The following is a 72,089-nucleotide window of genomic DNA, read 5'->3' as shown; positions in this document are numbered from 1 at the left end:
TTGTGTGTCATCATCGTCGCCGCCGGCATGGGTCAACCTGGGAATTATGTCAATCCGGATCCCCACCTCCCGCTCCGTCCCAACCCAGTAACCGGCTAGCAGCACAGCCTTGTCCAGTAAGACGGAGTGCACGCAACATGGGTTCGGAGTACTAACAATGGTATGATTCCATAGGTATCTAGAGGATCCGAACCCAATACATTATAGACCCATCATATATATGGAAACCACAGCAAACTCTCCATATATTGTTCTTGCTTTGGAGAGATGGAAACATCTAGCAGAGCTTTCCTTCATTTAACTATATATATTTTTAAGTTTATAATATAATCATTTTTATTGAGAATAAAGGAACATATATATTATTTTCATATATTTTCTATTTTTAACTTATTTTCAATTATATTACAAGTAGCTATAAGTGTATGAGCACTTTTATCGAAATGAAGAAGTATCCTTTATCTTCCCGTATACTTTTATAACCAGAATAATTACTTACAAAGCCTATTGGACAGCAAATAGGTCGCAACACGTCTGGAGGAATATTAGTGTTTAGTAAGAAAATTTTGCGGAAGCTATATCTCGATTATAACGAGATGGTAGCTCCCCTCGCCCACAACGCCCACGTGTATGGGTCGGCTAAGTATGTTCATTCGGTCGTAGCTGTTTTCTCGGTCATGCATTTCATTTGGTCGCTGTTGTTTTGCTTCGATATTTTCGCCTTTTTCTTCTACTTTTGTTTCATTTTTTCTTTACCGATTTTCTTTGGTTTCGCTGTTTTTTCCTTATTGTTTCTCTTTGCTTTTGTTTTTGGCTGTTTTTCACTGCTTTTGCATCTATTTTCACTGTTTCAACTTTTTTTCTTCGGTTTACTCCAGTTTTATTTGTTTCTTTCTCGGTTTTCTTTGTTGTTCTGTTTTTCTTTGTTGTCTACCATTTTGTTTGTTCTTTCTCAATTTTCAGTGATTTGTTTCTTCATTTTTCTTTGCTTTTTTGTTCCTTTCCTTTTTTTTAAAATTTTCTTATCTCACTGTTCTTTTTTGTACTTTTTTTCTCTGATTTTCTTGTTTTCCTTTTCTTTGTTTCTTTATTGTTTTTATTTTTAAGACATGTCTACATATTTTTACATATTATACATTTTTCGTATACATCAAAAACATTTTTAATATATGTTTAACATTTTTTCAAATAGCATTTTCAGATATATGTTTTGATAACTATTGTTTTTATATTTTATACATTTTTAGTACATATCTAAAACATTTTTATATTGTTTTGACCTTTTTTATATACATGATTAAAATTTTAAAATTGTATGTTTAATTTCTACATTTTTTTACGGACCAGATCTATACTTTCGACAAATTTGAGGGACAAAAACATATTTTTTTTCAAGAGAAAAAGGTTAAAACCCGTCCTAAGCTAATTTTAGTAGGCGCAGTTCCTAAACCGACCATAAATTTTGGCCACATAAGGAAACATATGCATGGCTCCTTTCTAGGAAACAACATTGTTCTGGGAGACGAGAAGGCAGCCAAGCAAGGGACCGATCTAGAGTAGAACAGCTATAACTGATTCAAGTTCGGCAGATTTAATTGGAGGATTATGTGTTCTGAAGCACGGTTGAATTATTTTTGTTCCGAACATGGTTTATCATTGCATACACTTTATAGCTGTAGAATTGAAATGTTTCGATGGAACAGAACAAATCATGAATACAAGCTAAAAATAATACGTAATACCCAGCGAAACTAGCTAGGTGCCGGTAGCACACTTGCAATGGAATCATATGACACGGGGGGCATCGCTACATGCATCTGAACATCGCTAGTTTCCGGGGAAGACCTTGCGGGGCACGCGCTGCGAAACTGGGCCGCCCGCTGGTCCTGCTTCCGGGGCGGCGGAGAATGGCGAAATGGGCGCGGCGGCTGTGACCGGGGGGCCGCAGCAATTGTACCCACAGCATTTGATGTTGCAGCAGGGAGTCGGCAACACCTGGGCGTCGCTGTGGGTGAGCGCCAGCAGGAGGGCCAGCAAGAGGGCGCCCACCATCTTGGAAGCCATGGCCATCGAGCCTTTGCAGCTGGTTTTGTGACGAACTCTCTTGTGCTACGGGGCCAACAACTTTGTGATGCGAGAGACGGGTGTGGTGGTATGGATGTCTTGTTCCCTCCTATTTATAGCCTTGAGCAGCAGGTTTCCCGAAGAGGCCTCTTTCCCGAATAACGTAGATTTAAGGAATTCAATTGGAGCATTAACAACGTGCCATATAAAATCGTGGTCAAATCGTGATATCATCCAGATGACCCCTCGGGGATAAGGATGATTTTTAAGACAGGCTCCAAAGTTTTAGAATAAGATTATTGGATTCCAAAGGTGGCTAATATAAGGAAGCTAATTAGGAAATTACCCATGATGGTAAATCTTTGGTAGCATGACATTAAAGATAAAATCTCACATGTTTTTTTAGATTACGCACATGCTCTATATCATCATCAGGATGAAACCTATTCTTTAAGATGGATATAGGATCGGTTATCCCTCCATCTAGATTTATTAGGCTAGCGAGCCGTTTGATTAGACCAAGGCAGAGCACGCATTTTTATTTTCTGTAAACCCATCCATTATTATACCAGTCTTGAGAACCATCTTGTAGTTGGATGGTTAAGAGGATAGTTGTCCTTCTAACACACCAGGGATCAAACCACATGTTTGACAGTATGTGCCGAAGTGCCAGTGGTGTGTGTGTCTTTATAGGGTTATAAGTGTACACACATATATGTGAGTGTCTATGTCTGCATTGCGTTTCTCAAGAAAAGAAAAGTTAATCACCCGATAAGTCCAAATTTAAATGTGCTCAAGGGATTTTCTAAAAATTGCTCGGGTGATTTTTTTGGTTATGGCACTCGAGTTTCTGATCTCTAGAATTTATTTTCTGATTTGTGTTGGTTTGTGGAAAAGGACAGTGTGACAGGGCTAGGACAAGAGTTTTGCGGATTGCACAACAATGTATCTCTGCATCAGGTTCATGTTTTGGTACTTCATCACTGATGTCTTATTTGTTACTATACTATAGATACTAATAAGGACTACAATGACCCTTCAATACAAGAGAACTGGGTGTAGCTCAGATGGTTAGATTCCTTGTGGTGGAGTCAGCCCACAAGGGTTCAAGTTATGTACTTGGCACTGGTGCTCGCATTAATCTCAAGATGTTATGCCCTCAATATCTTGAAGCTGCTTATATGCGTAGGGGGGGGCATTAGGATCCTTCCAGAATTTTCAAGAGGCTTTTGGAACATATTGAAGCTTTCATCACCTTCCATAACACCCCGAGACAGTACCGGATATCACTGGGACACTCTCGGGACCTCCGGGAACAATTTTGAGATTATCGAAAACACTTTCGAACCCCTTCTCTCTTGTTCTCTATTATCGCATAGTATTCCTACATGTTGCTAATCATTAAGCGTGTGACCCTATAGGTTCGAGACAATGTGGACAAGTTTGTAACACCTTCCAGTCAATAATTATTAGCGAGATCTGGACACCCACAATAATCCCCACATAACATTGAAGATCTTTATTAAACAAACCTTTTGTTATCACATGCAATTTCCTTGCCTCTCCATACTACCAAACATGAGGGGAGACTTTGATGGTATCATTGTGATCAACTCCTTGATCACTATACCTAGTTATCCTCATTACCGGTTTGTACTCTTTCCTTGTAATCGTATTCCAGTATACACATGATTAACTCCTTAGTCACAATACATGGTCAAGAGATGCTAGACACTGTAATACCATGTGGCCCGAGAGTGTATATATCCATCGCCGGAGGGGCAAGTATAAGTCTTGCATATCTAGTACCACGGCATACTTCCTTGCGTTACCGAAAGTTAACTTTATAATTACCAAGTTATGGAGTAACATACAACATATTGACGACATGATCTCGCGTTATACCATATGATGGGTCAACCAACACCATTATTACCCTAACAATGTGCTCTGATTATTGTTTTCACCCTCGTTATACATTAACTATGCACATGGTCATGAAAGCAGAACCATCAACAATACATGAGCAAGTTCAGAGGTCTAACTCTATTTGGTATTTATTTGGTATCAACAACACATGAAATTAGGTTTTCCTCCAAGACTTACATTCAAAACGAATGCAATTATAGCATTGAAATATAAACTTGATTCTGAACATGCAAATAAACAATAACAACTTTTATTATTGCCTCCAGGGCATATTTCTAACAGTCTCACACTTACACTAGAGTCAGTAATCTAGTCAATGCTAATACACCTAGCATCTATGGCATTCCGGTCTTGTTCATGTTTTGTTTGTGGTTGAGGATTCGTCAATGGATCTAACACATCCAGTGTTGGAAATATGCCCTAGAAGAAATAACAAATGTATTATTATATTTTTCATATTCATAATTAAGTTTATATTTATGTGCTATGGTTGCATTGGTCCTTAATATGAGATTTGAGGAAAACTCAATTGCATGTGCGAAAAAATAAAGACCAATATAAACTCCAGTCATACCTCTAAGACCCGCAGACAGGTGCGACAAAACGGAGAACCACCAATTCCAAAGTACTCCCTCCGTAAACTAATATAAAAACGTTTAGAATATTAAAGTCCTCCCTCTGTAAACTAATATAAGAATGTTTAGATCACTACTTTAATATTCTAAACGTTCTTATATTAGTTTACGGAGGGAGTACAAACAAACAAGCCGATGGGACCCATATATCCATTGACACACGAAAACCCACCTTCATAACGACCCTTTCACACCCAGCAATGAGGGAATGGGATGCCCCGACCTGAGCACCCAACGGAGATTGGATGGGACGCACCAACTCGAGCATTGCCGACAAATGACAAACCGGCACAGCACACCTCGAGCACCCACCCACAGCTCCGAAGGAACAACCCCTTTCAAGGCCAACGACCATGGCAAGGGATGCACTGCATTACCGACTAACGACAAACCGCCAAAGTACGCCCCGAGCACCCATAGACGGAGCTTACCATCCCAGATAAACCAAGACGAGGCCACCCATCCATCTAGAACGTGAACCCTGGGGCCACCCACCGCCTCGACTACGTCCACCATCCGAGCATACGCGGCCATGGAACACTCAAAAGCTGGCCAGGACGCATGCACGTAACCGTCTCGCGCAAGCCAAGCACGCACATGTTCCCTCACGCGAACTGAACAACCCAGTAGTAAATGAACCACGCTGACATGCGGACCCGGAACGCGCGTACCAAGCTCTGACGAACCATACAACCCGGTAAGAGATGAACGACACTGACATGCCAACCCAGGCTCACCCGACGCAGGTGGAGCAACGCACGAGACGTTGCATGCAAGCGCAACGAAAATCACCGCAGAAAGTTGGCCTCGAGCGCGACCCATGCATCATGGACCAGTGCCCAGTGCCCAGTGCCCAGAGAGATAGGACGGTCAAGAGCGTGCCAAGGAGCCATCAACGAGAGGCGCGCCTGGATGGCACTTGCGAGCGCCTATGCCCCTTTGCAGACTATCCACAGTGAAAATAACATAAACAGTAACATCACACATATTTAGATAAAATAAATGATATGACAAATAATAAATGAAGAAAGAGAGAAAAGTGGTAACATAGTTAGTTACTATTAATATGAGTAACATCAGAGCATCTCCAGCCGTTGGCCCCCCAGGAGGCGCTAAAAATCGCTGCCTGGGGGCGTACTGGCGCTAAACCGTGTGTTGGGGGCGTGATGCTCCCCAGTCGCCGCGCCCATGTTTTTTCTAAAACAAAATCCGGCCCCACGTTCGCACAAACAAGGCGCAAATTTAACCAAACTTCAGCGAGTTCATAAAATATTTTACAAAAGAAGAAAAAAAACACTACTAGACCCGCCGTCGCCCTCGCTGTTCCTCGCCGCCCGCCGCCCTGAAGCTCTACATGCCGAGGAGCATGTAGAACTGCGTGTAGTCGCCGTTGTCGTCGTCGTCGTCGTCGTCGCCTCCTCCGCGGCCGCCGTCCCTGCTGCTCCCCTGCCCAGGGTCGCCGACGCGCGGCGGGTTGGACGGTCCAGGGGTGTCCTCGTCCTCGTCGCTGTCGAGGATCACCACGCCGTTCTCGTCCTCGCGCCAACGCTGGCGGGCGGCTATCTCCTGCAGGGCTCGGCGCTACCGGACAATCTCGTCGCGGAGGTAGTCGTCCCGCGCCCACTTTAGGGCGTCCTCGTCGGAGAAGCCGCACCGGGCTATGGCCTCGTACTTCGCGGGGAGGCCGGACTCCACCTTCGGCCTGACGAGCCGGGCAGAGGTGGGGGAGGACTCGGCGATGCGGACGCCGCAGCTGCGGGTGCGCCGGCTGATCGACGCGTCCTGGGGCTCCGGCTTGATGGGGAGGAGGGAGAGAGAGCCGGACGAGCGGCCGGACGAGGAGGAGGACGCCGGGTCCATGCGTCTCGGCGTCCACGAGCTCCCACGCCGGCGGGAGAAGGTGGGGGAGCGGGGTACTCCAGCCTCGGCGTGTTGCCGCCCTCGATGTACTTGAGGACGGCCTCCAGCGTGCGGCCCGGCACGCCCCACCATCGGTGGCGCCCGTCGGCGTTGAGCCTGCCGAAGGGCACGACGCCGTTGGTGGCCTCGAGCTGCTCGGCGTGGCGGCGGCTGAAGTATGGCTCCCACAGCGTGCTGTCGGGGTGTACCTCGGCCCTTCTCTCGCCGCCTGCGGCAGAGAGGCACAGATACGGGCGATCTCCGCACGACGCGCCGCCCCGGTGGGCGGCGGTGGCACCGGGACCCCGCCGGCGCTTATCCTCCACGCCTCGGGCACCCGCATGTCCGGCGGGACCGGGTACTCGGCCTCATAGAGAAGCCGGGCTTTGTCCTCGTGAAGGTGGCGGCGGCCGAAGCCGTTCGCCGCCGCTCCATCGCCTGGATAGCGCTCGGCCATTGGGTGAACTGGGAACGGCGAGAAGAGAGGGAGGAACGGGGGCGTCGGCGGTGGAGAGCGAGGTCTGTGCGTGGCTCACCGGTGCGGGAGGGGGCGGCTTACATAGGCGGCGCTCGCGTGGCTGCCGTGCGTACGCGTGGCGGGCGAGGGTCCTGCGTCGCCCCGTCTTCACTGCGCCGCCCGTGAGGCATCAATGGAGGAGGCTGACCGGCACGGCAGCCCGCGGCAGCTTTGGCATTGATTCCCCTGCGGGAACCAAGGCGATGAGGACGACGAAGCGACGAGAAGAGCCGAGTCGCTATCAAGGAGGGCCCGCCGATTTTCGCGCCAAAAACGATCCCCCAAGCGCCCCCAGCGTGCCGGGTTCGGCCTGGGTCCGCCGGCGCCAATTTGAACCCGAGCCAGCGAAAAAAGGGCCTTTGGGGGCGCGACTGGGCCGATTTTTCGGTGCCGGCGGCCAAAAAAGTCGCCTGGGGGGTCTTGTTGGGGGCGCGGCTGGAGATGCTCTCACACGTATCAAGGCAAGATGTGTCTATAGCCTAATAAATGAAGTGTTGCATGTTACCACACATATGTTACTCCCCACTATATAGGTGGTAACATAGAGTAGTAACATACACATGTTACTAGTCTATATTACTACTCATTGTGGCTAGTTGGAGACGAGTACTCCATCACCCTGTTTGGCCATGCAATGCTCATGGGCTGACCTGGGTGCACACGCATACTCACCTCGCGCGAACCAAGCATGCACAGGGTGCCCGGACGCATGGGCGTATCCGGCTTGCGCAAACCGAAAAGCCCAATAGCAATTGAATGACGGTCACATGCCGACCCAAGCGCATGCGCGTACCCGGCTTGCGGGAACTGAACAACCCAGCATGAGACGAGAGACGCTGACACGCCGACCTGGCTTACTCGACGGATGCGGGGTAACGCACGACATGACACACGTAGGCGCAACGAATAGCATCGCAGCAAGGTGGCCACGATTGTGCTCGCGGCCCATGCATCATGGACCCCCGTGGGAAAAAGGCACAATGCGGAGCGTCTGGGAAGATTGGGCGGTCGGGAGCACGCAAGGGAGCCATCGGTGCTTGGCGTGCACGGAACGGAGGGCACTCGGGAGTGCCGATGTCCCAGGAGGCGGGTACTCCCTCTATCCAAATATACTAGATAGGAATCACGCCTTGGCGCGAGGTGCCTGGCCCAACGTATTGTTCAAACGTTTAAACAAAGCATTTAGTGTTGCCAACCAGGAATAGAAAGATTGCCGGCAATGAATCAACATAGTACAATTGCCAAATGAAAATTAGAATGATTACTCAGGATATATCAACCCAATACGTTACATCAGTAGCATGGCATGTTTTGTTAAAGCAATAAAAAAGGCAGTAAAATCAGATATACCAAAAGCAAGTAAAGTAAGATACTCAATAGAACAGTTAATCTCAAAGTTCATGACAAAGTAGGAATATATATTTGGTTTCAAAAGTAAGCCAAGACAATGGTTCCTCATAAAATAGATACAACAGTTGGGTGCAAACGACATTCCAAGATAAGAATCCTATATAGTTCTGCTAAAGCTCCAGCAGTGCATTAGTGCAACTAATATGAAGTCAACATAAAGAATTTCATATAATTCTTAGAGCAGGGCACTCTTACAGAAGGCAAGGACAATCCGACAATAGTTCACAGAGCACATCTCAGTAGCTAGTGGCAGCTTCTGTCCTTAAGATTATGCCCCACCAACTCAATATAATAACCATCAACTTTGTCGATTTATCCATGGCACAAGTAGCAGGAAAGGCATCTGCCATCACACTATCAATCTAATCTGAAAAGGAGGACATGTATCTCACATCATATAAGTAACCTTTGGCAAGCTTGTCTATCATGTCAAATGCCTAATCGAGTCTGAGCCTTAGATAACCAAACACTCGGTAAATTTGCCCAGCCGTTTGTATTTCAGATCCTTCGCCACAGTGTTTGTGGCGCTCTCCATGTACCTGATGGCCTCAAAAGCGGCAGAATCTTCCCCCATTATCTCATTAGGAGAGCAAACACAAGTAATCGACATTTGCGTTGGATAGGTCCCGCTGTTTTGGACAGTGGTGTTGAAAAGACACTTATATGAAGCAAAGGTAGGACAGAATCTTCCCCATTATCTCTTATTTAGTGTGATTAGATCATGAATGGTTATAATAGTGTATCAAGACACTTATATGAAGCAAAGGTAGGAGGAATATGTGTAAGAATGTGAACTGGAGTTAAACCGATATAATCATGCAGCGTTATTTTCCTCAAAAATTTAAACGTATAAAGAGAGAAACAAAAATCAGCGCATAGAAAGGAATCGGCGTGCCGAATCACATTGTTATTATATGAACATGCACGAAGTCAAACATGAGATTATTTATCATCACCTTACTTTGGCAATAACACTCGTCTCTAATTGCTCAGCCTTCAACATGGTGATCTGCTCAACATCATAAATCCATCTGCAATTACAACAGCCAAGCATAGGCATCCGAATAGGTGGAGGAAGTAAATGTTTGATATTTCAGATAGAGGGCAGCCGGTAGTAAAGACCAGTCTCTAATCAGCCTTCCAACACATGCATGTATATGCTCTGTAGGACAGGGAAAGTTCAGGTAGTGGAAGATACATATGTAAATAAATCAGAGGAGACCCAAACTTTTCATCCTGATTCGATGGCAACACACACGCCCACACACATAGGCGTCTTTGCCATGAACAAAAAATGAAAAAAAGTCAGCTATATTACTAAAGAGTGACAAAGGACAATCATCTACATTTAAGCCTTGCTTATTAGCCAATTTAAGAATCGGCCTCCTATAAGGCTATAAGTACCAATGATCCAGGAAAAAACAATATCTACCTTTTTATAAAACCAGAGAAGCAGTGGACCAGCGGCTCGAGATGAAGTGGACCAGTCCAAATTTCCATGTTGCAGAACAGAGTGCAAACTAAGACTGCAGACATTTATTCAATATGGAATCAACGATAAGCTGGATTTGAGGCCACAGAGGAAAACCTGAAATAGATATGAAACAAAGACATAAGGAACCACATAAATATATTGACACACTTACAACCTGCAAGACTCTGGGCATGAAATGAACACACAAAAATATTTCTGAATTGCGGTGGAGATATATTTATTTGTTCCATTACCACCTCTCGAGCAGAAAAGTACATGAGAAACTACATTGACTCCTATTTCTTAATGGATGCAATTAAGTTTTATATTTCATTTGTCTTGGATTGTAAGTAAGTTTGATATCCAAAAGTGATATTTTGAAGAAAATGTTGTACTAAATAGTGTGATTTCAAATGCTTTTGCATGCGTTAGTTTAAGAGCATCAGGGTCTAAATAGTATGCTAAATCAAACTGTGAGGGAATTTTGATAGTTGTGCTAGATAAAACATGTATGATAAACCCATGATCCCACATGATGACCAAATGGGGTGCCCATTTGTGAACTGCTACTTTGAAATGTAACAAGGTCTCAAGCTCTTCTAAACTAAAAATCCCCACCTCACACCAACAGGACATCTGTGTCACTCAAGATTCAACAGGTCCGGTCCGGTCTGACCCTATTCTTGGACCCGTGAATCTGTTAGGATAAATGTTAGGTATTGGTGCCTTTGTACGGAGAGAACAATGACAAAACAGGTCAACCATGGAGGTAGAAACCATTTGTTATTTTCATTCAAAATGAACTATGAAGCAAAAAAAATATGTCCAGCCCCTGTTGGATACATTTATCATGGAACATACTGCAAGTTATATGAATCTGAGTTGTATGGCAATATTCTTGCTGTTATGTAATGCAGTCTAATTATGATATTTTGGCAGTATAGAGGAAACAAAACCGATCAAAATATAGTACTACATAATTACACTTGTTAATACAGAAGCTAATACGATGTTTTTTCTCATGTTACTGCTCTGGCCTCAAGAGAGGACTGAAGCAAAGCTGAACCGTTTGCAGACTTAGCGCCAGGAAACAGGTGATAAAAGAGTCCGCCAAAAGAGTCCTTGTTTAATGATACCGTGTCCTACATAAAACCAATCAAGAGGACATTAGCACACATCAGTCCAGCCCCAGTTTGTACTGATAATCAAATTAAACATCAGGGTCTGAGCTCACCGGCATGGCACTATCAGAGTTGTTGTGGACACACCTGTGTGAACAAAATGACATGGCCAAGCAGCTAGCATGGCTATAATAGAATCTATGCAATGGTGACACCTTCCTATGCTTCTCCATCCTTGCCAGCAGTCCACACGACCCAACCATGGAGGCACACATCCCAGCCAAACCAAAGCAGCAAACCTATACACAAAAGCACCCAAAAAACAGGCAAAAGATGGTTACAGGAAGAGTTGAGATGAAAGAAAAGGAAGAAGGAGGAGGCCTCACTACCTCAGTGAAGAGCTGCCAGGTCAACAAGTGAACATGTGGGTGTGTGCTGGAGCTCCTCGGCCACAACACCTGCCACCCGTTGCTGCCACTTTGCTCAATGTCCATCCTGATTCCCCATAGGCCAGCAACCATAGTACGAGAAGGACAACACCACGGATTCCACAAAGCTTCTCCAGATATGAATCGTGGTGGTGGTGGGAGATTATTCTGAAACCTAACATGAAGAAATTTAGAGGGGAAAGCACCTAGGTTTATACTACAGGTTTAGAATATTAGTGCTGAACTAATAATAAGCATATATAGTTAATTTCAGTGCAAAATGTTTTCATACAGCAATGCAACCAAAGAATGTTCGATGACTATTTGAACAGAATATAAAGAACAAAAGTCTATGGATGTTACATGTAAGCTAGCAACAGAAAATAAATGAGCTTCTACCTCAAATTCTCCTCCGCAACCCCGACCACTTGATAATTGCCCTTGGACCACATCAGCCAGGAAATGTCACACACCTAATCAATGATAGTGGTCGTCCAAAGAAAAATATCAAAGTGTGAAGCCTGTCAACTGAACGTAATATAAAGTTCAGGTACACTGCCATCTTCTACATTCTAAATACTCCCCAGAACAATGAAACGTATCATTATTAATTAGCACACAAGCGTTGCCTTTTGTTGCTGCAGATGAGCTAGAAATCTACAATTCTTGATATCCAAAAATGCTAATTTATGAAACAAAAGTCACACAGGGATCCAAACTGATATGACACTACAGTGGGACGAAGAAATTGTTTCTCAGCATGAATCAAAACCTCCAATTTAACCTAGGGAGACCAAATCCAACAATACAAGCCAATGAACAGCCTATCCTTCCCTCAATCCAACATAAACAAATCCAGCCATATTTTTTTCATGTGTGAGTGGACAAACAACTCTATGTTTCTCAGCAAGCAAATCAAAAGGTGCCAACCAAAATCAGCCGACTAAATGAACACGGACCAAGCAGACTAATTCAAATGTACCAGACTAAACTAAAGGGCAAATATCTTGTTGCATCCACACCTTCCTGAAATCACACTATGATGAGCATAATGTATCAAACAATCCTCGCAAATCGACGACGCTAGCATGACATAGGACACACAAGACCAACACACACATCAGCAGGCATGCCAATTGGACGAGAAGAAAAAATGCACCAAGCATCCATGTGCAGATGAGAACATAATACCAGCCCTAGCAGGATTCAACCAAGGAAGAAAAGGCATACACCAGCAAACAAACAAGGCAGGATAGAAACCCACTAAATCCAACCAGGGGATGTTTGCTAGCGTGCACACCCACACGAACGGCAAAGCACAGTACACCGAGCTCAATAGCAAATATACACGAGCAACACCCTAGATATGCAAAAGCATTAGCCAGATACGAGCAGCCAACACATCTAAGAAACTACTGAAGCCGCACATAACAACACTTCCACAAATATTAGACCGCTAGATAGGAAGGAAAAAGAAGAGCTCACAGACCCGAAGCCTTGCAACATCTCAACGCAGCAGTAGTCGGCAGGACGGTCGAATCCTCGACGAACGGAACAAACAGTGGCTCTTCAGAACCTGCAATGAAATCCCACTGAGACCCTGACCAAACCGAAAGTAACAGAGAAAATCAACCACGGCAATTGAACAAACACCTCACCCAGGAGCGGCACACGCAGGAGCCATCGGAGACTGAGACGCTCGAGCTCGGCCATGGTCGGGCCGCCACCGTGCTCAACAACGCGCCGCTGCGCCAGGGCTCGAGCTCGGCCACGGCCACGACCGCCGCCGCGCTCACCAACGCGCCCACACGCTCGAGGTCGTCGATGGCTGCCACCGCGCTCACTAGCGATGTTCTCGTCGGCAGCGACGGCCGCATCCCTTCTCCCGTTGAGGCGGTCACGAGGGAGGGCGCTCATCCTCCTGCCCGGTCCCGATGGGGAGGATGAGGGAGGTGACCCATGACCTTCCTGCGCTCCTCCTGCCCGATCCCGATGGGAAGGAGGAGGAGGGAGGCGGCCCATGCAGAGTTGACCGGGGGCACGGCGGCGCGCGACCCAGAGCAGTGAGCGCGAGCTTGATGGGGGCCTATGGGGAGGAGGAGAGGCGAGGCGGATGGTCCTTGCTGCGCCGCGGTCATCAGCCACGGCCACGGCAAGCGGGACGGACGGGGCGGTGGGGCGGGCGAGACGGCGGGGCGGGCGAGACGGCAGGGCGGGACGGCGGGGCCGCGGTCATAGGCCACGGCCACGGCGAGCGGGACGGGTTGGGCGGGGCAGGGCGGTGGGGCGGGCGAGACGGCGGGACGGGCGAGACGGCAGGGCGGGGCGAGCGGCTAGGGTTCTACGGGGAGCTGGTGAGATTTTATACCCTATAGTGAAATTACTAAAATGCCCTCGGCGTGGCACGAGAATTACACGCGGTGGCACGAGATCTATTACAGCGGGAGGTAACTATTCATTGTAGCAGTGTTACCGGGTCGATCCAACGGCCGAGGTCCTCCAGTGGCCTGATCTGACGGCTGAAAACGCATCAAAAAAATCGATCGAACGGCTAGTAATCGCTGAGCTCTGAGAAGCCCCATGTTCTCCCAAGATACTTATATCAGGATATGCCCAAATACATATTTCGAGGTTAATTTTGATCACGAATTAGAGCAATAATACAAAGGATCAAATCCTTTGTTGGAAGTTGAGTACATGACTGAGCAGCAAAAAATATACGGCTAGAATCCTCAAGTCTATGTTCAGAAAGGAAGCACTGATTCAAGAATTAAGACACAGATTTTAATGTCACCAGAGCAGACAAGTGGCATGCTGCTAGCCTGCTACTCCTTCCGTTCCTAAATATTTTTCTTTCTAGGCATTTCAAATGGGCACAACATACGGATGTATGTAGACATATTTTAGAGTGTAGATTCACTCATCTTGCTCCGTATGTAGTCACTTGTTAAAATATCTAGAAAGACAAATATTTGGGAACGGAGAGAGTAGTAGCCAGTGACTGCGGTGTGTTCACCCTTTCATCTTTCTTCATCGCTCCAGAAACATTGACAACACTGTTATGCAAACATTATACGACGCCGTGAAACTGGGGAGTTGATTATCTCATATCTACTTGTTGATTGCAGAGGAGCTTCGGAAACGTTTGCATGCTAACCAACTACAGAGTGTCAACCATTACAAAGATCTGTAGTAAAGTAGTAATAAAGAAAAAGAAATTAAGCCTTGCTTTCTCATTAGTCCAAAACTCTATGAAGAGATTGCTAACCAACTAGAAGCACTACTCCAGGGAGAAGCTGATAAGCACAATGTGTCCTAGAAGAGAGTTACAAAGATGATGCAGGCGAGGTGACGCGAATCAAGACGAGATGTTGGTTTTTTTTGCTTGGTTGTCTCTTGCTTGGACGATGTCGCCTGGCTGCAGCTCGAGAGGGAGAAGGGAGTAGTTGTTGTCGAGACAGGGCGAGCTGGGTGAGGGTTTATAAAGACGGAGGTGGTTGTGGCCTGTGGGGAGCGAAAGCACCTCCCGACCTACTACAGTTAATCTCCTTGTACTCGTTTATAAAAACATGTACTCTCGTTTCCGCTCGGTTACTCCTTTTAATTGCTGAGTGGAGCTGAGTATGCTTTGGTTTCAACACGATTCCGCCGTTTAATATTTTTTTTCGTTTTAGTTATCGATTTTTTTTTCAGTGATAAGCAAGCATCGGTCGACGCATGCGTACACTAGCTAGGAGCACTATCCGATATAGTATAGTAAAAAGGGTAAATATAAAGTATGAAAGCGTGGTGATGGCCATATGGGTGAGCGTTGGTTCAATGCGGTTCTGACGTTCTGCACCGCGCCGCGCCGCGCGCCAATGGGGCTTTCCTCGTGGAGGATGGCAGCCGGTGCCCCGCAGGCATGCGTACTGCGATTCGTTGGCGCGTTTGAGAAACGGTGCATCGCGCCGGTTGGACGGCGCGCACGGCGGCATTTGAAACTATCCAGACTTGTCATCTCGCGTGCGCGACCGAGCGGCCGATCCATGCCACGATTTTTTTAAGCCTCGGTTATTAGATGACGCGCAACACATAGTATACTCACGCATGCACGCCACCACACACGTCAGCTATGCGCCTACTAAGATATACCCCATCCGTTTTTTTTTAGTTTGTATATGAAATTTGATCAAAGTCAAACTTTATAAAGTTTGACTAATTTATATTAAAAATTATCACATTCACAATATGAAATCAATATTACCAGATGCATGATTAAATGTATTTTCATATTATATAGTTTTAGTATTGTAGACGTTTATATTTTTTTATATAAATTTGATCAAACTTACATAGCTCGACTTCAAACAATTTTATATGCAGAGTAAAAAGGAAATGGAGAGAGTACAATCCGTGCACACATCATGGCTTGAGAAACTTTCAAAACCATACGATTCTAATTACCCTTGTGGCCCCTAAACTTGTAAGGTGCCTACAAGGGAAAATACCCCGGGTGACACAACCACGTCGATCTCAGTATCAATCTTGGCCGGGCTGGGTGGCCACTGCCAACCCCAACCATCGAGCCATGGTTTGTCCTCATGTCACAATTATTTTCATCCAACGGGTTTTAGAGCAGGTACAATAGTACACAGTCAGCAGGGGGGGGGGGGGGGTGTGGCCGGCCCAGGCTCCCGAAACTGAGGGGGCCCCAAGTTTGCTTGCCTATAGTAGTACTCCCTCCGTTTTAATTCTCTGCATATAACTTTTCTCCGTTTTTCTCTAATTAGTCTCCGCGTTGCCTTTTTCTCACACTGGTTTTCAATCTCGCACTGGTTTTCAATCGTACCCCGCGTCTGCCGTATGCAAATGGGCCCATGGCCTGCACCTGGGGAAGAGAAAACGAGACCGAAGCGCTCACCCAATCCCATAGCATGCAGCAAGTAAATTAGTCCCCCTCTGTCCGGGCATGCACAGGGGCAAATTAGTCCAAAATAGATACAACCAGGTCCTCCTTGCTATCCGTGTTGCTGCTTACGCGCAGAGAAAAAAAAGATCGGAGGGAGTAGTACGCAACTACGCACTAGCCGTGTTATTGATTCCACGATCTCCATCAAAAGGCCCAACGAAGGTCGTAATTCACAGCGAGAACTCTGCCTGTAACGAGGACGCTTGATTACATGATTTCCATTGCGAGCCACCGTCTTCCGGATTTTCCTTCATCGGCAGCTGTTGATCATCGGCCCATTGGGCGCCATACATCGAGATATGCGGGTACGGCAACTCCATGGCTCCCTCCGGCGGGCCGAAAGAGTACACCGCGTGCAGGTCTTGAGCGACCTTGCCGTGCCCATCCACTACCTTGGCGAGATGCAAGTCTTCAGGGGCGGCGTACGACTGTTGCGAGACCATAGCTCGTAGACCATGTATGTTCAAGCCGAACAGGCGAAAGCATTGGTCGTCTTGAGTGTTGTCATACAGTCCTTGGAGCACCGGGAGAAATCCGTGGATGGCTTGAGGGCTCGATTTGGGGATGAGCCCTACATCTATTCTGTCCCATCCAGGTAAATAGATATTACCATGTAAAATTCTTGATATAAGAAAAGTTTTGTAGATTTTACTTTTCTGCTTCTTGACCGAACTATATTGGTTGACGGTAGATAGTGTTTGCCTGTTCTTGCAACGTGAAATTACTTTCAGTTTGAGGAAAGCAATAAACGAAATACAAAAACATAGCCCAAAATACGCTATGTAATTAAATCCTAGGACATTGGTGTGGTTAATTTTGTTGTATTATTAATTAGGACCGCAATAAAGAGAAAAACAATGTTAATGTTGTCATCTTACAGATCAAAGTGCTGGCAGTGCTCATACCATTTTTCTAAAAGAAAACATCAATGGTCCCTATTGTATATTTTGTTTGTACTATAATGTACTCCCTCCGGTCCTTTTTACTCTGCATATAAGAATTGTTTGAAGTCAAACTTCGTAAAGTTTGACCGTATTTATATGGAAAAATATTAACATCTACAATGCTAAATTTATACAATATAAAAACTAAAGTCATGACGCATCTAATGTTTTGTTTTCACATTTTGAATGTTGATATTTTTCATATAAACTTGGTCAAAGTTTACGAGGTTTGATTTTACAAGCAAAAACCTTAAAACTTGCACCAAAGTTTATGTAGAGAAAAGATTTTCAAAGTTGAAATTGCATTAGATTGATGTTTATATTTAGGGGGCCTCGGATTCTAGTTTTGCTACGGGCCCCCGAAAACTCAGGACCGGCCCTGGATACTGGTGTATGATATTATACTACACATGTAACTCATAGTATCATATACTCCCTCTTTTTTTTTTAGAAGGCTTATATCTGTAATCTCATCAACCAAGATACACCTTGATTGGCTGGGATAAATTGATGTTGTTTGAAAACCCCCAATTAGAAACCACTTTTTCTCCCAAAAGAATCGTGCTCACTGTAGTATTAATTCTCAGGACGTTGGTTGGGCTGCATCTGCTTCTCGGTCCGGCCGTGCGACACAAAAACAATTTGTTTGGTTGTTTGGACTGCATCCATTGTTTCTCGCTCGCATGACACTTAGAACACTCTGAGACTGCATATGCAAGGGAACGGCCGAATCGGCCATTTTTGACGAGCCAGGCTCGCTCGCTCGAGCCACGTATGCCCGTCGTGCTGTGCACGCGTTGGTCGATGTTCTGTGTGCTATTACGTGCAAGTAGTTGGATACGCAACTTTTTTTATTAATAAAACTTCCGACCTACTATTCTTTAGCAGTCAAGTTATTACAAAGAACCCTAGTAGTAGATCATCTGGCCCACATATCGGTGCGTAGAGGTACATTTTCGTAACGTTTGTTTTTCGACTGGAGGAGTTCCAGGCCCCTCAAATCTGCTGCACGCAAACACTAGTATCCATCTTCGATCTTGAGATTTTTGGAATGATATAGATCATAGACCACATGCAAATCAATAGAGCACACTAAGATAACTTGACACACACACACACAAAAAAACATGATACACACATCTTCTTAGGAGATAACATTGAACTTCTGTAGGTCGACGGAAGTGACTAGCTAGAGGCAGATCAACAGATCTAGTACACTGGTAATACTCCATAAGATAAGTCAACAAACCGAAAATTTTGAGTAGACAAAAACAACACTAACTTCAGTAGACGGAAGGGACATGCATGCATGCGCATGCATGTGATGCGCCTCCCTACTAAGCGAAGGCGACGGCCGCTGCCTTGGCTCCGGCAGCGCGCAGGATCAGGAGGTAGAGCTGCGGATTGGCGAGCAACTCCTCGCGGGGGGTGACGAATCCGACTGTGCCGGCGGCCGCACCGGCTGGCCAGAAGCAGGCGTCCAGGACGCCTGCGATCGCCGCCACGGCTCCCAGCGCGCACACGCGCGTGGTCTTGGCCTTCTGCTTCAGCGCCTCCATCTTGGCTTGGTTTGTCTCTTCCTTGGATGATGTGGCCTGGCTACAGTTCGAGTGGGAGAAGGGAGTACTTCTTGGCGAGACAGGCGAGCTGGGTGGGGGTTTATAAAGACGGAGGTGTTTGAGGGGAATCCTAGTACTGGTTTCCTCGATTTAATTGCTGAGTGTCCTTGGTGTCAACACGATTCTCCGTTTAGTGCTTTTTTGGTTTTAATCATAGCTAGTTTTAATTACCGATAATATTTTCTGTCGAACATGAATTCTACTGAAAAAGTTTCAAGTTCACAAGCAGAGACAAGTTTCAGTGATAAGCACATGCTATATACTGGATCGCTTGATGTTGGATGCGTAGACTATGCAAGCCAGGGGGTGTGGATGAGCTTTGGTTCAATTGTGTTCTGACGTTCTGTACCGCGCCGCGCCGTGCGCCAATAGGGCTTTCCTCGGGAAGGATGGCAGCCGGAGACCCGCACGCAGGCATGCGTACTGCAATTCGTGGGCGCGTTTGAGACTAGCCACAATGGGTAGTAACATAAAGTAGTAACATGTGCATGTTACTACTCTATGTTACTACCTCTATAGTGGGGAGTAACATATGTGTGGTAACATGCAACACTTCATTTATTAGGCTATAGACTCATTTTGCATTGATATGTGTGATGTTACTCATACTAGTAGTAACTAGCTATGTTACCACATGCCTCTCTTTCTTCATTTATTGCTTGCCACATCATCTATTCTATCTAGATATGTGTGATGTTACTACCTATGTTACTCCCACTATGGATAGTCTGAGGAAAAATGGTGCCTCGCACCGGTTGGAGGAAGCGCGCGGCGGCATCGGGAGCTATCGACACTTGTCATCTCGCATGCTCGTCCGAGGCCGATGCATGTCACGGGTCCGTTCTGTTCCAAGGCAAAAGCAATATATGTGAATGGCAAATGAACTCTTGTATGGAAAATATTACGCCTCTATGTTTCATAATGTAGTGTCAAGAAATGTCGACAATTTAATACAGAGGGTGTACAATACCCCCTCTGTTTCAGTTTGTACAAGTCCTGAGCGTATACCTAGGTTGCCAATTTTATTACCTAATATAATCTATATAACACAAAAATTATACCGTTTGAAAATAGAACATCTGAAGTTTATATTGGTATATTTTTTTTATAATATACGACTTATATTAGGTTGGTCAAATTAACAACCTAGGGATACGCGCACGCCCTATAAAGTGAGAGAGAGGGAGTATGTCTAGAACAGATGTGACGATATAATAAGACATCAGTTCCTAGTCAAGAGACACTGCGTCTCTTTAGGTTGGTTATAGCGAGAAGTAATTTAGATTAGTAACATGCATGTGTTACTAGTTTTTGTTAGTAAATACTCCCTCCGTTTGCAAAAAACCGTATGTTTCACGTTTGGAAATTTCCACATAGATCAAGAAAATAGATGACTTACCCTAAAAAAAAGAGCTGAGTTTGCTCAATGGCCTAATTAGCCTAAAAAAGTAGACACATGCGTGCATGCAACTATTGAAAGAAGGCCATTAAATAACTGTAGCTTGCATGCAGTAATCTATTATATAATTAAAACAAGAGTCAAACAAGCCATCACATTTACCCACATACGCTAATATTATTATGACCGTTTGATCAAAATAACAATGGCTTAGACTTTAAAGTTTATACGTAACATGTAAATATATATGTGTGAGCATATTGAACAAGTACTGACACGTCTACATCTATATGGACAACATAAAGCATCGGTTCAGATATGTATTACCAAATCGTGTGTGTCCGTCTCCATAAAAAATAATGTATGTACTTTTTTTTTGAGGGATAAATAATGTATGTACTTGGCTGGAAAGGAAATAACACGTGTATTGATTAGGAAAAATTGAGTCACAGCCCATCACGTGTCTACATGCAAGTAAGATATAGTACAAGTCTGCACCCTGCACGACTTCAAATCAAACTCGGCGAGAGGCAACGCCATCGAGCGGCCGGTAGCCAATTTGTTTTTCTGTTGAGGAACGGTAGCGAATATTTTAAAGAGCATGTGCATAAGGTAAAGCAGCCTGACTCTGCTTAAAAAAACTGTGGACCTAGCTTTGAAGGCCACGTGAGACTTATGAACTAAGTGAGCACATTCAAAACCAGTACTCTCCGTATGAAAAGAGATACCTACAGCCTTGAATATTTTTCTTTTATCCAAAATAGAAAATTCGGCACAAACAAACAAAATAATATGCTCTGTATGGAAAATAAATAAATAAACATTTGAATATAGGATTCTTTTCATGAGAAACACACATTCCTATTTTGCCTTACAATGAGGATGCAAGATCGACCATATATGGCCCTCTATGGATATTGAGAATCAGAAAAGGTAGCAATATGTAATGCGCAAAATTGATGCCACACGTAATGTGAATTCCAATACAATTTGATAATGCATAGGTTTTGTACAAGAGATGTTATGAACAATGCACATGAATTTTGCAGGGCCGGCGGAGAGAATAGAGAAGGTGGGCCTGTGTGCACTCCACATCTGTAAGGGAAAATAAACATGACATTTTGGTTGATGTCAAGATTCTTATGGAATCGATGGCGAAGGAATAGACCCCATAGAAAGCTGGCAAGCCTAATCCTATGACCCAAAGAGCCTTCGTGAAAAAAAAATCCTCGGGATACAAATCCTCCAAAATTCCTATTTGTAGCAATTATTAATTATTCAAACGTGGTGCTGTCATATGTCTATGGACCAACTTTTTGCAATAGTACTTGGGATTGCGCGAGGCAAGAATGTCTCGATGGTTAACTGTGGTGCGAGTCCATATTATAACGTGTCAATGGATGTAATTGGTTGTACAGATTAAAATTAAACAAGACTTTTATTTGGTGCTCAAAAAGTAACTCTCTGAGAAAATCCGCACTAGCATACGAGCTTTAAACTGTTTCTACAAAGAAGCAGTAGGATTTGTTTGATAAATGCATCTACAACTATGTTTCTCTGATTATCTCAACTACAAAATACACTCTAAATAAATATTAGCACATGGATGTGTATGTTAAGTGCACAAGTATTTTTATATTCTAAAAGTAAGAGAAAATATGTGTTGTATATGCATATAGAAACTGAAAGATAAAGCTGAGATGTTAAGAGATTAGCTATATTATATAGATTCGTTGAATACACTAATTAACGATGATCATGGTGCTGCTGAGGTCATAAGCCGAAGTCAATATACAGTGTCTACTTAGTACAGGATCATGTCTCAAAGGCAGGGTCAGGGCCGTTACATGGATTGAGCGGATGATCAGAGGGGTACATATAGCAGCTTTACTAGGAGACCGTAATGAACCACTTAGACTTATGTCATGAAGGCGTTTAATTAGTAGCATCTTCACTTGGGTCATGGACGTACTTAAGAATGATTTTGAATCCTGGATGTATGTTAGTGCCACAATAAGAATTGATTTTGAAAGATAGTAGGGACCAAGAAACATGTTTTCTCGGGTGAATAGGGACGAATAAAATAGAAAAAATGTTAGAAGCAAGGGAGAACTAAATTGAAATGGAAACATTATGGAATACTAGCCGCACAAATGCCATCTATGCAAATGATCATATTGTATGTAGGAAGCCCAACATTATTGTCAGCAAGGATGTAATTAGAAAGAACAAGTTATGTTGAGAGTAAGGAAGAGCAAAATGTTTTAACAATTATGGTGGTATATGCTTTAGGTGGACAAGTGTTAGATGCAACTTCAAGTTCAATATAGACGCATTAAAGCGTGTACATGCATGACCTTGCACAAATATAAAAACCTAATGCATTATGTCCAGAGGAAAAGGAAGAAGCAAATTAAAAGTTTAAGTATGAGTCGCCAATTTTGATTTGACTATTGGTCGAAAACTTCTCAGAAAAATATATATTGCTGAATAGGTTGACACTAAATATTGTGGAGTGCAATAGAGGGTCTAAATTAGTTTAGAATTTTATGATTTTGCATGACTCCCAAAAGACCATCAACCACTTTGTAGAAAACAACGTCCTTACGAACCATTTAAATATTTGATTGGTATTTTACCGCATTTTTGTTGTGGCAAATTAAGTGGGAGTAGCAGGTCACACGAGTCTTAATAACTCACTGAAAAAAATACAAATAATCCAATATAAGAATACACTTCATGACAGAATTATGAAGTTGAATGGCAGCAAAGGGCGTGGGCATAAAAATGCTTGAGAATACAAAAGAATACCATAAGAAATTTTATTATCCGGTTTTCTACAAATACAGTTAGTTATCCTATAGCATAAGTAGTATTTTGTAGGTTATATCATGAATGTACCAATAACTAACAAACCTAGCCACGCAAATTCGCGGGTCACACTGCTAGTTAAGGTAAATACAAAAGGGACTCAACGGAGGCTAGTCATAATGGGAGTAATATCATCTCCAATAGATGGTCCAAATGTAAAAATATCTAACTTTTGGACCGTCTGGAGCAAAAAACGTTGCTCCAACAGACGTTCCATATGGAAAAAAATTGGACCGCGGCCTCCCGGTGATGTAAAAATGAAAACTTTGTGATGCAAATTTACATCACGAGATGCAACTGGTCCAAAACCACGGCCGCCCGCCAAACGCCCAACCGCCACTTCATTCGCCTTCCGCCTCGCGACCGCCCGTCCGCCTTCCGCTGCCGCCATGGCCGAAGCCGACGACCCCGCCGCCTTCTCCGCCGCCGCCGCAGCCGGTGGGCTGACCCACGTCGCCGCCGCCGCTGCCGCCGCGGCGAACTCACCCTCCGCCGCCGCGTCCACGCCGCCACCCCAGACTCGCGCCACCCCGGCCTGTCGCCCCCGCGCCGGCCGTTCCTGCGAAGGCGCCGAAGGTACGAAAACGGGCGGCTAATCGTGGCCGGAACCCGGCCGAAACTGCGGCGCGGCCGGCCAAAAACTCGAAGGAAGCCGCGGGGGCTCGGGCCGACGACTCGCAGCTAGGGCCGGCCACGTCCTCCAGCAGCCAAGGAGCCTCGGCTGCGGCCTTTCCTCCACCTCCGCCGCCGCCACCGCCGACCGTGGAGGAAGATTTGGCCACGCCGACGGCCACCGCCTCCAACATGTTCGATGAAATGTCGCAAAGGTAAAAACAATTATTTTGTGCTTTTGTTTGTGGTTTCAAATTGAAGTGATGTTGAATGTTTGTACGTTCAATTGTAGTCTTGATGACGAAGCTTTTTTTGCATGCGACAAATGTGGCAAATGATGATTTTGTGTCGCACGAGTATGTGTCACAAGAATATGAAACCCAATATGGTGATGACAATCTTGACATGGACGATGAGGGCTTTGTTGCGAAGGGAAGAAGTGGAAATTATACCAATGCGGAGGATGTGTTGATATGCACCGCATGGAAGAAAGTCTCTCAAGATGCATCCGTTGGAAGTGACCAAACGGTTAACACCTATTGGTAACGCATCAAGGATTACTTCGATGAGCACAACACAAGTGGTCACTTCGGTTCGAGCGACTCTATTCGCCAACGTTGGTCCACCATCAACGCCGAATGCCAAAAGTGGGCCGGTTGCTTGTCAAATGTTGCTCGCATGAACTCAAGTGGTTGCGGTGATAGTGATTTGGTAAATATTTCCTGTCCGTGCGTGTTTTTCCAAATATTAGATTGTTCCACATTTTGATGATGACGTGTTGGTTGTTTTATTGTAGAAAATGATTGCCCAAGGATTGTTTCGAGAGCGGAACATGAAAGGCGAGAAGAAGAAAAGGAAAGGAAAAGCTTTCACTTTTCATCATTGCTTCAAAGAGCTCAAGGATGAGGAGAGGTGGAAAACTAGAGAAACTTTTGATGCTTCGAAGAAGAAGAGTGTGGTGATTGAGGATGAAGAAGATGATGCCGGTGAGGATAGGAGCCCCACTCCTAACTCCGCGACAAAATCATATAGGCCCGATGGGAAAAAGAAAGTGAAGGGAACCAAGGCCAGAGACAATGATCTCAAGGAAGGATTTGATGCCATTGTCACGGCGAGGAAAGAGTACGCCGAAGAAAAAAAAATGTTGAAACTCAAGGAAATAGATGAGAGGAGTGAGGCCGAGTGGCGGAGGGCGGCGGCCGAAGAGAAAAGGGCGGCGGCCGAGGAGAGGTTGGCGGCGGACGAGGAGAGGAAGGTGGAACTAGAGGAGAAAAAGGCCGCGGCTGAGGAGATGAAGATGGTCGAGGAGAAGGCACTCAAGTTTATGTTCATGGACATATCTAGTCTTGGTCCCAAGGCAAAGGCCTATGTTGAACTTTGTCGCCATGAAATGCTCATGAAGAAGCAAATGCTCATGAGGCAAATAATGATGGGAGGAGGCATGGGAGGTGCCATGGGAGGTGCCATTGGAGGAGGCATGGGAGGTGCCATGGGAGGTGCCATGGAGGAGGCATGGGAGCTGCCATGGGTGGCTACATGAACATGATGGGAGGTGGCTTCGGTGGCAACATGGAAGGTGGCTTTGGTGGCATGGGAGCCGGCTTCGGAGGCAACATGACCGGCATGGGAGGTGCCTTTGGCGGCAACACGATGGGCGGCTTCGGAGGCAACATGACCGGCATGGGAGGTGGCTTTGGCGGCAACACGATGGGTGGCAACATGAGTGACATGGGAGGCAATGAAGGTGCTTCCGGTCGTTCTCTCGGCAATGATACTTCACCGCTTCACAACGCCGACAAAGAAGGCGATGATGATGATGATCGTACCACGGTTCAGAATGCCGGTGGTGTTGACGATCCACATGAATGATATTCATGTGTATTTTAATTTGTAGGACAAAAAACTTTGATTGGGACGTTGCACTTTTGGTAGACGGATTTCAAACTTTGATTGGGATGATGATGATGCACTTTTGTTATGATTTGAACTATGATGATGATGCACTTTATTTCAAATTTGAAGTGATATTTGAACGCAAAACCGTGGTTGTACTGTGGCTGAACAGCAGCCGCGCGGCTGCCGGCCGGTTTTGCATCTTTATTTTGGACCATCTGTTGGAGTTGCTTTTTTTTCACATCTCCGTTTTGGACCATCTGTTGGAGTTGAGCCTTTTCGGAGATGTAAAACACACTTTTTGGTGCTCCAAACTTGGACCATCACCTGTTCGGACTGCCAAAATTTGGACCATCTATTGGAGATGCTCTAACTTAGCTACTAGCATAGCGCAGTCCAAGGTAAATTTGCTTATGTGGCATGTATTTAACGAGGAGAGATGTATTTAAAGTAACATGACGCTTCCCAAGAGAAGATGAGTCTACAAGCTAATAGATGAAGACAACTGTGACACTACTACTATGTTACTTTGCACTATGGAGGTAGTAACTTAGACTAATGTCATATGCATGACATTAGTATAAGTTACTCTCCACTATGACCAGCCTGAGTAAGCAACCAATAACTAGATCATATGTTGCTGCATGGGTCAATTGAGGACTGGACTAAAGGCAATGTCTATTGGGAGTGTAGATTGACACTTGCAATTTGTGAATCCTAGATGTGTAGTCTTTAGCAGATGGAGGGAGTATGTGTGGTATAATGCAAGTCTTCATTTATTTAGATCTAGACTCATTTTGCCTTGGGGTGCATTATGTTACCACAAACACATCTCTCCTTATTAACTACATGTCACATAAGCAAACTTGTCTTAAGATATGTTATGTTACTATCTAAGTTACCCCCACTATGACCAGCCTTTGGAATGTAACCGCACGTCGGCTAGGATAAGGGTAGATTCCTCTTTAATTATACCTACTTAACTAAATTCTAACACTTCCCCAATCTACCATATCCAGATAGTATCATCATCTTGAAATGTTGTCCAGATAACATTATCATCTTGAAAAGCCCCCTCCAAAAATATCTTCATTAAAATCCTTGATGAGAATCTAAAACATAAAACTCACAAAAGAAGAGTATAATATGATGCTTTGAACAAGAATAGTTCAGAAAGATACTACCTGATTCTTGCAAGTCGCGACATCGTCATATACGAATTCCATGAACATTTTTTAACACAATATAGCGCAGACGCTTACACATACGCACTTACACTAACCCATATGAACACACGCACACACACACTAGCTCTGTTTCTGGGATGAGGATAAACTACTCCCAAAGTGATGTCATCCCTATAGGACTGTCTCGTGAGGAGACTAGTATTTTTGCTTTACTCATGGGCTGCATTGTAGGTGATTTCCCCATTAAATAGCTATGAATTCCTCCCCATTATGATAAGTTTAGAAGAGGGGACATTGAGCCTTTGATAGACAAAATCCTTAAGAGGATGACTAGCTGGAGGGGAAAATTATTTTACTACTCTGCCAGATTAACTCTAATCAAAGCATGTCTATCTAGTATCCCTACATATTATCCTTCTTCAAATTTCTCAAACGGGATTTAGATTTTATGAATAGCAAACTAGATGACCGAAAGTGATGTTTTGAGCGCGAGCACAGGTGCTCGCGGTATCCCCTCCGCCCGCACTCCTCGCGATCTGCAATCTGTCTACTATAGGCCCATGTATTATTCCCGTATCAGGTTAAATGAACAGTTTCACTGGCCCTCATCTGTCATAAAGGGCTTGGTACACCGTGAGTTACCTGGGCTTGGGCTCAGACGTGCAGCAACGTAGACCGTTATGGCGCGAATTCTGGACCAACGCCGGCTCTGCTCACTTATTGCTACCCACCGTTCGACAGGCCTACCGTCTAGGTCTTTGCTTTTCAATTATAATTTTACTTTTGAGAGTCGTGCTGCTAATTATGAAGCACATGCTTCAGCAAAATTTTCTCGTAGGCTTCAGCAGGGTCGTCATGTATGGTTTGACCAACCTCATGACCAACATTGTATCCCACTTTATGTGGCTTTTGATGAATAAATTTGGTCGTCCCCTCAAAAAAAAACCAATCTTCTTCCTCACGATTCATTCATTCATCCCCTCTTCCTTCTCGCTCAATCTCATCTCCAGGACCGGACTCTCGACTTCAGCCAATCTTGAGGTACCTGGCGCCATGTCCATCTCCGCGTCCAATGCAGTCGACGACGAGATGCTGCTGCTCATCCCATGCCCTGACTGTGGCTGCCAGGTGATCACCTGGATTGCTCGAGGCGGCGAGACCCCAGGTCTGCAAATTTTGGCGCAGCTTGCTTATTGTGGATACATCAGATGGAACCGGATGTACCGTCCTGATCTGAATCGGCATTTCCGTGTACAAAAATTACCCAGTTCCCTCTCCCCATCGTCAGGCAGCTGAGCTCCGCAGCAGGCAGCCGACGAGGTCACGGTTAGGGTGGCGAGGCTCACAGCGGCCCATCGCAGATGCAGAATAATCAATCGACGCCGATGACGTTTGCCAATCACTCTTGTTGCTGCTCAGAGATGCAGCTGCTAGTTGTTTTACTGGCGGCCTAATGGAAGCACTGGGCGCGTTGTCTCACAGACGCTTGCACTTGTCAACACCGCACATAGCTACGTGTCAAGTATTAAATTGCATGACCCAGCCCAACAGGCAAAGCATAGCCAGGTTACCTGAATTTTAAAATTCAGTAAACAGGGAACCATGTTTTGCAATGGCCAATCTAATTTTCATAATATCTAAGGCAGGTCATTTAACATTATGTATATCAATCTGTACGCATGCTGATACTGTCAAAAATTCAAGTTCAGTATCATATCCGTGGGTAATTCAGAATTGAACAGCATAGTGTCAAAAAATTCAGAGAGCATGACCATATTGTCAAAAAATTCAGAAAATAAGACACTGTCCTGTCAGCACACATGCATGCCATCATGAAATCAGTTCAAACATTCATGGAGATGAGTTTCTTTTTTGTTCACAAACAAGGCATCTCGCCATTTTGCTACGAGCAAGCCCGTTCACGCAGGAAATATGAAACAAGAGTTCTACAAACGGAATAACCGCCACACACATTTAGTTCTACATAATCAAAGGCTATATAAAAACAAAATTTCGGGAGCCACTGCTCACATGGCGTTCATTCGCAGATCACCCACTCTGCTACAGTTGTTTCTCCTGTGACCTGCAATGCCACAATTTTTGCGCCTAGCAGGTTTGCGGACAGGCTTCGGGTATCACCCCGATCCGGACAGGTTGTCCTCTTGTGCCCCTGCTGGTGCCAGCGCTGGGGAGATATAGTGCAGAACCTTGTATGGTGCTTTCTCCCTGCTAGTTGTTGGGCGCCCCATCTCTTTTCGCTTCTTTGGTGCCAACAATCCAGCAAGCCTGTTACCACTCTCATTTGCTGAATTAGCATCATCATTCAAAGTCCCAATACATGCTTCTCCGCTTGCAGCAACAACTATCGGTTGCACCGGCAGCTGATTGATGACATCTCCATTCTCAGCTATCCTATCCTCCAATCATAGCCCATCCCTAACTTCAGCAAAAGGTTGCATCTCTATTCTGTAGTTCTTAGTGAGAGACATGAATTTCTCATATGCTTCGACACTTGCATCACCCATCCGCAGCAACTCCATGGCATGCATGTACATGTTAAAATGCCTGAAGCTGAATGGATTCTTTTGTACATTATCTCTCTAATATTGAGTCAGGTGAGCTGGTAGTATGCCACGTGCATCCTTGGTCCACCGCTTGACAATGTGTTTCTCTGGTATCTCTGTTATGCGAATGAAATCCAGCAACTGCATAGTTTAGTTTACCCAGTTAGCTCGGCATGGACTATGTGCACTTTGTCTGAAAGCAGAGTCACCATACCTTCAAAACATGGTTGCATAGGAATCCCATGTGTGCAAATTGCCCACACTCGTAGTCGAATTCCTGTCCTCCTGCAAGTACAGTTACCTTATATGACACCCTGCACCACTTTTCCCTCCTAGCAACCTCTCTATGAATTGCAAGATAAAGTTTCCCCTTCTCAAGTTCTTCCACTTGGCATGTGTCGCACTCATACAGTATACGCCCAAACTGCTCGAACATAGTTCGTGCGTATATCTTACCAGCATGTCGCTCGATATCTAGATTGTCTCTGTACAGCGGTCTACCCTGGAATGTAGATAAACGAAATCAGTGACTAGATCACTATGACACACTTATTGGCAAATGTCAAAAAAGTCTTACTATTCGCGCCCGCTTCTCCTCGTAGTTCTCCTCTACTTCCCTATCAAACTGAAGTCTCATGTACTTCTTGACAAACATATGCACCACACAACCCGATGGAACATAGTCTTCAGCATGTGGTATGCACTTTCACTCCGCTGTGTGCTCTCTTAGGATAGAAGACCCCTTTAAAATATGGCTTCGCCCACTTGTGCCTTATTTCATGCAGTTGTGTCATCTATGAATGGGTCTTCAGATTGTATTTCTCAACCAAGATCTTCCAAGCTTCCTCGAATTCATCGATTGTAAGCATGTGATTCACTAGCTTCTGGAAATTTGCCCTAAACTCGCTCTTCTTGGTGTACAATGAACCGAGTGCTTCCTTTGCCTTTTTTAGCATGTGCTACTTGCACCAACGATGGGCTTTCCGAGGCATCACATTCTTTATGGCAACCTCCATAGCGCGGTTTTGATATGCACAACAAGACAAATCATATTAGATATCCATGTTGTACAAACACACTTCCAGATCGACGTCACGCAATTGGGTTGTATCATTTGGATTCAGACCTGTTAGAATTGTTTTTGGGTGCACTCCCTCCCATCATCGTAATGAACTCTGTGAAAACCCACTCAAATATCTCCACATTTTCCTCACGCACCAACACCCCAGCCAGGATGATACTCTGAAAAAGATTATTCACACCGACAAATAGACCAAATGGCATGTTGTGCACGTCCGTTCTATATGTTGTATCGATGGTAACATCTCCAAAAAACGTGTACTACAACCTGCTCCTCCCATTTTCCCACATCAAATTTGTTACCCGCCCGTCTTTGTCCGCTTGCACCTGATAAGTGAAGTGTGGATCTCTCGAACCGCTCAACAAAAACCTCCATAGTTTTCCTCACATCATCTTTTGCTTGCTCTCTGCTGATTTTACCACACAAATTCTTTAGAGCTCTTTTTCTCAAGATAACTTATCCATTAAGCCAAAAAACTTCCGATAATGTTGTGTACTTTGGCTAGGTTCACATTGTTCTGCCGCAATTGCTCAACCAAATCTCTGTTGTAAATGTCAATGTGCTTGTGAGAAGGCCAGTGTATTATCTGCCCATATGTTGCAGACAGCGAGTGGTTGTGATGCTCACGATGCTCAGCAATGTACGAGCCATTGTCCTTTGATCGGAATAGTCTTATTAGTGCATGGCTTTCACATCGGCACGATCTAGTGTTCTCAACCCCAACTTTTCCCTGCAAAACCATATTCAAACAAGCACCATGTGCCATGTTTAATCAAAACCCAGTAGCAAACAGATTAATAGAAATTAGACCACATAAGTTACAAATGCATACCGCACAACCACAAACAATTCCCTGCATGCATTTTGTCCTCTCCACATTTAGTCTACTCTTGCCGTACCTTATTCCATACCCATTCTCCCACAAGAAGAGGTTGTAAAAATCATAGGCCTCGCCGAGTGCATCAAAGCTTCTACCAAGGGCCGGCACGATTATATTTTCACCCGGTTTATCAGCGAATCCACATATTGCTTTCCCAACGGCACTGGGCCGCCCAGGGCAAGGCGTCCTTCCTGGAGCAGTTGCTCCAATTCTCACCCTGCGTTTCATAAACAAAGTAATCCATCTCAACATGATTTCTGTAAACAAAACAAACAATGATCTTTCCTATACACATTCAACGGTTTCAGCACTTTCTATGTCCTTTGATTCCTCTTTTCACCTAAATCAGACAGACAGTGTGGAATCCAAACACTCATATGCAAGAGATTACCTTCTAGGGCACCCCAGACTTCTTGTGTTTATGGTTTAATTTCTGTAATTAGAAGTCAGCTGAATTATGTTATTTACTCGCTCCCATCGGTACCCAGTATCCAGAAAAACAACCCACATTGCTATGTGTTTTTTTGCTAATAATCATGTGATGGGTGCTAGCATCTTCATTACTGGTTAGGAAAGGTTTCCCAGAAAATCTATTTAACATTTGTAATTTCCTCAGGATTTCATTGTTCCAAAATATATATCTAAAATATTTTCAGAACAAACCAGACGATGTTTCTTCTCTATACATTCATTGGCTTAGGCACTTCTTTTGTCCTATTTATTCCATGTACCAGATACACGCTGCTATGAATGTGCCCATCGGAAGTCTGTAATTAAAAGTCGCCACCTGAATTGTGGTCTACCAGAATCCAGTATCCAGAAAAACTAACCAGCCTTTGTTTTGCTTTATTTTAATCATCTGCTGGGTGCTAGTAGTTCCGGCACTAGTTAGGAAGAAAATCACACAGGATTCCCACAAGTACTATGTAGCAAGTTTAATTTCTCTAGGATTTTTGCTTCTTCAAAATATATAAATAAAATCTCTTGCAAAGATTGATCACCTTGTCTGCATATCAGTTTATGCATTTCCAAGTTCACCCAAATCAGACAACAGAGTGTGGAATCCAAACACCGATATGCAAGAGATTACTTTCTAGTCCACGCTAGAATTTGTTGGCTTATGATTTCAGTCTCCAATAAAAAGTTTGTCACTTCAATTCTGCTTTTTACTCGATCATATCAGAACCCATAATCCAGAAAACCAACCAACACAGGTTTCCATAAAATATATTCAAGTTTCAGTCATGTGATGCGTGGTAGTATCTTCGGTAGTGGGTAGTAGAAAAGCAAAACAGGTTTCCATAAAATATATTCAAATCTTCTATTTTCTCCTAGGATCTTATTATCCTGAATTATACAACCCAAATCTCTCTTTTTTGGAAATCTAATCATCCTATCAGTTCGTGGAAGGATCTTGTTATCCTAAGTGAATTCACGAATTTCCAATTACACCTAAAATCACATAATTAGTCTGCAATCCAAACACAATTGGCCAATGGATTACCTTGAGTTCAGATTGGAGATTTTGGGCCAATCTGATCAATTGATTGTTCACATGCCAGCGATGCAACATCCATCTCGGCCGCCACTCCACGCACAAATCTGCACTTCCGCGCTAGCTGCCGCCATGGCGGGCACCTATTCAGGTCCTTCCGCGAATGCGTGGTAGTGTGCGGCTCCGTCGGGAGGTCCTTGTCGTTCACCTCTTCCTTTATGGTGGTCCTGCACAGACCAGTAGGACCATGACACAGATCCCTTTCACAAATCCACAAATCATGTACTACGAACTAAGGATCTGCGCACGGGGGGGGGGGGGGGGGGGGGGGGGTGGGTGGTGAGCTCCAGTTTTACCAATTAGCGCCGCTCTCATCTGCACAGGAAGCCGCTGCCGTCAATAGAGATCCAACAGGCGCATCAAGAGGAAGGAGACAACTCTGCCTTGGGTCCATTCCCCATTTACGCCTGGGGCACCACCGCCTAGCGGAAATCCAATTTCCTGATCTACGGATCGGGAAAAGACCACGGTTCCGAGCCACGACTCTGCTCTTCTTCCATCACGGCGGCATCTCCGCGCTCCGTGACCAGCGAGGCGTATGCCACACCGCGTCTACCGTATTTCCTAGTCATCTGCTTTAAAAACCATCGCCGACTGGCTCAGTTATTCCACGTGATGCATCCCGATAACATGACGAGCCGCCCAGATACCGAGCGCTCCTGTGCTCGCGAGCAGAACAGCCCCGTCCACTAGATGACTGTCTATGGAGTGATTTTAAGGGGGGCAGGAAGTTACACCTAGTTAACTGGCACCTAGTTTGTATGAAAAAGAGCATGGAGGCCTGGGGTGCATAACATTAGAGAAGTAAACCTCTGCCTACTATCTGGGTTAAATGATATCTTAAGGGTGAGGGTAAGATCTAGAAGAGCATAGCTGATGTGAAATATTTGAAAAACTCCCCAAACATTTTTGCCTGCAAAACATAGAACCATCTAGGTTTTGGCAAGGGGTCATGTGGGATTTAAAAAACTAAAGTTTGGATATAGATGGGTTGTTGGAGATGGTAACAAAATTCAGGTTTTGCGAGAATATCTGGTTTGGTACCTTTCCCTTATTTGTGCAATTTTGTCCCCTATATATTATCCGCCACCGACAATCTTCAACTTTTTCTGAGGTATGGGACAAGAGTGAAATTAGATTAACTATTAGAAGGAAATCTGGTATTGTCTTGAACACATAATCAAGGGTACTAACTTTCGAGGATGTGAAGATATTCTGATCTGGCAGTATAAGTCTAAAGCGGAATACACAACTGGGTCTTTATATAGAAATATTAACTTTAGGGGGGGGGGGGGGGGGGTAGAATGTGTGTACATCCCGTCTATTTGGTTCCTATGGTTGCTTTCTCACAATAAACTTATGACTAAAGATAAACCTAGCTAAGAAGAGAGGTATTGAGAAACCACCTAGATATGTTTGGTACACTGAACAAGAGACCATAAAACATCTCTTTTTTGGATGTGTAGTTGCAAAGCAGATCTGGAGAGCTGTTTCAGAGTTCTTCTCCGATGATCTAGGTGTATATTTTCTCTCCATTGCCAAGTTTTGGCCAGCCTATAAGAACCATACAACATTACATTCTATTTGTACTTGTGTATTATGGAGCATATGGAAACATTGAAACTCTGATGTCTTTAATAATGTTGTATGGATTTGATATGTACATGCATGGTGGCTGATTCTGGGGAGAATAAGAAAATGGACGATACTATTGAAAGAGGCTCCTCTCTTGAGAGTAGAAGAATTTTCTACAAAAATTTCCTGTGTCCTCATATGTCCTTCCAGATTATAGTGGGGGTAGAAGTAATAGACAAAAAAACTGAAGGTGTTTTTAGTGTTTTTAGTCAAGTACTTCACACCAAACTGGACCTCAGAGAAGTTGTGGATGGTGGTTCTCTGCCTGCTCCAGTCTTACCTCCAAGAAGCCCTGAGAAGTCATCCTACAAAATGTCTTTGCTCAGTCCTGTCACTCCCGTGGAGCTACCTAGATCCCCAGTCCTACCGATGAAGAAACTCAGAGGCCTAACTTCGATCATACCTATACAGTCGAGATGGCGATGGATGCTGACCAACAAATGATGTTTTGCGCTTGATGATTGTGTGATGTTTCTCTCGCTATGGGGTTTACCTATATTTTCTTGTTTGCAAGAGCTTTAGCTTGCTCCCCAAGTAATAAACGTAGAAGAATTTCGATTCTAGTTTTACCTTCCATAGACCTGGTAATTTTCCTTTTGTCGGCTTATAGACTTGCTGAACATGCCATGCATGTCGTATCACATATTCTCTAGCTTCATTAATGCAACGGAATCGTGGGGGCATTGCCCTCCTATTAGTCTAAAAAAACTAGAGGATGGCCCAATATGATTAAGATCAAGAAAAATACAATTAAGTCGAGGTCGCACCTATGTCTTGCTTATAGCGAGACGCGATGCGGTCTCGCGTTAAATGAGCCCGATACTGGGCCGGCCAATCACGCCGGAGGCAGGCCACAACGATATTTTTTTGTATTTTTACATCTTTTTTTTTACTTTTTCCTTTTTCATTCTTTGGTTTATACTCCCAAATACTCCAATTATATACTCCCTCTGTCGCAAAATGTGAGATGTTTTCCGACACTATCATAGGAAAAACACTCTCACATAAAACATTTGAAAATGATAATCAAGCATTTGAAACAAATATTAAACATGTATAGAAAAAAATCGTGTGTATATGAAAAATTTATAATGTGCATGAAAACATAGACATAAAAAAATAAGTTCTGAAAATGTTAATTATGTTTTTGGAAAATGTTAAAAGTGCATGGAGAAACTGTCTCCGATGTATACGAAAAATGTACAATTTGTATGGAAAATATAGATATCAAAATATAAGTTTCCCAAAGAAATTAATCATGTATTTGGAAAATGTTGAATGTGTATACAAAAAATTCTTCTAATGTATACGGAAAATTTACAATGTGTATGGAAAAAATGGACACAAAAAGTATTTGTTTAAATATCTTATTAACGTATTTTAAAAATATTAAACGTGTATACATAAGATGTTCCTGATGTATAATTGTTTTTTACAATGTTTATGGTAAAAGTAGATATAAAAAATATATGTTTTAACAAATGTTAAACATGTTTTTTCAAAATGTGAAATGTGTATACAGAAAATGTTCAGATGTATGCAAAAAATATACAATGTGTATAGAAAATGTAGACGTCAAATAAAATAATTTTTCAAGATAATGTTAATCATGTATTTGAAAGATATTAAACATGTGCATAAATAATGTTCTGGTCCATACAGAAAAAGGAAAATGAAGAAAATGAATAAAAACCGAGAGAGAGAGAAACAATGAAAAATGAAGAAAGATAGAAAACAAAAACCAATGGAAACTGAGAAAGAAACATAAAAAAAGAAAAGAAATATAGAAAAAAACCAGAAAATAGCAAGGAAGAAATGAAAAAGGGTGAAAAACCAAAAAAATGTTATGAAACATAGAAAACCGAGAAAAAAAAGGAAATAGAAGAAACCCGGTGAAATACTAAAGTATAACGAAGAGAAAAAGAAAACCGAGAAAGAAACAAAAGAAAACCGAAGAAATAAAAAAAACAGCGCAAAAAACCACTAAAGGTCAAAAAGGAACACAGAAAACGTTGAGAGAAAAACCGCACTCAAAAACCCGTTGTGCAATTATATGAAATGGGTTGGCCCGTAGTGTAGCTACCCAAAAAACCTTGAGGCGAGGGGAGGTTCTATCTCGCTATAAGCGAGATATAACTAGCAACTAGTAGAATGCCCGTGCGTTGCTACGGGCTATGCATATAAATAAATAAAAAATATTAAGGTTGTCTTCGTCGGCACCCTTGATCCCTCTAAACCCACCACCAACTCTGGCGCTCGCGACTGTCCGCCTAGCCACACTTGAATATGTTAACCCCTGCCTTTCCTCCATCGGCAATGACCCGATGTTATTGTTGTTCTTTTTCCTCCTGCCACTGCCTTTTTTTGTCCACCCTGCAAAACCGCCCACCTCTCTCTTCCTAACCCCCAGCCACTGCCACCCGCAATTGCCAAGTGCTGACGCTCATTGCTTCCCCGCCCTAGTCACCGCCGCAAACGCTACCCACAATTGAGGAGTGCTGATGCATTCCGCCTTGCCGCCCCGTTCCCCAAGTCCCCGCCTACATCATGCGTTTCTACGGGAGACAAAAATCGTCGATGATCGTCACATTGTCCACCTATTCTTGATGAATATGATCAATCCCAAGTCAATGAGTGGCGGAGCTTCCCACGAATGCTTGGAGGGGCAAAAGACTTTTAGGATCCCGTGCACATCAAGAAACATTGTCAATTTTTTTATCATTATAGGAAATTTTTTTCCTTTCCTTCCTTCTCAACCCACATATCAAGTAACCAATTCTGGTTAAACATAGTAATTTATGAATTTTTATATGATTGCAAGAATGGCACTGACCGAGACATTCTTCATGGCCCTATAACACAACTCACCAGGATAGTAACTCTATTTTTACTGTTTAATGATATCCTCTCGTTACCCTAGAAACATTCTTGTATAAATCTTTCAAGCCTACTCAAATTAAGTTCACTGTCTCAAATATTTATGCTCTGGTAAGTGTGGGAAGACTTGTGTCCTAACTCCTAAGGGCATCTCCAAGGCAGATCTCAGACCTCCTGTATATGTCCGGACCGCAATATTCGGATCAGTTTTGCCATCCTATCAAGTCTTTAAAATCTCTGTGTATCAGTCTGGATGCCCGAAATCTGGTGTAGTGGAAGCAAATTTGTGGCTGGTTCAGGGAGGTTGGGACATTCCCAACGAAAGTCCCCACATGGTCCTCCTCTCTTTTCTCTCTTCTCTCTCCCTTCTCAAGCGCACACCACACACACACATGTCCAACCAAAAGCAACCACATGCATGCCTCTGTTTCTTCTCTCTCTTCTCCTAACCAAACAAATGAGGTTTATTAGTGAATAAGTGTTGGATGGCTCCCTCTCGCATCCCTGACCACGACTGGTTCTATACGATGTCCGATTTGAATGTCAGTGTTAGAGATGTTCATGTCCTAATCCTTTGTCCATAGCTATGTGCGCAAGTCACGGAGTATACATGTGGCGGAATTATTAGCAGCTGGCAGCTGACGTCATACACCACGTTCCCGCCCCGTCGTCACTTGACGCAAGTGCACGGCCAACGGGAGCCTGGTGCCCCCGGCCATAGAGAGCTTCCCGTGTGAGCTGGGCCAGGGAAAGAGGATATCAAGCAACCAATAGTAAGAGAAGCTCCTTATCTTCAATCCGTATATTCCTTTCCAATCTGGAATCCCCCGTTTCTACAAGATGGAGAGATATCCGAGAATGAAAATGGCATATATGCGCAAGGACCAGAAAATGCCAGGTGCATTCGGGTTTGTGGTTCAAGGTTTTTTTTTTTCGCGGTGTAAGGGTTCACTACAGCAAGCTTAAAAATCAACAGAAAGTGTGTCTCTCTCCATATCAAATATTTTTCACCGGCTTCTGGTACATCGATCCGGTACACGAAAGATCGAAGGCAACTTCTAGTATATATAATAAATTCTGAAAAACAAAATCCTGCACGACATGTACCCACCGTGTCATAAAGTCCAGGCTTCTCCTTCCCAACGGAGTTGTTGGAAGCGGGTCGGCCAGTCGATCGGGTGTATTCACCCTCATTTGCCGGGCCTTACCGGAGCTGTGCACCTTCCTATGTTTCGGTCTGCAAGGGCAGAGGCGATGGTGGCACTGCACGGCCACTGCCATGCGATAGCATCGTAGAAGGAAGGCCCCATGTCAGTTTCTCGAATGCAGATTGAAACATACTCCCTCTGTTTCAAAATAGATGACTCAACTTTATACTAACTTTAGTACAAAATTAGTACAAAGTTGGATCATCTATTTTAGGACGGAGGGAGTAGGAAGGAGCTGTGCATCATAGAAGGAAGGCCCCATGTCAGTTTCTCGCCTAGGCCTGGGACGGGATGCTCATGGCCCAGTCGAGAGCAAAGGTCTTATTCTAATAGAAATAGTTGTTGAGTTGCTTCTAGTCTGTGCAGTTTGTCCTAACAAACCGAAATTCATCTTCTACTTGCGAGCACAAATGAGCTTGTGATGAACAGTAAACTCCAAGAAAATTGAAAAAAATCAGAACTTTTTTTTGTGGTGAACTTTGATAGATGTTTACAGTCTAATAGAAATAGACATCTATGAATTCATTTCCATAATGAAATTTTATGGCCACTCAAAATATTTGTCAATATTTTCCAAAAAATAATAGTTTAATTTTTGCGTTCTTTCAGATTTTACTAGTCACCTGAGTTCATTTGAGCTCGAGCTCAGAAACACCGCACCCTTAACAAAACTCTATGAGAATCAGACGGATTCCTTGGTGGCGTCGACGGCAAGGAACTTGTTGCAAGGTGTGCTTGTTCTTTATTCATTGTACATTCGTATGCCTACCAGCTTTGTACTTTGTACTTGTACGCTTTAGTCGACTATCTGAGTAAGCGTATCCTTTCTGAAGACAGGTCCTCCCCTCGGTGGCGCTGCAATCGGCTCAGATATGGCTCCCACCGCAGGCAGTCTCAGGGATGGTTGGCCACTGAACGAACTGCACCGTGAACCACATGCTGTCCAGAGTCCAGACAGGAATATATCTGAGGCAGTGACTCTAGCTAGTTGTGGCCAAACAATGCTTTAGTCGCCTAGTCGGATGCTTCATGCATGACGACCATACATATATATATCACCATGCTTTTCACGCACTGTCGTCATGTCTGTGACGACGGCCATCGCATGACATGTTAAACGTTCAAGATCCACAAGTGCCCAGCTAGCTAGCCACTAGGTAGGAAGTAGAGACATCATTGGATGCCATGGAGTACGACATTTGTAGATTCTCGAAAATATCACTTGGGGACCAGCTAGCTAGCGACCCCCGAGATATAGGTGGTGTTTGGTTCTCTAGTCCTAGGCTTTTTCTAGTCTCAACTAAAAAGTCCCTAGTCCCTAAAAAGTCCCTCCATGTTTGTTTTCAGAGACTAAAAAGTCCCTAGTCCCTTTCTAGAGGTTATTAAATGACCATGTTGCCCCTAGTATATAGAAAAATAAAAATCAAACAACACCATGGGGTGGCGGGCCAATGGGTGCATGGAGGGACATTGTTGGAAAAGTCCCAAAAAATCCCAAAAAGACTCTCCTTGAGAGTCTTCTTCATTTAGTCCCAAACGCCTAGTTTACTCCCTAAAAAGTCCCTCCCGTTTGGTAAAAAAGTCGCTAGGAGGGACTTTTTCTAGTCCCTACACAAAAAAGTCCCTGGAAACAAACACCCCCATACTCCATCAGTAAAGAAATTTAAGAGCGATTGCTACAACAAGTTTTGCCCGATTCCGGTGAGAAAGAGGCGATGATGGCGACACGCCTTCAGCTCGCTTCAGTGCTTGTAATCGTCAGTAGGCGGTCTATGGATCTGAATGTATTTTTTTTATTTTTTGCGTTCGTTGTACTGTCATGATTGAAGATGAATAGATTGAAAGTTTTCTCGAAAAAAAAGCCTAGTGGAAGGACATACTCCCTTCATTTTTATATACAAGGCCACAAACTCATATTACAGGTATCAAGGTAAAATTTAATGCATATTTTGCAAGTCAATTTTTCTTTTCGTTTACTGTGATCATTAATACGCAACATGCATGCAAGAAAACTGAGTGGATGGAGTAACTAGTGTCATTATGACGACATGCATGTAAGTATTAAACGCGTTGCTAGTACGAGAAAATATCATTAATTCTTTCCTCGATTACTGTTGGTGGCCTTATATAGATGCAAAATGTATATTTCATAGTGGGCTTGTATAAGTAAATGGAGGGAGTAATTATCTTGTAAGCCGTTTCTTGGGGCCAAGATCTGTCTGACCTTTGATCTGGAAACGTCGACATAGTAGCAAAACCTGTATAGAGAGAGAACTTTTGTCCTGCCATCGGTTAAATCATTTTGCATAAGCGACTGAAGATACTTTTTAACATCCTGGAGCCAATGCCCAAAATTAAGGGGCATGCTACGAAGAGGAGTAATAGTAACTGCAAAATAAACAATACACCAAGCAACTCACACCACAGGACAATGTGGAAATAGATGATGAATAGTTCTTGTTCAAAACCAAATGAATACTCATATACCAAACCCAGTTACATTTAGATGAATTTCTTTAGTGTGGATAACCTCCAGAGAGAGAGAGAGAGAAAACATAGGAATACTTAAAAAGATAATTAAAGCCTCAGATGTCCGCCATACACTTGAGCATCAGACATAGCTTTGTTCATATCTCTATCTATATCTATATATACATACTACTTAAAAATAATGTAAGATCCCATGTTTTACATTTCTTTTCACCACCTCTTCATCCATCCTTCCCTGTATGATAATCAATCACCTTAATTACTTAACTTCTGAATCAATTCCACTTCAATTTGCTTACCAAACTTCTCATCAAAATATAAGGAAAATCACGCATAGGATTTCATAAACATTTATTTAAGCAGTCGCATTGCTATGGACGTTTAAAGCACAAGCTAACGCACTAAAATGTTTATTTATATCTCGTTGCAATGCAGGGGCGTTATCCGAGTAATGTATGGAAAAGGCTTCTAAAGCACGAAGGTCCCATGAAAAGATATCACACTCGGGAGAGAGCATGGTATCCATGACCCTAAGCACAATTTGGCACCATTTAGTCAATTTTTGCCACATTAGATGGAGTCGCCGGCGGCAGCAGCAGCAGAGGAACGACGTGGGCGTGGAGGCGGAGATGGAGATGCGTTATGTTTTCGCGGCGGCTAGGGTTGGCAGCGCCCCACATATATATGTGCGGCCGCGCGTGGAGAGACGTGGGCTGAATGTTGGAGAACGTAGTAATTTCAAAAATTATCCTACGCACACGCAAGATCATGGTGATGCATAGCAACGAGAGGGGAGAGTGTTGTCCACGTACCCTCGTAGACCGAAAGCGGAAGCGTTAGCACACGTTCAGACCGATCAAGTACCGAACGCACGGCACCTCCGAGTTCAGCGCCAGGAGGAGTCCTACTCCCACCGGGAGTAGGACTCCCTCCCTTCCTTGTTGGAATAGGAGAAGGGGGAAAGAGGTGGAGGAGAGGAAGGAAAGGGGGGGCGCCGCCCCCCTCTCCTTGTCCTATTCGGACTAGGGGGGAGGGGCGCGCGGCCCTTTCTCTGGCCGCCTCTCCTCATCTCCACTAAGGCCCACTATGGCCCATTAACCCCCGGGGGGTTTCGGTAACCCCTCCGGTACTCCGGTAAAATCCCGATTTCACCCGGAACACTTCCGATATCCAAATATAGGCTTCCAATATATCAATCTTCATGTCTTGACCATTTCGAGACTCCTCGTCATGTCCGTGATCACATCTGGGACTCCGAACAACCTTCGGTACATCAAAACATATAAACTCATAATATAACTGTCATCGAAACGTTAAGTGTGCGGACCCTACGGGTTCAAGAACTATGTAGACATGACCGAGACACGTCTCCGGTCAATAACCAATAGCGGAACCTGGATGCTCATATTGGCTCCCACATATTCTACGAAGATCTTTATCGGTCAGACCGCATAACAACATACGTTGTTCCCTTTATCATCGGTATGTTACTTGCCCGAGATTCGATCACCTGTATCTCAATACCTGGTTCAATCTCGTTACCGGCAAGTCTCTTTACTCGTTCCGTAATACATCATCCCACAACTAATTCATTAGTTGCAATGCTTGCAAGGCTTTAAGTGATGTGCATTACTGAGTGGGCCCAGAGATACCTCTCCGACAATCGGAGTGACAAATCCTAATCTCGAAATACGCCAACCCAACAAGTACCTTCGGAGACACCAGTAGAGCCCCTTTATAATCACCCAATTACGTTGTGACGTTTGGTAGCACACAAAGTGTTCCTCCGGTAAACGGGAGTTGTATAATCTCATAGTCGTAGGAACATGTATAAGTCATGAAGAAAGCAATAGCAACATACTAAACGATCGAGTGCTAAGCTAATGGAATGGGTCAAGTCAACCACATCATTCTCCTAATGATGTGACCCCGTTAATCAAATGACAACCCATGTCAATGGCTAGGAAACATAACCATCTTTGATTAACGAGCTAGTCAAGTAGAGGCATACTAGTGACACTCTGTTTGTCTATGTATTCACACAAGTATTACGTTTCCGGTTAATACAATTCTAGCATGAATAATAAACATTTATCATGATATAAGGAAATAAATAATAACTTTATTATTGCCTCTAGGGCATATTTCCTTCAGTCTCCCACTTGCACTAGAGTCAATAATCTAGATTACACAGTAATGATTCTAACACCCATGGAGCATTGGTGCTGATCATGTTTTGCTCGTGGAAGAGGCTTAGTCAACGGGTCTGCAACATTCAGATCCGTATGTATCTTGCAAATTTCTATGTCTCCCACCTGGACTAAATCCCGGATGGAATTGAAGCGTCTCTTGATGTGCTTGGTTCTCTTGTGAAATCTGGATTCCTTCGCCAAGGCAATTGCACCAGTATTGTCACAAAAGATTTTCATTGGACCCGAGCACTAGGTATGACACCTAGGTCGGATATGAACTCCTTCATCCAGACTCCTTCATTTGCTGCTTCCGAAGCAGCTATGTATTCCGCTTCGCACGTAGATCCTGCCACGACGCTTTGTTTAGAACTGCACCAACTGACAGCTCCACCGTTCAATGTAAACACGTATCCGGTTTGCGATTTAGAATCGTCCGGATCAGTGTTAAAGCTTGCATCAACGTAACCATTTACGATGAGCTCTTTTGCACCACCATAAACAAGAAACATATCCTTAGTCCTTTTCAGGTATTTCAGGATGTTCTTGACCGCTGTCCAGTGATCCACTCCTGGATTACTTTGGTACCTCCCTGCTAGACTTATAGCAAGGCACACATCAGGTCTGGTACACAACATTGCATACATGATAGAGCCTATGGCTGAAGCATAGGGAACATATTTCATTTTCTCTTTATCTTCTGCAGTGGTCGGGCATTGAGTCTTACTCAACTTCACAGCTTGTAACACAGGCAAGAACCCTTTCTTTGCTTGATCCATTTTGAACTTCTTCAAAACTTTGTCAAGGTATGTGCTTTGTGAAAGTCCAATTAAGCATCTTGATCTATCTCTATAGATCTTGATGCCCAATATATACGCAGCTTCACCGAGGTCTTTCATTGAAAAACTCTTATTCAAGTATCCCTTTATGCTATTCAGCAATTCTATATCATTTCCAATCAGCAATATGTCATCCACATATAATATTAGAAATGCTACAGAGCTCCCACTCACTTTCTTGTAAATACAGGCTTCTCCAAAAGTCTGTACAAAACCAAATGCTTTGATCACACTATCAAAGCGGTTATTCCAACTCCGAGATGCTTGCACCAGTCCATAAATGGATCGCTGGAGCTTGCACACTTTGTTAGCTCCCTTTGGATCGAAAAATCCTTCCGGTTGCATCATATACAACTCTTCTTCCAGAAATCCATTCAGGAATGCTGTTTTGACATCCATTTGCCAAATTTCATAATCATAAAATGCGGCAATTGCTAACATGATTCAGACAGACTTAATCATCGCTACGGGTGAGAAGGTCTCATCGTAGTCAATCCCTTGAACTTGTCGAAAACCTTTTGCAACAAGTCAAGCTTTATAGACAGTAACATTACCGTCAGCGTCAGTCTTCTTCTTGAAGATCCATTTATTCTCAATTGCTTGCCGATCATCGGGCAAGTCAACCAAAGTCCACACTTTGTTCTCATACATGGATCCCATCTCAGATTTCATGGCCTCAAGCCATTTCGCAGAATCTGGGCTCACCATCGCTTCTTCATAGTTCGTAGGTTCGTCATGGTCTAGTAACATAACCTCCAGAACAGGATTACCGTACCACTCTGGTGCGGATCTTACTCTGGTTGACCTACGAGGTTCAGTAACAACTTGATCTGAAGTTCCATGATCATCATCATTAACTTCCTCACTAATTGGTATAGGCGTCGCAGAAACCGGTTTCTGCGATGAACTACTTTCCAATAAGGGAGCAAGTACAGTTACCTCATCAAGTTCTACTTTCCTCCCACTCACTTCTTTCGAGAGAAACTCCTTCTCCAGAAAGATTCCGAATTTAGCAACAAAAGTCTTGCCTCCGGATCTGTGATAGAAGGAGTACCCAACAGTCTCCTTTGGGTATCCTATGAAGACACATTTCTCCGATTTGGGTTCGAGCTTATCAGGTTGAAGCTTTTTCACATAAGCATCGCAGCCCCAAACTTTAAGAAACGACAACTTTGGTTTCTTGCCAAACCGCAGTTCATAAGGTGTCGTCTCAATGGATTTTGATGGTGCCCTATTTAACGTGAATGCGGCCGTCTCTAAAGCATAACCCCAAAACGATAGCGGTAAATCAGTAAGAGACATCATAGATCGCACCATATCTAGTAGAGTACGATTACGACGTTCGGACACACCATTACGCTGTGGTGTTCCGGGTGGCGTGAGTTGCGAAACTATTCCGCATTGTTTCAAATGAAGACCAAACTCATAACTCAAATATTCTCCTCCACGATCAGATCGTAGAAACTTTATTTTCTTGTTACGATGATTTTCAACTTCACTCTGGAATTCTTTGAACTTTTCAAATGTTTCAGACTTATGTTTCATTAAGTAGATATACCCATATCTGCTTAAATCATCTGTGAAGGTGAGAAAATAACGATATCCGCCACGAGCCTCAACATTCATCGGACCACATACATCTGTATGTATGATTTCCAACAAATCTGTTGCTCTCTCCATAGTTCCGGAGAACGGCGTTTTAGTCATCTTGCCCATGAGGCACGGTTCGCAAGTACCAAGTGATTCATAATCAAGTGGTTCCAAAAGTCCATCAGTATGGAGTTTCTTCATGCGCTTTACACCGATATGACCTAAACGGCAGTGCCACAAATAAGTTGCACTATCATTATCAACTCTGCATCTTTTGGCTTCAATATTATGAATATGTGTATCACTACTATCGAGATTCAACAAAAATAGACCACTCTTCAAGGGTGCATGACCATAAAAGATATTACTCATATAAATAGAACAACCATTATTCTCTGATTTAAATGAATAACCGTCTCGCATCAAACAAGATCCAGATATAATGTTCATGCTTAACGCTGGCACCAAATAACAATTATTTAGGTCTAAAACTAATCCCGAAGGTAGATGTAGAGGTAGCGTGCCGACCGCGATCACATCGACTTTGGAACCATTTCCCACGCGCATCGTCACCTCGTCCTTAGCCAATCTTCGCTTAATCCGTAGCCCCTGTTTCGAGTTGCAAATATTAGCAACAGAACCAGTATCAAATACCCAGGTGCTACTGCGAGCATTAGTAAGGTACACATCAATAACATGTATATCACATATACCTTTGTTCACCTTGCCATCCTTCTTATCCGCCAAATACTTGGGGCAGTTCTGCTTCGAGTGACAAGTCTGCTTGCAGTAGAAGCACTCAGTCTCAGGCTTAGGCCCAGACGTGGGTTTCTTCTCCTGAACATCAACTTGCTTGCTTTTCTTCTTGAAGTTCCCCTTTTTCTTCCCTTTGCCCTTTTTCTTGAAACTGGTGGTCTTATTGACCATCAACACTTGATGATCCTTTTTGATTTCTACCTCTGCAGCCTTTAGCATTGCGAAGAGCTCGGGAATCGTCTTATCCATCCCTTGCATGTTATAGTTCATCACGAAGCTCTTGTAGCTTGGTAGCAGTGATTGGAGAATTCTGTCAATGACGCTATCATCCGGAAGATTAACTCCCAGTTGAATTAAGTGATTGCAGTACCCAGACATCTTGAGTATATGCTCACTGACATAACTATTCTCCTCCATCTTGCAGCTGTAGAACTTATTGGAGACTTCATATCTCTCAATCCGGGCATTTGCTTGAAATATTAACTTCAACTCCTGGAACATCGCATATGCTCCATGACGTTCAAAACGTCGTTGAAGTCCCGGTTCTAAGCCGTAAAGCATGGCACACTGAACTATCGAGTAGTCATCAACACGTGACTGCCAGGCATTCACAATGTCTGCAGTTGCTGGTGCAGGTGGTACACCTAGCGGTGCTTCCAAGACGTAATTCTTCTGTGCAACAATGAGGATAATCCTCAAGTTAGGGACCCAGTCCGTGTAATTGCTACCATCATCTTTCAACTTTGCTTTCTCAAGGAACGCATTAAAATTCAACGGAACAACAGCACGGGCCATCTATCTACAATCAACATAGACAAGCAAGATACTATCAGGTACTAAGTTCATGATAAATTTAAGTTCAATTAATCATATTTACTTAAGAACTCCCACTTAGATAGACATCCCTCTAATCCTCTAAGTGATCACGTGATCCATATCAACTAAACCATGTCCGATCATCACATGAGATGGAGTAGTTTCAACGGTGAACATCACTATGTTGATCATATCTACTATATGATTCACGCTCGACGTTTCAGTCTCCGTGTTCCGAGGCCATATCTGTTATATGCTAGGCTCGTCAAGCTTAACCTGAGTATTCCGCGTGTGCAGCTGTTTTGCACCCGTTGTATTTGAACGTAGAGCCTATCACACCCGATCATCACGTGGTGTCTCAGCACGAAGAACTTTCGCAACGGTGCATACTCAGGGAGAACAGTTATACTTTGATAATTTAGTGAGGGATCATCTTATAATGCTACCGTCAATCAAAGCAAGATAAGATGCATAAAAGATAAACATCACATGCAATCAATATAAGTGATATGATATGGCCATCATCATCTTGTGCTTGTGATCTCCATCTCCGAAGCACTGTCATGACCACCATCGTCACCGGTGAGACACCTTGATATTTATCGTAGCATCGTTGTCGTCTCGCCAATCTTATGGTTCTACGACTATCGCTACCGCTTAGTGATAAAGTAAAACATTACAGGGCGATTGCATTGCATACAATAAAGCGACAACCATATGGCTCCTGCCAGTTGCCGATAACTCGGTTACAAAACATGATCATCTCATACAATAGAATTTAGCATCATGTCTTGACCATATCACATCACAACATGCCCTGCAAAAACAAGTTAGACGTCCTCTACTTTGTTGTTGCAAATTTTACGTGGCTGCTACGGGCTTAGCAAGAACCGTTCTTACCTACGCATCAAAACCACAACGATAGTTTGTAAAGTTGGTGCTGTTTTAACCTTCGCAAGGACCGGGCGTAACCACACTCGGTTCAACTAAAGTTGGAGAAACTGACACCCGCCAGCCACCTGTGTGCAAAGCACGTCGGTAGAACCAGTCTCGCGTAAGCGTACGCGTAATGTCGGTCCGGGCCGCTTCATCCAACAATACCGCCGAACCAAACTATGACATGCTGGTAAGCAGTATGACTTATATCGCCCACAACTCACTTGTGTTCTACTCGTGCATATAACATCAACGCAGAAAACCAGGCTCGGATGCCACTGTTGGAGAACGTAGTAGTTTCAAAAATTATCCTACGCACACGCAAGATCATGGTGATGCATAGCAACGAGAGGGGAGAGTGTTGTCCACGTACCCTCGTAGACCGAAAGTGGAAGCGTTAGCACAAAGTGGTTGATGTAGTCGTACGTCTTCACGATCCGACCGATCAAGTACCGAACGCACGACACCTCCGAGTTCAGCACACGTTCAGCCCGATGACGTCCCTCGAACTCCGATCAAGCCGAGTGTTGAGGGAGAGTTTCGTCAGCACGACGGCGTGGTGACGATGATGATGTTCTACCGACGTAGGGCTTCGCCTAAGCACCGCTACAGTATTATCGAGGTGGACTATGGTGGAGGGGGGCACCGCACACGGCTAAAAGATCAAACGATCAATTGTTGTGTCCTTGGGGTGCCCCCCTGCCCCCGTATATAAAGGAGCAAGGGGGGGGGGGAGGTGCGGCCGGCCAGGGAGGAGGCGCGCCAGGAGGAGTCCTACTCCCACCGGGAGTATGACTCCCCCCCTTCCTTGTTGGAATAGGAGAAGGGGGAAAGAGGTGGAGGAGAGGAAGGAAAGGGGGGGGGGCGCCGCTCCCTCTCATTGTCCTATTCGGACTAGGGGGGAGGGGCGCGCGGCCCTTGCCCTGGCCGCCTCTCCTCATCTCCACTAAGGCCCACTATGGCCCATTAACCCCCGGGGGGTTCCGGTAACCCCTCCGGTACTCCGGTAAAATCCCGATTTCACCCGGAACACTTCCGATATCCAAATATAGGCTTCCAATATATCAATCTTCATGTCTCGACCATTTCAAGACTCCTCGTCATGTCTGTGATCACATCCGGGACTCCGAACAACCTTCGGTACATCAAAACATATAAACTCATAATATAACTGTCATCGAAACGTTAAGCGTGCGGACCCTACGGGTTCGAGAACTATGTAGACATGACCAAGACACGTCTCCGGCCAATAACCAATAGCGGAACCTGGATGCTCATATTGGCTCCCACATATTCTACGAAGATCTTTACCGGTCAGACCGCATAACAACATACGTTGTTCCCTTTGTCATCGGTATGTTACTTGCCCGAGATTCGATCGTCGGTGTCTCAATACCTGGTTCAATCTCGTCACTGGCAAGTCTCTTTCCTCGTTCCGTAATACATCATCCCACAACTAATTCATTAGTTGCAATGCTTGCAAGGCTTTAAGTGATGTGCATTACCGAGTGGGCCCACAGATACCTCTCCGACAATCGGAGTGACAAATCCTAATCTCAAAATACGCCAAGCCAACAAGTACCTTCGGAGACACCTGTAGAGCACCTTTATAATCACCCAATTACGTTGTGACGTTTGGTAGCACACAAAGTTTTCCTGTGGTAAACGGGAGTTGCATAATCTCATAGTCATAGGAACATGTATAAGTCATGAAGAAAGCAATAACAACATACTAAACGATCGAGTGCTAAGCTAACGGAATGGGTCTAGTCAATCACATCATTCTCCTAATGATGTGACCCCGTTAATCAAATGACAACCCATGTCAATGGCTAGGAAACATAACCATCTTTGATTAAGGAGCTAGTCAAGTAGAGGCATACTAGTGACACTCTATTTGTCTATGTATTCACACAAGTATTATGTTTCCGGTTAATACAATTCTAGCATGAATAATAAACATTTATCATGATATAAGGAAATAAATAATAACTTTATTATTGCCTCTAGGGCATATTTCCTTCACTGAACCCACGTCCAAGTCGGTAGCCCACGATCCGACGTCTCAGATCGTGGCCCTACCTGTCAAAGACTCTCCGTTCCTGACCGGCAAAAAGAAGCGCATAGGAGTGAGCTCGGCTCGGCTCAATCCCGCAACCCGCGGCGCGTCGTGACGAGGCGAGCGGAGGAGGAGGAGTGCGCGAGGGCTTCTTTTCTTCTCAAGCTCCAATAGCATGAGGGAGAGAATCCCTTATAAACCACTCCAACTCTCCTTCCACTAGCGGTATGGGACTAAACTTCCCACCACCTTGTCATGCCACCTACATGGGCCCTTAGAGATTAAATCTGAAATTGTCATATGGGCTCTAGGCCCATCTCATATTTCAACAATCCCCCACCAGATCTCAGGGGCCCACTTGTCCTTTGTTCCAAACACTGTTTTGATATACCAGCATCTCCGTGGAGACCGATTAAGGTTGAGCTCCACCTAGACCAAGTAGTTACACTCCTTCACAACTGAACAATGGACTATGCCTTGAATTGTCAGTTTGACGTCAAGAAGTTTCACCACAAGTGTCACTGATACGAGGCTGCCGAAGGCCAACCCCTCGGGTGGAGCATATTAGTCACACTCCTGGCCTTTTCATGAGCTTGCTAGAGATAACCCCAATCTCATAGACTGTGACCAGCAGTCGGGCTCATATAGGTGTGTTCCTCCAAAGATCGCTCTGTAGGATAGCATCTTGCTTATACATATAAGCCTTGGAACACATTAAGACAGTAGTCATCCTTCCATACAGTTTGCGAGAGTATTGCATATCCAACGGAGTGGGTTAGTAAAGTTACTCTCCTCAGTTCACTACTGGCTTGTTTTCCTAGGTCCTACTTCACGGGATCTCCGATCACATAGGTTGGGTTACTACCATGGCAACTCATGTGGGTCTCATACCCATCTCCCTTGATGCGCTATCTATCACAACACGTGATAGCCCTTTAGTAAAGGGATCTGCCAGATTCTTAGCCGTTTGAATATAATCCAACACTATCACTCCAGAGTTCCTCAATTTTCTGACAGCTTTCAATCTCATTCTTATGTGTTTGTTGGACTTCATGTTGTCCTTTGAACTCTTCACCTTGACAATAACTGTTTGATTGTCGCAGTTCATAAGGATGGCCGGAACCGGCTTCTCAACCACTGGCAAGTCCATCAACAGATCTCAAAGCCATTCCGCTTCGCCACCCGATGTGTCTAATGCTGTTAATTCTGCTTCCATTGTCGATCTTGTTAAGATCGTTTGCTTGCAAGACTTCCAGGAAACAACACCACCTCCAAGAGTAAACATATACCCAGTTGTGGCCTTCATCTCATCAGCATCAGAGATCCAATTCGCATCACTATACCCTTCAAGTACCGACGGGTATCCGGTATAGTGAAGTCCATAGTTCATAGTACCTTTCAGATAGCGCATAACTCTCTCAAGAGCACGCCAATGTACATCGCCCGGTTTGGAAACAAATCGGCTCAGTTTGCTAATAGCAAATGCGATGTCAGGCCTCGTTGCACTCGCTAGATCTGGAGTGAACCAACAATCTGAGAGTATCTCAATTGATCTATAGCTGTGCCTTTAGACTTTCGAATCAACACACTAGAATCATATGGTGTTTGAGATGGTTTGCAGTCCGAATATCCAAAGCGACTCAACACCTTCTCAACATAATGGGATTGCAGAAGTGTAATCCCACCCTCATCATCTCTCAGTAGCTTGATGTTCAAGATAACATCAGCCACTCCAAGGTCCTTCATCTCAAAGTTCTGAGATAGGAAAGACTTAACCTCCTCGATCAACTTGAGATTAGTTCCAACTATCAGTATGTCATCAACATACAAACACAGTATAACTCCTTCGCCCCCACCATAGCGATAGTATACACATTTGTCGGCCTCATTAACAACAAAGCCAACAGATGTCAACGTTTCATTAAACTTGTCATGCCATTGCTTAGGCGCTTGTCTCAGGCCATACAAAGATTTCACCAACTTACACACCTTTCCTTCCTGGCCATCTATCACAAAGCCATCAGGCTGTTGCATATAGATTTCCTCCTTTAGCTCTCCGTTCAGGAAAGCCGTCTTAACATCCATCTGATGAATGAGAAGACCATGCGAGGCCGCCAACGAGAGTAATACTCGAATGGTGGTCAGTCTGGCCACAGGTGAATAAGTGTCGAAGAAATCTTGTTCTTCTTTCTGGGCATAGCCCTTGGCCACAAGCCTAGCCTTGTACTTTTCTATGGTACCGTCGGGCCTAAGCTTCTTCTTGAACACCCACTTGCATCCCAATGGTTTGCAACCATAAGGACGTTCAGTAAGCTCCCAAGTCCCGTTAGCCATGATGGAATCCATCTCGCTACGGACCGCATCCTTCCAGTAGTCAGCTTCTGGAGATGCATACGCTTCTGAAATAGAAGTGGGATTATCCTCCATCAGGTATATGAAGAAATCATCACCAAAGGTCTTTACAGTCCTTTGCCTCTTGCCCCTACCAAGGGTTTCCTCATTATCCTCCTCAGGATTTTCATCATGTGTTTGATTATAATATTCCATCGAAATGGCAGGTTCAGGAGTCTCCTCAGATTCCTGTCTAGAAGTGCTTTGTAGATCTCTCATGGGGAAAATGTCCTCAAAGAATGTAGCATCTTTAGACTCCATAATTGTACCGACCTTCATGTCAGGTACCTCAGATTTCACTACTAGAAATCTATAGCCAACACTATTCATAGCGTAGCCCAAATTAACACAGTCCACAGTCTTTGGTCCAAGCTTACGCTTTTTGGGGATCGGCACATTAACTTTCGCCAAGCAGCCCCAAGTACGTAAGTACGAGAGTGTTGTCCTTCTCTTGGTCCACTTCTCGTAAGGAGTGGTCTCGTTATCCTTTGTCGGAACTTTATTCAGGACATGACATGATGTCATTATAGCCTTCCCCCACCATGCCTTGGATAAACCCGACGTATCTAACATGGCGTTAACCAAATCAGTTAGAGTACGGTTTTTCCGCTTGGCAACCCCGTTTGACTGGGGTGAGTAGGGAGGCGTCCTCTCGTGAATAATACCGTGTTCCGCACAAAAGGCATCAAACTCTTTCGAGAAGTACTCTCCACCACGATCTGACCGGACTCGTTTAATTTTCTTTTCAAGTTGATTCTCAACTTCTGCCTTATAGATTTTGAAGTAGTGTAGAGCCTCATCTTTCGTATTTAACAGATATACATAGCAATATCTAGTGGAATCATCTATCAAAGTCATGAAATATTTCTTTCCATCTTTAGTCAACACACCATTCATCTCAGAAAGATAATGTATGAGTTCCAGTGGCGCCAAGTGCCTCTCCTCTGCTGCCTTGTGAGGCTTGCGAGGTTGCTTAGATTGCACACACGAATGGCACTTAGAACCTTTGGCTAAAGTGAAACTCGGGATTGAATTCGATTTTGCTAGCCGCGTCATAACACCGAAACTAATGTGACAAAGACGTGAATGCCAGACTTCAGATTCATTAACACTCAAATGAATATTGTTCACGACTTTATTACATAGATCTGCAAGAGAAAGGCGGAACATGCCTCCGCATTCATAACCCTTTCCAACAAATAGTCCATATTTCGTAAGAACTAATTTATTAGACTCGAATACCAACTTAAACCCTTCTCTACATAGAAGGGAGCCACTAACGAGGTTCTTCTTGATGGCGGGGACATGCTGCACGTTCTTCAGTTGCACGATCCTTCCCGAAGTAAACTTCAGATCGACCGTGCCAACACCAAGAACAGAAGCACTCGCGCCATTCCCCATTAGTACGGACCCGTGACCTGGTAAGAAGAAAACAATGAAATGTCAGCACAAACATGAACACCTGCACCTGTGTCGACCCACCAATCGGTGGACGGCCAAACTGAAAATACAGCAAATAAATTACCGTACCCAGATGCACCACTCTCATTGTTGCTCACAATCATATTGACAGACTTGGAGTCCTGCCCTGGCTTCTTGTACTTGTTTGGGCACTTGTTGGCCCAATGTTCAACCGAACCACAAGTAAAACAGCCCTCATCCTTCTTGTTCTTCTTGAAGGTCTTCTTACCCTTCTTCTTAAAGTCGGCATTCTGTTGGACACCGTTCTTTCCCTTGGGCTTGTGGGAATTGGAGTTCTTCTGATGCACCATATTGGCCACAGAAGTTCCTTCGATCCCTTTTCCGTGCGAGTCCTTTGCCCTTGAATTCTGCTCAGCACTCAGATGGCCAATGACATCCTCCACAGAGAATTCACGCATCTGATGTTTCAGAGTGGTGGCAAAGTTCCTCCAGGAATTGGGGAGCTTAGCGATTATGCAGCCCGCGACAAACTTGCCCGGTAACTCGCACTTAAGAAGCTCAAGCTCCTTAACAATGCATATTATCTCATGAGCCTGCTCCAGTACAGGACGGTTTTCAACCATCTTGTAATCGTGGAACTGCTCTATAATATACATCTCGCTCCCCGCATCGGCCGCCCCGAACTTAGATTCGAGCGCCTCCCACAAGTCCTTGGCAGACCGCACATGCAAATATGCGTCAACCAGCTTATCTCCAATCACGCTCAGAACTGCCCCGAGGAACACGACAGTGGCCTCCTTGAACGCCTTCTCCTGTTCAGGAGCGATCGTTCCTGTGGGAGTCACACCGGCGACCCAGAACACGTTCATGGCCGTGAGCCATAAGATGGTTTTAGTCTGCCAACGCTTAAAGTACGTCCCCGTAAACGGGGACGGTTTCAGTGCAGCATCAAAACCAGAATTCGAAAAACTCCTACACACATTAGGTTTTTGGATTGATAAGTAAATAGGCAGTTTTTCGATTAAATTAATCCATGAATAAATCATGAGCATGACATGGACAGCATTGATGACACACTGATTACGATCTAACAGAGCATGTACTACGCACATAGTAGAAACATCTACGCATATCGCTAGTACTGCTACAACAGAAAGAAACACGAGAGGGATAAGCGATGTATACCCTCCAATCGGCCACGCGGCGGCGGTGGCGGTGACAGCAGCCGCGGCATCCTCAGCGGCCTTCTTGTCGGCCTCGGCCTTCTCAGCGGCGGCACGATCGGCGTCGGTCGACATGGTGATGACGAAGGTGGTGCGGACGTAGATGAACAGAAGCGAGTAGTCGCGTAGTCGCTACCCAAAAACCTAATCGCCCCTCTCCCATACAGGATCCGGAGAGGCGGGGTTTCGGAGGCCTGCTCTCCCGTCAACCGTGTACGCGGTGAACGGGATGGAGTCGCCCGCGGCAGCAGCAGCAGAGGAACGACGTGGGCCTCGAGGCGGAGATGGAGATGCGTTATGTTTTCGCGGCGGCTATATGTGCGGCCGCACGTGGAGAGACGTGGGCTGAACCCATACTCTCCGTTCCTGGCCGGCAAAAAGAAGCGCATAGGAGTGAGCTCGGCTCGGCTCAATCCCGCAACCCGCGGCGCGGCGCGGGACGGCGAGCGGAGGAGGAGGAGTGCGCGAGGGCTTCTTTTCTTCTCAAGCTCCAATAGCATGAGGGAGAGAATCCCTTATAAACCACTCCAACTCTCCTTCCACTAGCGGTATGGGACTAAACTTCCCACCACCTTGTCATGCCACCTACATGGGCCCTTAGAGATTAAATCTGAAATTGTCATATGGGCTCTAGGCCCATCTCATATTTCAACACCTATGGCTCAGTCAATTGAGAATTAACTTATCCTGACTTGATTTTACAAATTTGTTCATAAAAGTCTGAAAAATATATTCATTGTGTTATAAACCTTTACCAATCTAGTGCGAAATAAATTATAGCGTTTATTTTGACAGCTCGAAAAAGTGCACAAATCTCAATGCCTTGCAAGAGGGACAAGAGTCCTGCTGGCACCGATACCGTGCGAGCTTGTTGTGAAGGAGCCCTCCGGCGGTGACCAGGGGAGGAGGGTGGGGTGGGGTGGGGTGGTTGGCCGATGACTAGGGTTTGCTCTTGGGCCGCCCGCTAGGGAGCGGCACCAGTAAGGGGTTGGTACAACAACACGGTAACTCTGCCCAAGGCTTCATCTTATGATTGTGTTGTTTGGAATCTATATGTTTTAGAAACGGAGATGAGCATCTTTTCTTTGGCTGCCTATTTGCTCACTGTTGCACGTCATATCTCTGCCCAGATGTCAGCCTTCACGGCTTAGAATTTCTTGATACTGTCACCTTAAAGCAGGTGCTCGGTGTTCTTTTTAATATGGAGATTATTCCTTCTGTCCCTGGGAGCATTTGGATCCACCGGAATGATTTCATCTTCAAATGGATCCTTGCTAGCCCTATGTACGCGGGAGAACTTTGAAAAATAATTCATATATGGTTTAATTGCCTTTTCTTTTCAGGTGATGGTCTAATTGCTTGGTTATGTAGGTCTTGCTCCAACATTTTCTACTTCACTAAAGTTTTCCACTCGATAATTAATTCATATAAGTACCCCACTGGTGACAATTTGGACGAAGAATTCGAGGAAGCTCCACGTACACGCGCATTGCCAGTACGAGTCGTGTACACACATGTTACATGTTTGGGGGTTGTTTTTTGTTGTTGTTGACCGCTCTCTATCAGTAGCTAGGTAGTACGCATGTATATGGTTCTCCGGCAACGAGCTCGACGGGCTGCGAGCTAGGCAACAGCCGATCAAAAGCTCGCCCATCAGTAGACTTTTCCATTGCCCTCTCGACCGACCAACCATCTCTCTCTCTCTCTCTCTCTCTCTCTCTCTCTCTCCGCGCGGCAGATCGCGACGTTCACGTGGCAGAAAGGGCTGCAGGGACAAACCGTACGTACTGCCGTGTGCACGATGTCGCGATATTTGTCCGGTCCATCACGACCATACATACACACATCACACGTACACGCGCTCAGAGCAAGACGAAACCGAGTGAACATATATGATGGACGACCTGTTGCTCGTAGAATTGTAGAAATACCAGAAGAATGCTCATCGTAATTTCTTGACGCTTGCTGCTGCTGACAGCAAAGATGCATGGTGTGCCCGCCAAAGCGAAAAATATATACTTTGGCTCTAGACGAAAAACTGAATTTGATTAGTGTGCATGCATCACGTGACGCGCGTGAGCGAAGTGAATTATTAAATGTGCACGTAGTTATGGAACTAGGACTAACTAACTGATCAAGCATGACGTACGCTACAATCGTTCACGTTTAGTGAATTTTCCACATGGCTCGCCTGGGGCGCATGCATAGTCCAACTTCAAACACCACTCACTCGGTGGAGGATGGATCGACGCAGCTGCAACCACTCCTACCCCCCTCCCTATAAATCTAGAGGGCATGCCTGCATTGCTCATATCCAAAGACATAGCACCAGCAGCAGCTACTTGTTCATCTCATATCACCCAGGCCACACTTAGCCAGTTAGCCTACTTAGTCGATCTGTAACACGCCCACTTAGCCAGTCCGTCCCCATTAATTAAGCAACCGATGGCTGCTGCGCATGTCTTCTCCGTTCAGCCACTGCACCATTCGGCTTCACCGGTGGCCAGAAATGATGGCCGGAGCGGAGGCAACCGTGCCTTCTTCCGCCCATCAACGGTGATATGTCCCGGGCGGGAGCCTGCGTCACATGAGCTGTCCGATGATTTTGACTTCCAGGTATATATGGTTATCACCCATATATGCAATTAGCATGCGTCTTTATGTCCTTTTTCTAATTATTATTACACAAGGGATCGAGTTCAAACCTGTGAGAGCTATAATGTTGAGCCTAGCACAAGCCTGTCGTCACAAACGTCACCTTCCACCAAAAGGAAAGAAAGGACATGGTCCTAGGAGGAACTACGAACCAGATCATCCCATTAATTTTTTAAAGATGTTTATAAAATATATAAACATACATTATTACGAAAGTATTTTTAATGGTAAATCTAAATACTGTAGGTGCTATCACCCAAAACCTTATAATAGTCAAAGTTCTGTAAACTTTGTATTCTTTTGAAGAAGAAGTTTGATGTCTCTGTGCAACACACCAGGAAAGCGTAAAGAATGTTCAAGCATTGCTGCATCACCATCCGAGTCGACGAGGCTTATTGACCACTGTTGATCACCTCAAGCGCCTCTGCATCGACCACTATTTCCAAGACGAGATCGAGACCATCATAGACTCGTGTGCAGATCTCATCCATAGTGATAATCTGCTTGATGCAACCCTTTCCTTGAGGCTGATGCGAGAAGCTGGATATTATGTTTCGGCAGGTCAGTAAAATACAAGTTTAGCGTCTAAAGACAGATAAACAAACAAGTCTGGGAATCTTGAGTGCAATTTGGTCTATGAAATGAATTTTACGCGATAACTTTGATATGAAATTATCTTAGAGTAGCCAGGTCTAAACTAAGGTTTAATGTTTCCTTGTGGACTGTATAAGCACCTCCCTCGAGATGTATTGTACTCATTATTTATAACATGTGCCTAAGACCCCTTCTCAATGAATTGGCAGATGATGTTCTTCAGAAGTTCAGAAACGATAATGGTGAATTCAACCTTGGGCTCAGCAAAGACATTAGAGGGTTGCTCAGCTTGCAAGACATATCACACCTCAACATGGGAGAATCATCACTCTACAAGGCAAACGAATTCTCAAGCAAGCATCTTAGATTCACAATTAAGTATTTGGAGCCAAACCTTGCAATATATGTGAGGCGGTCACTAGACCATCCCTATCATGTGAGCCTGATGCAATACAAGGCAAGGCACCATCTGAGCTACCTCCAGAGCATGCCCACTAGGAACATGGCAATTGAGAATTTGGCATTTGCAGAGTTTACGATTAAGAAGTTGCAGCATCAGAGGGAAATGCAAGAGGTTAAGAGGTATAAATATAATAAACTACTAGCCATCAATGATTACTTTTGTAAAAACGGGAAAATATGTGCATTTTCATGATAAGAGAGAAAAGTTAGAACTCTTGGCCAAATTTGATAAATTAACATTTTTTATTACTCACGTATTCCTCAATTAAAAGAGTGGTGGTTTTAACATAGGAAAATTCCTTTTCACACAGATGGTGGATGGATCTAGGATTGGCTCAAGAAATACCGGCTGCAAGGGACCAAGTTCTTAAGTGGTACATGTGGCCCATGACTGTCCTCGAGGGTTTCTGCTTCTCTAGATATCGGGTTGAGATCACAAAGATCATATCCATGGTCTACATTGTGGATGACATCTTTGATCTTGTCGCCACACAAGAGGAGCTTTCCCTCTTTACTGAGGCGATCAAAACGTGAGCATTGTAGTTTCCATAATATATAAGGTTAATACGATTAGGGAAGCAATATAGTTGCCTTTTTGGTAAGGAAATGACATATTAAATATGTCCAATCAGATATTCAAACTTCTTTAACTTTGACATATAATATATTCATATGTTTTAATATTGTTTTGAAATCAACATTGAGTTTTTATGCGAAATATTTTTAAATATTAATAATTTTCCAATTATTTATTGTATATTCAAACAAAAAGCAAAAATATTTCATATTAGAGATTGTATATGTGCAAAATGGCATCTACTTTGTTAATAGAATAAAAACTCAAGGATTACTTAAGCTTAAGACCTTATACATGATATAAAATTATATTTTTTATCGACATTTCACACCAAAATTGTACATTATTGACAGGTGGGATCTTGCTGCTATTGATTCACTGCCAAGCTACATGATATCATGTTACAAGGCTCTTTACACTATCACAAGTGATATCGCCGATATGGTCAGAAAAGAGCATGGAGTGAGCCCTATCAATCATCTCAAGAAAGCGGTATGTCTACTGGAATGGTTCTTCATTTCTCTTTAATTTCATTTTTCCTAAGCAGCTAAATATAACAACAATTTTTTGAGTAATCTCTTCTGCTTAAGGTTCCGTGATGTTCCTATCTTCCATCCATCATATCCATTCCCACACCACGTCCTCCATTCCCTGTTTTATTGATTTCAACCGGATTTCCTTGCATCATGTCAACTACCCCTCGTTTTATTGGCTTATCATACAAAATCGCATTATTTTCATTGTTAAGCCAATAAGTAATAAGTATTGATTCAGTTATCAGCTGAAGTTTCTTTTTGGTATGTAATCACACTAACACTAAAATGGCATGTAAATCACGATGATTTCATACACAATATATGTGTACCTGTTGCAACACATGTGCAATTACGTAGATTTATTTACAAAAATAATATCAAGTAAAAAAACAGTGGAAGAAATAATCTTAGTTGCCTGCCTTTTTTCTTCTTACAGTGGGCAACTTTGTTTGATGGATTCATGACCGAGGGGAAATGGTTATCTACTAATCAGGTTCCTACATCCGAGGACTATCTAAGAAACGGGGTTGTCACTTCAGGAGCTCCGCTTGTATTCATGCATCTTTTCTTCATGTTGGGACATGAATTACCAGAGGGCAACAATGACGACATCCATCGTGTCATCTCCTGCCCTGAAAAGATCATGAGGCTCTGGGATGACATGGGCAGTGCAAAGGTCTGAACACACCGAGAACTTCATCACATAAGAATTTAGGATATGCACTAACAACAATTTTAGATAAATTCATTCAGTTCATATCATGGTGGGTCAACATACACGTCAGTATTGACCAAATAAGGCATGATCTAACATTTTTGTTCTTTGTCTCATGCAGGATGAATCGCAAAATGGGCTGGATGGATCATACAAGGAGTTGTACCAAAGAGAAAATCCTCATGGTGACGCAGAGAAGCACATGCTGGAGATGATCGGGAGTGAATGGGAGGGTCTGAATAGGGAATGCTTCTCTGGGACAACGTCAACACTATCGCATAGCTTCATCACAGCATCACTAAACTTTGCGAGGATGGTCCGCGTGATGTATGGCTACGACGATGAGCAGAAGCTTCCAGTCCTTGAGGATTATACAAGGATGTTGCTCTTCTAAATCATGCATTCTATCAGATTATATTGTATATAAATCTTATAAATGAGTGCATTAGTTTTTGGTAGAGTTATCATGTTGGATGTTGAATAACATCCTGTACAATTAGCATATGTGTTTCATGTTTTTTTTTTTAGAAAAGGAGGAAGACCCCCGGCCTCTGCATCTGGACGATGCATGCAGCCACTTTATTAATTGTTCACGCAAGACCTTACAAAGTAATACAACAGTAAGAGTAAAGCCACCATCTAGGCAACATCTGTCGCTACTCCTATGCAATTGATGAAGGGATGCTGATAGTCTAGGACTAATACCAAACAGACCTCGCAACCAAACCTAACATCTAAGACCCGAGGTCCTATCCAGGATGCCTGCCGGGTATGGGGCACCCACCGGTCTGGCACACTCCTCAACCAGGACGCCTGCCGGGTATGAGGCCTCCGCAGCCAGCTGCCACCAATCCATCTTCAGAGTTGTACTGCTGCATCTACCTTGCCCGGTCTAGCTGTCGTCGACGCCAGACCGCGTCACCCTCCTGCGCGAGTCCATCTCCACGCATCGGACGCCGAGTCACCACAGCGCCATGCCGCCGAGACCCGTCGCCATCAATGAGTGAGATGACACACCGCTCCACCAAAGAATCCGTCCTCTGGTCCCTCGATCACGTGTGTACCTCCAGGAATGACGCCCCCAAGGGGGGAACGACACCAGAGCGCTGCCGTCATCCGATCATCCGATCTAGGGTTTCCCCCGGAGGTAGCAGAGAGTGGCCTTGAAGTTCTCCACGGCGATGCCTTCAAGAAGGGAACGATGCAGATAGCGCCGCCACCGCCGGCCTTGGCAGTAGCCGAAAGCAAGTTTTCACCCAGATCTGTTCAAAGGAATCCAACTCTCGTGCATGGCCGCCGCCAGCACCAGGCTGAGAACACGCCGCCGCCGGCACCTCCACGATGCCCAGAGGCCGCGAGACTCGCCGCCACCACGCCTGACAGGCAGCCACGGCCAGGCCCGAGCACCACCCGTATCCAATCTGGGGTCAAGAGCCCTAGGCCGCAGCCGTTGTCTAGGCGGCACCACCAGACGGGGACATGCCCTCCAACCTGCCGCAAAGCGAGCCGCCGCCGGAGCTTCAAAACGCCGCACCACCAAGCCCACCGGGAGTGACTAATTAAGCCGCCGCGAGGAAGAAGGGCAGCCGCACCAGGGGAGAAGTCCCGCCGCCGCTGACACGGGGGCTCTCGGCGGCGGCGAGGGGGAGGGGAGGGTGGAGGAAGGCCGATGGCGGGGGCGGCTAGGGTTCCCCCGTGTCGCCTCGGAGAGGGACGCGGGGGACGGGGACGGAAAAAAAACCAATGTTGCAACTCCATGATAAACATACATGGAAAAAAGTCTGGAACCGTCAACAACTCCATGCGGTGTTGCAATGTATGATGAGAAGCATATGAATTTATAGGAATTGGACACTGCAAAATACTTTGTATGAAATTGTGAATGTATGAATAGATTGTTGGGTTGTGCAACTTTCTGACGATATGCAGATAGTTCTGGTGCTAGAGATGGCTTGCATTTAGTTCTAGCAATGCTCTCTGTACACAACAAGGCAGATGTATAAACACGAAAAAAATATACAAAAGAAACCAATCTCATAAGGGCAAAGAAAACACCCGTTTGCGCCCGACACACATTGCAAACGGGGTTTGGGTTTTTCCCATTTTATGACGAGGACCATTCATAGACAAGTGAAATAAAATTAAGAGCTGATACCCACATCACTGGCAGAAGTATGTTGGTAGTTGCTACTTGCTAGAACCTTCTCCGGTGGGTTTTTTGTCTCGTCAAAGACAAAATATATTTTCGACAGAATTACCCACACACTTAGCAAAGAAGTGTAAACCAGATGGTACACTTAAAATTTACTGGAGTGCAAATATATTATAGAGCGGATTTCTTCATTTCTGTCTAGCATTTCACATCAGCTAGCAATTACGGGCTGCATCATTCAAGAGGACGCACAGATATTGGCTATATATTAAAACAGCATTTGTTTTTTCTTGTAGCCGTGGCAGCAGGCACAGTCGCGCCGTAAGAAAAAGGAAAAGGCGTTCCGGCATATCAGAAGAGGAACACGTACGCGCGTTACAAACGTGCCATCTGATGGCGACTCCGGTTGTGATTCCGGGCTAAGTAGCTAGCTAGGCCGCAAAATGAGACCACCGGCCACTCGCGCTACGACTAATATACATTTGGACGATGGCTCCGTGTCCCAGTCTAGCTCCACTGCTCAGGATGGATGGATGGTTGGCCAAGAACGAAGGGCAATATCAGCCGCAGCAAGGTTCGCCACACAGACTCGGAGCCAAATATGTCGGTAGCAACAACGTACGTGCTCAAGCTAAGCCATGTATATTTTTCACACATATCTAGAGCGACCGCGCCAAGGTATATATACACACATCTCGCACATTTTTTTATTGACGTGATTTCTTATTCAGATTGTAGAATTAATATAGATAATAGACGGGTAGATGCTCCATAACTAAGCATCATAGTCCATATTAAACTAGATTCCACTTACTTGGAGCTAAAGTCTATATTAAAGTTAATAATACACCAATCCAAGTCGAAGTCGAGGTTGATCACCGACAGATTGTCAGAGCATGACGCCCCTGCTTCGCGGATGCCCTGCCATGGCACAACGCCTGGCCGGAGTCGTCGGTGTCGAGCTAGTCGAAGAGAGCGTCACACACTCCGCCGCCTCGATCAAGAACCGTCGGTTCGCCTCTGCCTTGCGTTCTCGGTGACGGACCCCTCGAAAGTGAGCTGGAACGTCATCACCTCCTGGTCAGTGGCAAGCCGGCCGGGAAACCTCCTCCGTGATTTGCACCACCATCTTTCGGTGCTCCTCCTCCTCGAGCAACGCTTGCTCATACTCCCGTTTCTCCTCTGTTGCAATATGGTCGCCAGAGCGTCCTAGTTTTTAGCTTCCTCTGTCGTCGTCTCATCTCCTCCTCCACCTCGGCTTCCTCTGCTATGGGGCTGCCAGCTGCGCCTCCTCGCACTCGTTGTCAGAATCGTCGTCCGAGGATGAAAATTTGATAGGGATGATATCCGCCGTGGTGACACCCCAACGCACTGCCCACAACAGGCAGGCAGCAGCCAAGGTTTTCAATTTCGTAAACAAAAAAATTTTGGGCCTCACAAAAATATGTGAAATTTCAGGAAAAAAATTGGATTTTGAGATTTGAAATTTCATTGGATTATAACCTAATTTAAATTTATTTTAAAATTAGTTTGAATCTGGATCAAAATTTTGGGATTAAAAATAGTTCAGACCCCACCGAAATATGCGAAATCTTGAAAATTTCAATGAAATTTCGTTAATTTTTTTACGCCTGGCAGCAGCGACGGTGATTTGTGGTATTGGCGCTGGTGATTTGGGGAGAAATCTGGGCACCGGGGAAGGGTTAGTGTTTGTGTGAGGCACCGGCCTGATTTTATAACGAGGGGGAGGGGTCAATTGGATGGCTTGCCGCTGGTTGAGCCATTTTTCCAGTGAGTGAAGCCGAGAGGAGATTTGAGGAGAATGGATGTACCTTATTAAAAAAGGATAAATTTGAAGGTAAGCTTCTTAAATTTAAGCAGAAAATGCATTTTCTGGGTTACCCGAGCAGAACCATACACGTCGTCATCGTCTTCACGTCCCCTGATTTTAGTATTTTTCATGGCAACACATTGGCATGTATACACATGGCTGAATTACAAGCAGCAGGCAGCCGACGTCATACAACACGTCGCCGCCGCGTCGTCACTTGAGACGCAAATACACGGTTGACGACGGCCAGCCATCGGGGAAACGCTCTTCCCATGTGGTCTGGGCCAGTAAAAGAAGATAGGAAAGCAACCAATAGCAGGAGAAGTTCCTTATCCTCACTCCGGTTGTTCATTTCAAACCTGCAATCCCTAGTTCCTACAAGATGGAGAGATATATAGCCCAGGATGAAGATGCCATATGTATTGCCAAGGACGAGGAAATATCAGGTGTATCCGGGTTTGTGGTGCAACGTGCACTAAAGGCAAGCTAAAATATCAGTAAAAAATGTGAAAAATATCAAAACTGGAGAAACAGCCAAGGATGGAGATGCCATATATTACCAAGGGCAAAAAATATCATGTGCATCTGGTTTTTGTGGTACAACCAGTTGTATCCCGCTCGAAAATCACTTAAAAAGCTTTTTTTTAAAATCTGACATAAAGGCAATACGATCAATATAGAGTGGGTAAATTCCAAATTTGTCACACAGCTCAAGAATGAAAAATGACCATTGTCAGCATGCATAGTTGTAAATTCATCGCTGATCTGAACAATGATGGTTTGTTTGGTACTATAGCAAGCTGGTTTTTTATTCTGTTGCTATTTCAGATTTTTTTTAGAAAGGATATACATATGCAGACGCTCACACGATGCACACACTCATCCTTATAAAAGCGCACATACAACCCTATCCTATAACCACATCCGAGAGACTGAGCCGGCATTTTTTAAGATTGATAAAGTCGTCATAGGCACCATGTAGTCGACATCCACACCATACCACTAAAAGAATAGCGACAAAGCGAGTGAAATAAATCCAAGAAATATGAGAGCATTTATGTCAGGTCTAAACCGCTGCTTCCACCACAAAGAACTTAACCATCTAATCTAGTTCTAAATTTTATGACATGCGGGCGTGGTGTATACATGTTGTACCGTGTTTTCTTATGCAGAATATTGTATAGCTACTAGAAGTTGCCTTTTAAGATTTTGTGTACTAGATACCACAAGCCCGCCACAAACCATATCCAAGTGTATCCCTTCCACTTTGGCCGCTACTTCAATATCTTGGGCCATAGGGAAGGGGATACCGTTGTCTTGTTTGGTGCGTTCGTCAGTCCATTCCATAGCTAAACTTAGTTATTTTGATGGTGGCGATGAGATAGCGGCGACGCCTCTCTGTCAAAATAAATAAGTCCACCCTTCTCCATGTCCATTTCAAATGGAGTTGCTGGAGGTGGGGTCAGGTGAACTCATCATGGTTTGTCCACCATCATGTCCTTCGGTCTAGAATAGCGGGGCGATGGTGGCACATGCCCTCGAAAAATGGTCGCCTCACATGATTTTGGAATCGGCTAAACTAAGATCGGGTCTTCCCTCTATGATGCAACCACATGGAAGCGGCGTGACAAGATCGGTATAAATTCCTACCTCATATAGTAGTTGACCACCGATTTTGTGCTCTCACCTCTCACGGTGACCTCCAACCAAGGCTACACAAGCTTTTTTTTGCAAAGTATACCGGATTATACCGTGCCTGGCTTCATAAAGAATGATGTGAAAACACTAAGGCTAAGCCTAAGCCCTACACAAAATACAAGAGCATTTTATTTTTATATAATTTAGTTATTCTTAGGACATAAAAATAATCTATTCTAACTAAAATACTACTTCCTCCGTAAAGAAATATAAAAGCGTTTAGATCACTGAAGTAATGATCTAAACGCTCTTACATTTCTTTACAGAGGAAGTACTTTTTAGCCATTTCAGTATTTTTTGTTTTCGGGCTAGACTTCAGGTGGAAAAGTAGAGCTTCAGCCTGCCGGAAGCCAGGCTTCATGCCTATGCTGCCCATGCTTATGGATCTTATGGATCGAGGTGTCGAGTTACTTATGGTCTCTGCAGTTCATAATTACAATGTTGACAATCAAACAGATGCCTCCGTGACCTTTGACGGCAAGGACCTTATTCCATTTTTTGCAAAACGTTGTACAGATGCAGACCTTCACATATACATACGTAGATTGAGCCCTATGGATCGAGAAATGCACACCCATTTGCTGTCATGGGGCACGTCGCTCACAACTAAAAGAACAAAGCAGTTAAATTCTAGAATAAATCCAAGAAAGTGCGAGCAGCTATGTCAAGTCTTGGACTTGAATCTGAGTGGGCAAGTTCTGCCACAGAGAACCTAATCGACTTGTGTTTGCTCTTTATTTAGTGTATCCATATGTCTAGCACCTTTCTACTTTGTACTTATAAGCTTTCGTCGACTATCTACGTGAATGTATCCTTTTTTCAAGTATGTTTTTTACTCACTGGCTCAGAAATCAGCTCGGATATGACTCTGCAGCCAGTTTCCAGGATGGTTGGCCACTGAACGAACTGCACAGTGAACCACATGCTGTCCAGACAAGAATATATCTTAGGTAGCGACTCTAGTTGAGGCCAAACGATACTTTCCACACATAGGTAGCTAGTCGCCTAGTCAGATCCTTCAGGCATGATCACCATACATGTATACATCACTATACTTTTCACACACCGTTTGTCATCTTTGTACATGAAGACGACCGTCGATGACATGCTAAATGTAGGAGATTCACATTTGCCCAGCTAGCTAGCCACTAGCTAGAACGTAGAAACATCATCGGATGTCACGGAGTACTACATTTGTAGTTTCCGGGAAATATCGCTTGGGGACCAGCTAACTAGAAAACATCCACCTGGGCAATATTTCAGGCATTCTTTAAAAAACTCATTTCCTATGATTGTGTTCTTCGTAATCTATACATGTTTCAGAAACGGAGGCTGGCATATTTTCTTTGACTACCCATCTGCTCAGAGTTTATTAAGTTATGTCTATCACCTTAATAAAGGAGGCGCCAGTTGTTCCTTTCCCTATGGAGATTATTTGCTTTTGTCACCTCGAATATTTAGCTGCCCCCGAATGACTTCATCTTCAAGGGGTTTGTCCTGGACAAAAAAACTTTCGTTCCCTCCAGCCCCTCCCGCGTCACCTCCAAATGGCGACGAGGAGGGAACCCTAGCGCGCCACCGTTATTTTCCTCTCCTCCTCCCTCCATTTCCCTTGCCGTCGCTAGAGGGCTCCGTAGGGAAAAGCTCAGCAGGAGCCGGCGGTGGAGGGGCTGCTCCTTCCCCTCGCATGCGGGGTGGCTTTTGCGGATCAGCACGTGGAGCATGCGCTGGTTGCTGTGGCACAGTGGCGCACATGCGCGGAGGTGATGCAAAGGTGCGGCATTTGGGTGTTGGGCGGCGCAGCCGGTGCCGGGGCATGTTGGTGGTGGCGTTGGCGATAGTGCGGGCATCGTCCTGATCTGCGGTGTGGCATCCACTGGTGATGAGGGCTGCGGCGCACGTTGCTAGCCCGTGGCTACTTCTATGCCTTCGGCATTGGTGGCCGGCGACGGCAGTGGTCTTGGGCCCACACTTGTTCAGGTCTGGGGTGAGACGGGTCGATACAGTGTGGCGGTCATGTGGTGGCTACACCGTCGTGGCCACTGTCTTGTTGGAAGCACATGGTAGTGTTTGCGATCTTCCTTCTCCTGGGTCTGAGCTGGCAATGGCAGTGGTCTTGGGCCCGCACTTGCTCAGATATGGGGTGAGACGGGTCGGTACAGTGCAGCAGTTTTGTGGTGGCTACAATGCCGTGGTTGTTGTCTTGTTGGAGGCACATGGCAGTGTTTGCGGTCTTCCTTCTCCTGGGTTTGAGCCGGCGGCGTGCGGGTGTGCATGTAGCGGTAGTGCCTTTGACCTAGGGTCCGTGCTTGGGTAGCCAGATATGGGTCCGGGGAAGGTTGAAATTGCCGCTCCTGGTAGGTGAGAATGGGCTCGGTCCAGGTGGTTCCCGTGGGCGATGAGTTCCCTCTCCCTGCGGTTACGATGGGCGATTGTGGTGAATGGGACACCGATACGCTGTCGTGCAGATCAACGTCAAAGGCCACCGGCATGGCATCGTGCAATCTTCCAAGGCGACAGTTGTCGGTAGTCACGGGGTTGTGTCCCACTACCCCACGGTCCATCGGGATTGGCTAGGGACACGGGCATGGATGCCTCCTATCATTGGAGGTATCGACCCAAACTCCTTGGCTAATGCCAGCCTAGGAGTGAAAGGAGAACCCTTCTAATCTTCCTATCGTGGTTGGTGCACAGTGATGCAGGGAGTTGGTTGTGTCTTAGACATGAATGCTAGGGTGGTGGCCCTGGATGGCGGTCCGCATATGGTTGGCTCTCTAGTGGGCACTATAGTGGCGGTGGTGGCTTTCCCTCTTGGTCATGTGGGTGGCGAGAGGTGCAGCGGCTGGTGGCTCGAGCTCGTTCTCTGTTATTGGTAGTGGGGACGCCCATATACATACCTTGGGATCTGAACTCATCGCGCTTGTCCTGGAGTAGGATAGGAACGACGAGGAGTATGGTTGTACGAACGGATAAATAGGGGTTCAAAACGGACACGCCCGACACTGACCAGGCATGTTCGTAGACGTTTGGGGGGGGGGGGCAGATTTGCTAAATCCATTCCCACGAATCAAAGGTTCCGAAGAAAATTTTCCTATAAAATTTCTATCATTTACAATTTCTATAAATTTCATGTAAAGCAAATTCATTGCACCAACTCCCTCTAACCAAAAATCGTTAGCATTGTCTACGTCTAAGGAATAGAACAATAATATGTGGGCTTGGTGATTGAAAACTGAATGCTCAAAAAGGTTGAACAAAAGATTATTTTTCTGCATGTGGATAGTGATTAGAGGTAGCAGCTGGGCCACTCCTTAGAGGCTTACTACATTGCAAGCAAAATAAATAAAATTAGAGACAAGCATATGAAACCCACCTTAGAGGCAGGTTTAGAGTTACAACCTGCATCCTCGAATCCTTCTCAAAGCGTCCGCGGACGCCCCCGGTCAATGAAAAAAGCGACCCAACCGGATCCATCATGCAATCATGTCCGGGTTGTCCGCGAATCCTCATGTTGAGGATAAATGTAGGGAGGATATGAGGGCTCGCGGACGCGCCCGGTCGGTCCGCCATGTAGGACGCGGCTCACCCCGTACCACTTTCTCTCTTTCTTTTTTCATTCTTTTATTTATCTCTCTTCATCTCCAGCAATCATGTGCAAGTGACCGGATATATAAGGGAGAAAATGAAAAGTGTGGTTGCATAAATAAACAAATAGGGGCTTAAAACGGAAACGTCCGGTATAGACATACCGGGCGCGTCCGCAGACGTTTAGAGGGCTAAATTTGCTAAATCCGGTGGTAGATACTATTACACACCGATGATGCTCTTTTGTCAATTATTCTCTTTATTAAAAAGTAATAATTAACCTCATGTTTCCCAAATAAAACGAATTAACCAGGTGCTCCACCAATAATAGTTTGGCACCACACGACAAATTTGAGTGTGTTGATCTAATTTTTAATTTTTTGTGAGGAAGGTCTAGGTACACTCGCATTGCCAGTACCAAGCGTGTGCACACATGCTACATATGTTTGGGGAATTCTTTTTATTTGACCGCTCTTTTAGTAGCTAGCTAGTAGTAGCATTCACGGTTCAGACGAAACCGAGCGGCCTAGATGTTCCTTAGGGCATCTCCAATGCCGACCTCAAAATTACAGTATCCATTATAGACTGGTCCGAACCATTTCATGAACAGTGATATGGAAGCTGGAAATCTAACCGTGTCCACATACATTTCAAATCAGATTTCAACAAACTGGATAAATTACATGCAAATCGAATGATTTTCATATAAGGCGGACAAACAAATTACATTTCTGACATATTTCTACTAAACTATAGCGGACTAGACTATTTTTACCTAGTCTAAATGATTGCGGGCCGCGACGGCGCCCGTTTCCCGCGACATGTCTTCCCTAGGTTTGGCAGCAAGCTCACTGGCCGGCTGTGAACCCCGGAAGTGGAGCTTCAGCGGGAGGGAAAGAATAGTAATTGCCTCCTTGAAGCTCCGGCAAGCTCTTCGGCTGTGAGGCCCGACAACGCCTGCCTAGGACCCAAGCGGTTGCGGTCGCCCATGTTCTACTCTACCGCGCTATCAACGGTGGCGGTCGTGGATGTGTCGGTCTCGTCGTTGTGGAGGCAGCCGACGCGGAGCTGGTGGCGTTGTCGGTGTTGTCCTCAAATTCCTTCGCCACCATGTCGATGTCTGTAAACAGAGCATCTTTCTCTGCCAGCAGGACGTGCAACCGCGATCGCTCATGGATGATCTTGCAGCGGTGCGGTTAGACAGGAACAACACTTTCTGCCCTTCCACGTCCGCTACCATGGCCATGACTGCGTTGTCGTTTGCCAGGTCACCGGCGATTTGCTCCTCCGCAAGCCAGTGCTCATCGAGGAGCCAAAGATTGTACCTCTGGTTGGCCTGCGCCAGCCGGAACGCCACCTCCCGCTCTTGCGCCATCATGTCGGTGAAGTGCGCCTGGGCCTCGCTCATGGTGATGCCGAGCCTGACAATGTAAAAATAGCGGCCGTGGCCAGGCCAAGCGACGGGGTGTTTAATGTCGGCCAGGAGCCGAAGAGATGGGTGACGTTCACATGCGGGCGCGGAAGTGTATCTCTCGACAACCATGCTTTGTTTAATGGAGGGAGGCGGACGGATGGGTGGTGTTTGAATGCGGAGAGAAGACGAGTACACCGGGACGCGGCGTGGGCGGCGCTCTCGGCTAGCGCGCCCTTTCAATGTCGGCTCCAGTCAGAGGTCGCGTCCGTTGCCGGCAGTCATAAATGGGGCACTGACACTCTGGAGCGGCGCTGACTGGCATGAATGCGAGGCAACTGCTTCACGCCGAAATGGGCGCGGGCGAGGAAGAGAATTTCGGATAATACTGGGGTGTATGATTTGTGCG

The 72,089-nt window shown here is 44.8% G+C and overlaps 1 protein-coding gene, 1 long non-coding RNA gene and 1 pseudogene across 7 annotated transcripts; 1 reads left to right on the top strand and 2 right to left on the bottom strand.

Annotated features, from left to right (window-relative positions):
* Positions 1 to 8,445: 8,445 nt before the first annotated feature.
* LOC123143380 (uncharacterized) lies at positions 8,446 to 13,809 on the bottom strand. Of its 6 annotated transcripts, none has more exons than XR_006470821.1 (7): positions 13,136 to 13,756; positions 12,967 to 13,053; positions 11,877 to 11,950; positions 11,439 to 11,652; positions 11,163 to 11,348; positions 9,416 to 11,070; positions 8,446 to 8,821 (listed from the first exon to the last, which is right to left on the bottom strand). It is a non-coding gene; the product is annotated as an uncharacterized lncRNA (long non-coding RNA). The 6 variants fall into 6 exon arrangements; XR_006470819.1 differs by having other exon boundaries at positions 8,446 to 9,730; positions 9,887 to 11,070; positions 13,136 to 13,754; XR_006470820.1 differs by having other exon boundaries at positions 8,446 to 9,616; positions 9,887 to 11,070; positions 13,136 to 13,754.
* A 14,931-nt stretch (positions 13,810 to 28,740) lies between these two features.
* On the bottom strand, positions 28,741 to 33,620 carry LOC123143379 (uncharacterized; annotated as a pseudogene).
* Positions 33,621 to 57,792: 24,172 nt separating this feature from the next.
* Positions 57,793 to 61,467, top strand: LOC123140984 (S-(+)-linalool synthase, chloroplastic). The gene is made up of 7 exons (XM_044560237.1): positions 57,793 to 58,080; positions 58,458 to 58,680; positions 58,923 to 59,295; positions 59,487 to 59,705; positions 60,106 to 60,244; positions 60,725 to 60,964; positions 61,125 to 61,467. The coding sequence occupies exons 1-7, from the start codon at positions 57,910 to 57,912 to the stop codon at positions 61,395 to 61,397; spliced, it is 1,638 nt and encodes a 545-aa protein (XP_044416172.1). The 5' UTR covers positions 57,793 to 57,909; the 3' UTR covers positions 61,398 to 61,467.
* Positions 61,468 to 72,089: the final 10,622 nt, after the last annotated feature.

This window comes from Triticum aestivum, chromosome 6D (genome assembly GCF_018294505.1).
Source record: "Triticum aestivum cultivar Chinese Spring chromosome 6D, IWGSC CS RefSeq v2.1, whole genome shotgun sequence".
Classification (NCBI taxonomy): domain Eukaryota; kingdom Viridiplantae; phylum Streptophyta; class Magnoliopsida; order Poales; family Poaceae; genus Triticum; species Triticum aestivum.
The sequence above is the reverse complement of the archived record's forward strand: the minus strand, read 5'-3'. Positions and strand labels throughout refer to the sequence as shown.

Coding starts and splice junctions, on each gene's coding strand:
- LOC123140984 (XM_044560237.1), top strand. CDS start 57,910: ATGGCTGCTGCGCATGTCTTCTCCGTTCAGCCACTGCACCATTCGGCT. Junction 59,706..60,105: donor TTTACTGAGGCGATCAAAAC/GTGAGCATTGTA, acceptor CATTATTGACAG/GTGGGATCTTGCTGCTATTG. Junction 60,965..61,124: donor ATGACATGGGCAGTGCAAAG/GTCTGAACACAC, acceptor TGTCTCATGCAG/GATGAATCGCAAAATGGGCT.